At 33.0% G+C, this 72,089-nt stretch overlaps 4 protein-coding genes and 1 long non-coding RNA gene across 7 annotated transcripts; all 5 read right to left on the minus strand.

The window, feature by feature from the left end:
- Positions 1–15,884: 15,884 nt before the first annotated feature.
- On the minus strand, positions 15,885–17,443 carry LOC144571993 (uncharacterized). Its single transcript, XM_078321387.1, has 3 exons — positions 17,048–17,443; positions 16,858–16,923; positions 15,885–16,280 (listed from the first exon to the last, which is right to left on the minus strand). The coding sequence occupies exons 1-3, from the start codon at positions 17,414–17,416 to the stop codon at positions 16,122–16,124; spliced, it is 594 nt and encodes a 197-aa protein (XP_078177513.1). The 5' UTR covers positions 17,417–17,443; the 3' UTR covers positions 15,885–16,121.
- A 945-nt stretch (positions 17,444–18,388) lies between these two features.
- On the minus strand, positions 18,389–22,896 carry LOC144549375 (transcription factor bHLH74-like). Of its 2 annotated transcripts, none has more exons than XM_078298082.1 (10): positions 22,759–22,896; positions 21,797–21,945; positions 21,622–21,698; positions 21,244–21,369; positions 20,993–21,058; positions 20,814–20,882; positions 19,403–19,474; positions 19,017–19,172; positions 18,797–18,856; positions 18,389–18,580 (listed from the first exon to the last, which is right to left on the minus strand). In XM_078298082.1, the coding sequence occupies exons 2-9, from the start codon at positions 21,930–21,932 to the stop codon at positions 18,800–18,802; spliced, it is 759 nt and encodes a 252-aa protein (XP_078154208.1). In that variant the 5' UTR covers positions 21,933–21,945; positions 22,759–22,896; the 3' UTR covers positions 18,389–18,580; positions 18,797–18,799. The 2 variants fall into 2 exon arrangements, with proteins under 2 accessions (XP_078154208.1, XP_078154216.1); XM_078298090.1 differs by having other exon boundaries at positions 18,788–18,856.
- A 12,912-nt stretch (positions 22,897–35,808) lies between these two features.
- Positions 35,809–40,011, minus strand: LOC144549386 (uncharacterized). Of its 2 annotated transcripts, XR_013509667.1 has the most exons (6): positions 39,859–40,011; positions 37,704–37,799; positions 36,890–37,266; positions 36,444–36,524; positions 35,935–36,133; positions 35,809–35,897 (listed from the first exon to the last, which is right to left on the minus strand). It is a non-coding gene; the product is annotated as an uncharacterized LOC144549386 (long non-coding RNA). The 2 variants fall into 2 exon arrangements; XR_013509666.1 differs by having other exon boundaries at positions 35,809–36,133.
- A 647-nt stretch (positions 40,012–40,658) lies between these two features.
- LOC144572000 (F-box protein SKIP22-like) lies at positions 40,659–42,262 on the minus strand. Its single transcript, XM_078321391.1, has one exon. The coding sequence runs from the start codon at positions 42,206–42,208 to the stop codon at positions 40,859–40,861; it is 1,350 nt and encodes a 449-aa protein (XP_078177517.1). The 5' UTR covers positions 42,209–42,262; the 3' UTR covers positions 40,659–40,858.
- Positions 42,263–43,487: 1,225 nt separating this feature from the next.
- Positions 43,488–48,202, minus strand: LOC144549392 (AP2-like ethylene-responsive transcription factor ANT). The gene is made up of 9 exons (XM_078298111.1): positions 47,768–48,202; positions 46,884–47,400; positions 46,514–46,596; positions 46,354–46,362; positions 45,953–46,041; positions 45,737–45,810; positions 45,323–45,373; positions 44,938–45,014; positions 43,488–44,216 (listed from the first exon to the last, which is right to left on the minus strand). Exons 1-9 carry the CDS (start codon positions 48,069–48,071, stop codon positions 43,759–43,761), a joined length of 1,662 nt encoding a protein of 553 aa, XP_078154237.1. The 5' UTR covers positions 48,072–48,202; the 3' UTR covers positions 43,488–43,758.
- Between the last annotated feature and the right edge of the window lie 23,887 nt (positions 48,203–72,089).

Consider the following 72,089-nt stretch of genomic DNA (forward strand, 5'->3'; position numbering starts at 1 on the left):
GTTATTTTTAAAATTAAGTTTATTTTTAGGGTATTAATAAAAATGGCCGGTGTTGACACCTTAAGTTGATAAATTTATCACCAATGCCCGGTACCCATGAAACACGTGTCCTTTGATCTCATTAACTCAATATTATTGTCTCTTTCTCAAAATTCTAACATATAATTCAATTTACCAACTTAAAGTTATTGATGACCTGACCTCTAGACACGTGTTCTTTGATCCAACTGCAAAGTGCCACGTACCCCATAAGATTGATATTTTGAGTCTCAAAAGTAATTTGTGGAATCATGATTGATGAAATCGGAGAAAATCTAACCGGTTGGTTTTCCTAGAAAATCTAACCGGTCCACTTATTTGAAACCGGCAAGAATCTCACTGACTTTAATTCTTAAATTTGTGAGAAAATAACTGAGAAGAGGCTTTAAAATCAGTGAAAATTTGACTGATTGATACAATTTTCGAAATCCTGCATAAAAGTGGTTAGAATTAAAAAGTATTAATAAAAATTTCGAATCATACTATGCTACTCACCTACAAACCAGCAAAACCAGTGCACAATTACAAAACATTATAAACGAACAAAAATAAAAATAATCTGCTTAAGAAATGTAATTTTAAATTAAATCTATAATAAAATATGAAACGAAGTTGTGGAATTAATTTGAACTTCTAGTATTGACCATTTTTTCAGACCCGCAGGAGAAGAAAAAGATCAAGTTTAGGAGTTTGAAATAGTTCGAACAGAGAAAAAAAATTGGTGCAGTTTAGGAAGTTTTAAATGGTATATGATATATGAGGAGGGTTCAAATGTCTCTATTTTTTGTGTCTCCATCATGCCTCTATTTTTAAGATATTTGATACGGTTTAGAGTTAGATTGGACAAATATCCACTGCATGGCATGCAAAAAGTCACAATATATTAGTTACTATGTGACCACAAGTGATGTGTTCAAAAGTGATCGGTTACGTTTGGTCACATTTAAGTGTTTAACTATTTTTTTCAATAATTTAGATTAGTTTATTCAAGATTTATCATTTAATCAAGATCTAACAGTTCTAATTATATGCAACTTGTGTGACCATGTGCCCTATCGTGAATTGTTGTGCCGTGCCAAATTTTTGAAAGATGAGCACATCACGGAACATGCGAGTCATGGCACGTGACATGTACATGTGTGTGTGTCGTGCTAGGACAAAACCGTACCATGCTATGATGTATCCGGTCACGCCGTTATTTTTTATATTCCTATTTGCTACTCCCCTCAATTTACCTGGAGAAAAATAATATAATCTTGTTAGTATTATATATCTACCTTCAATTGAAATTCTAAAGCCGCTTCTGATGCTACCGCTCCATTCTCTTGGCTGATAATTTCATTCGATATATATTTTCTTAAAACGAAATTAATAATATGTTTTCGATAAAAATAATATCATTTCCAATATATTATTTTTGAAAGTCTTCGCAGCAGCTGCTATCATTTTCAATATATTTAATTCGGTTCGATTAAAAAAATATTGTTTAGTTAATCGGTATTTCACATTTAGTTTGATCTGTGACTGATTCATATATATTAAAATTTATATACTTATATATAATTTGTTATATAATTTATAATAAAATATCTTGAATATCGTAAAATTAACACTCATAAGCATCATAAAAGTTTTACATAACTAATCTGCTAACATATTTTTAATTCGCACAACTTTAAAAATTCTGACTCTACCGCTGAATTAGTTCATAGCTTTCTCAAACTTGAAAAATACAAACTGACCGAAATAAATTTATCTAGCGGTCTGATTTTGCTATTGCAAATTTGCAATCAATTAACTTTTGTTTGTTTGTTCATAGTCCCTAGTGGTTTAAAAAAGCCCGAGTCGGGTACACTCGACCCTGCCCGCCCGTACCCGATACCCGAGCCCGGATATAGGTCGGGTACGCGGGTAGACAGGTACAGGCAAAGGACGGACCGGACCGCTATTTTTGGACAAATACCCGACCATACCCTACCGATCATACCCGTACCCGACCGTACTCATACCCGACTACCCTTACCCACGTACCCGTATAATTTAATTCAAAATTCAAAACCCACAATTCCCTCCCAAGTCCCACCCTGTTCCATCCCATCCGGACCCGACCGGCCGGACCCACCCGGACCGGACCGGATGGGATGTAAAGTAATTTTTTTTCTGTTATTATTTAAAAAATTTAAATTTAAATTTTATCCCTCCAATCAAAATTTCTTTAAATACCCCTCTTCCTCCCTTCATTTTCACATCTCCATCTCAATTCTCATTCTCTCAATCTAAATTTTTATTATTCTCAAATTTTAAATTTATTGTTCAAAAATAATATATAGTTGTAAATTTAATTCCTTCTACAAATACGCAAACGGAATTACGAAGGTATCGAAATTACGCAGTTCGGCACCTCCCGCAAGATTTTTCCGCGAGATTTAAAGGTTACATTTATTTCATGTTAGATTAATTTATTTTTTAGAGTAAATTTAGTTTATGTAGATTTATTGGATGTTAAGTAATTAGATATTTAGATTTGTTAGATTTATTTTATATTTTTATGTTAGATTTGTTAAATTTGTTAAGTAATTAGATTTGTTAGATTTATTGCATATGTTAGATTTATTTAGTTTATGTTAGATTTGTTAGATGTAAAGTAATTAGATTTGTTTTGATGTTAGATTTTATTTTTGAAATCGGATTTATTTTTCATAGGTTTAAAAAATATGTTAGATTTATTTTTGTGAATATGTGAAGTAATTAGATTTGTTTTGAATAGGTTAGATTTTATTTTTCAAATTCGGATTTATTTTTAATAGGTTAAAAAAAGATGTTAGATTTATTTTTGTGAATATGTGAAGTAATTAGATTTGTTTTGAATAGGTTAGATTTTATTTTTATCAAATTCGGATTTATTTTTCATAGGTTTTAAAAAGATGTTAGATTTATTTTTGTGAATATGTGAAGTAATTAGATTTATTTTGAATAGGTTAGATTTTATTTTTTTCAAATTCGGATTTATTTTTCGTAGGTTTTAAAAATATGTTAGATTTATTTTTGTGAATATGTGAAGTAATTAGATTTGTTTTGAATAGGTTATATTTTATTTTTCAAATTCGGATTTATTTTTAATAGGTTAAATAAAGATGTTAGATATATTTTTGCGAATATGTGAAGTAATTAGATTTGTTTTGAATGGGTTAGATTTTATTTTTCAAATTCGGATTTATTTTTAATAGGTTAAATTTCTGTTTTTTAAATTTCTGTTTTTTAAATTCTGTTATTTAATTTCTGTTTTTAAATTTCTGTTTTTTAAATTTCTGTTTTTTAATTTCGGTTTATAAATTTCTGTTTTTTAAATTTCTTTTTTTTTAATTTCTGTTTTTTTATTTCTGTTTTTTAATTTCTGTTTTTTAATTTCTGTTATTTAATTTCTATTTTTTAAATTTCTCTTTTTAAATTTCTCTTTTTTAATTTCTCTTTTTTAATTTCTGTTTTTTAAATTTCTATTTTTTAATTTCTGTTTTTAAATTTCTGTTTTTTAATTTCTGTTTTTTAATTTCATTTTTTTTATTTCTGTTTTTTAATTTCTGTTTTTTAATTTCTGTTTTTTAATTTCTGTTTTTTAATTTCTGTTTTTAAATTTCTGTTTTTTAATTTTCTGTTTTTTAATTTCTTTTTTTTAATTTCTGTTTTTTAAATTTCTGTTTTTTAATTTCTGTTTTTTAAATTTCTGTTTTTTCATTTCAATTTTTTCAATTTCTGTTTTTTAATTTCTGTTTTTTAATTTCTTTTTTTAAATTTCTGTTTTTTAATTTCTGTTTTTGAATTTCATTTTTTTTATTTCTGTTTTTTAATTTCCATTTTTTAATTTCCGTTTTTTAATTTCTGTTTTTTAAATTCTGTTTTTTAATTTCTGTTTTTAAATTTCTGTTTTTTAAATTTCTCTTTTTAAATTTCTGTTTTTTAATTCTGTTTTTTAATTTCTGTTTTTTTTATTTCTGTTTTTAAATTTCGGTTTTTAAATTTCTGTTGTTTTATTTCTGTTTTTTTATTTCTGTTTTTTTATTTCTGTTTTTTAATTTCTGTTTTTTAATTTGTGTTTTTTAATTTGTGTTTTTTAATTTGTGTTTTTTAATTCTTTTTTTTAATTGCTGTTTTTTAAATTTCTGTTTTTAAATTTCTGTTTTTAAATTTCTGTTTTTAAATTTTTGTTTTTAAATTTTTTTTTTAATTTCTGTTTTTTAAATTTCTGTTTTTTAATTTCTGTTTTTTAAATTTCTGTTTTTTAATTTCTTTTTTTTTTTATTTCTGTTTTTAAATTTCTGTTTTCTGGAATATGTGAAGTAATTTATGTTTATTTTTTTCAATAGGTTTAAAAAAATGACAACTCCTCATCGCGACTCGGGGGAAAGATTTTGCTTCGAGATTGTCAACCTCACTTTTTGGCTCCGCTATGCCACCGCCTAATTATTCATAAAACTGTCCACCTAATTATCTGGATAGTTCTTCCTCCCAAATACCACCACCTAATTATTCACTAAATTATCCACAAGATTATCAAAGAAGGGACCAAATGCTACAAGCAAATTATGAACAACCCCCCCAAATGAGTGCACCATATTATACAAATAACGATCCAAATGCATACATTCCACAAGAAACACTTCAACCGACACCACCGTATTCATATGGAGGCATGGGCTCATCTTCTGTAGCATCGAGTCAATTCACTGACACTATCCCTATAGGAGGTACTCCTTCGACAGCTGAACCTGAAATTCAAGAAGAAGTTGTCCCTCCTTCGACAAGTGCCCCCCCCCCCCCCCCCCCCACCACAAGAACCAACAGGTAAGAAGAATAAAAGACCTCCTCATGAATACAATCAACCGTGGGCGAGATTTTATGATATTACCAGAGATAATAACAAGATTATGAAATATCTAGATTGTATGGTAAAAGGTTGCAGTAAACATTTTGAGTATAAACAAGCTAATGATATGACTAGCTTTAAGAGACATGCTGAAATGCACGAAAGAAAGGGTGAAGAGCCATCTGAAAATGTTGAACCAAGAGAAATCCAAACCCTTATTAATGCGGATGGTACCAGAACCAATCCAAAATTCGATGAAAAAAAAATGCTTAGTGAATTGGCCTGGTACATTACCCATAAGGAACAACCAATAAGTATGGGTGGTTGCATGAGTTTTTCCCGGTTATGCATTCGGGGGTTAGGTCAACCAATGTTCAAGAGGGTCCATCATAACAAGATGGTTGGTGAAATAAAAAACCATTTTATCTCTAGAAAAAATGAGCTAAAAGCTATATTTGCACTACAAAACAATAAGGTCTCAATTACATCTGATATATGGACTACCGGTAAACATGACCTTGGGTACTCTTGTGTTACCGGGCATTGGATCGATGACCAGTGGGTATTACAAAAAAGGATATTAAGTTTTATGGTGTTGGATTCCCCGCACACTGCAAATGTAATTTTCAAATCCATTACTGAGGTTTTAGAAGATTATAACCTTAAGAGGGGTATGATTAACAAGGTTTTTTCTATCTCATTCGATAATGCTAGCAACAACATAGCTTCCATTGAGATTTTTAAACGGTCACTAATCCCGGTCATGAATGGTGCAATGTTTCACCAAAAGTGTGTTTGCCACATACTTAACCTCGTCGTGAAGGCGGGTCTTAAAACACAAGCCGTAAGCCTATTGATAATTAAATTTAAAAATGCTCTCAACCACATTGTTTCAAACCAAGAAAGAAAACAACGGTTTGCGATCATGTACGCCAACTCTCGACTGAGCAAGTTGAAAGTACCATGGGATATAGATACCCGTTGGAACTCTACTTATAGGCTGTTGAAACGATGCATTCCTTACCAAGCTGTCATAGGTGAGTTTTTGAGAAGCTCCACCCCCGAGGGAATGCAATTGGAACTCACCAACGAAGAATGGGAGCAACTACAAAGGCTTGGCAATTTCCTAGGAATCTTTTTTACAGCAATCGTCGAACTATCCTGCTCGTACTCACCGACGTCATTTCAGTTGCTCAAACATCTCTATGAGATCTCCAAGGTGTATATTAGATTGGAAGAAGTTGAAATCCACGATAAATCTCTCACGCCGATCATAGAAGCCATGAAACAAAAATTTCTCAAATATTGGGAAGATGTATCCCTCCTGGCCATTATTGCAAACTGCCTCAACCCGGCATACAAGAAGCATATCACGATTTTAGCAGTTCAAAGGTACAAACAGAATCTACATTTAGACTCAACCGGGGTGGAGGCATACATGAATTCAAATTTCGATGAGATGTTTAACATATACAACTCAAGAATGAGTAGCAACCAAAACCGCCCGTCTTCGTCCCGTGCCGGCCCTAGGTATGAATATAAATATACATGTATTTTTAATCTTTATTATTTATAATATCTACATTATTTGTCCACTAATTTTTTTAATTTTTTAATAGTTCTACTCCTAGGTATGGATTGTTAGCAGATTTTCAGTCGGAGAGCCAACCGCAGACATCTGCAAACGAGCTAATGTGCTATTTTGCGATGCGCAACGAAAATGAAGATGGACATGACATCATGAGATGGTGGAGGCGGCATGAAAGGGCCTATCCAACGCTGGCGATGATGGCCCGCGACGTATTTACCGTGCCCGTGTCAACCGTCCCTTCCGAAAGTTGTTTTAGTTCGGCGAACAGGATCCTCTTCGATAAACGCAGTAAGTTGGGTCCACATGTTTTTGAGAGACTTGTGTGCTTGAAAGATTGGATTCAGGCTGAAGAGCGCAAGCAACATACGCATCAACAAGCATCATCATCCGAAGTCGACACTGAAGAAAGTGGTACCGAGGTGCGGCACGAGGCTAATTCGGATTCAGACGGTGCAGAAGAGAGCGAAGAATGGTATAGGAATGCGAACTTCTAGATAGGTAGTGTCGGTATAAATTTCTAACCTCTTTTAATCTTTATGGTTATTTCTTAAATTATAAATTTCTAAACATTTTAATTAGTTTTTAAATTATTCATTTTAAAGAAAAATTACTAACAAAAAAAAAGTTAGAACTCCGCCTATGTTATTTTACATAGCCGGTCCCAAGCCCGGAATAAAGGAGGAGTGTAACTTTTATTTTTTAATATATTATTTTAAAATAATTCATAATTATTTTTAAAGTAATTGATTTAAGAAATTTTTTATTTATATTTTATTGTTTTAAAGTAATTGATTTAAGATATTTTTTATTTATATTTTATTTAACCTATTGAAAATAAATGAATGTTTTCAAATATATTATTAATTTAAAATGAACGTTTAGAAAATATATTAACAATTTAAAATGTAAACTAAAAATTTTGAGATATAAGTAAATTATGAAACTATATAATTAGAATGAGAATTTGAACATAAAATAAATGACGTAAAGAAATAAATAAATACATTTGTACTTAGCCGAATAAATATTTAAATTTTCGCACGAATAATTTTTATATATAAGTTACAAATTTTATTTATTTAGAAATTATAAAGATGTGACTTGATAATTTTATGTATATATATTTACACTATTTGATATTGAACTATTATGTCTATTCAGATTTTAAAAGTCGAATTATAAACACGTATTAATATTCGTACGACACCGTAAAAAAAAAAAAAAAAAAAAACAGAAAAATGAAACAGAAAAAAAAACAGTTTTGAAAAAAAAAAAAAACCGGACCAGACCGGCCGCTACCCGGACCGCCCTGCCCCATCCGGGTACTGCGAGCAAGGGTATAGGACGGGCAGGGCACGGTTTTTGGAAAAAAAACCCGAGGATGCCCGGTCCGTGATACCCGTCTACCCGAGATACCCGTGCCCGAGCTTTGCCCGGGTATGCCCGGTCCGTCCGGCCCGGCCCGATAATTAATACACTAATAGTCCCCACTCCCCGAGATTTTTATTTTTACCCAAAAAATAAATAATTTTATTATAAATAACCACGTTTTTCAAAAAAATTTATTTCTACCCAAACCGCATATATTCTGTGCGGCCCGAATTAAAAATTCAGACCGTATAGAATATATGCGGTCCGAAATTTTTTTTTTTTTTTTTCAAATGGCCTATGCAATTTTTGAGTGATAATATCTCACGATCTGTTTAGAGATTTTGGATGAAACTTCACAGTCTTGTTCTACGATGTCAAAAAAACATATCGGTCAATTTTCATGAATATTGAAGATGTTTTTCTATGTTAACCAGGGATGCAAAGTTGGACTCAGAAGCACTTCTTTAGCAGTTCGGGCAATTTTTGAGTGATGATATCTCACGATCTGTTCAGAGATTTTAAATAAAACTTCACAGACTTGTTCTACGATGTCAAGACTACATGTCGGTCAATTTTCATGAATTTTGAAGATGGTTTCCTATGTTAACCAAGGATGCAAATTTGGACTCAGAAGCACTCCTTTAGCAGTTCGGGCAATTTTTGAGTCATGATATCTCACGATCTGTTCAGATATTTTAAATAAAATTTCACATACTTGTTCTACAATGTCAAAAATACATGTCGGTCAATTTTCATGAATTTTGAAAATTGTTTCCTATGTTAACCAGAGATGCAAAGTTGGACTCAGAAACACTCCTTTAGCAGTTCGGGCAATATTTGAGTGATGATATCTCACGATCTGTTTAGAGATTTTAAATAAAACTTCACAGACTTGTTGTACGATGTCAAGACTACATGTCGGTCAATTTTCATTAATTTTGAAGATGGTTTGCTATGTTAACCAGGGATGCAAAGTTGGACTCAGAAGCACTCCTTTAGCAGTTCGGGCAATATTTGAGTGATGATATCTCACGATCTGTTCAGATATTTGAAATAAAACTTCACAGACTTGTTAACATAGGAAATTGACCGATATGTAGTCTTAACATCATAGAACAAGTCTGTGAAGTTTTATTTAAAATCTCTGAACAGATCGTGAGATATCATCACTCAAAAATTGCCCGAACTGCTAAAGAAGTGCTTCTGAGTCCAACTTTGCATCCCTGGTTAACATAGGAAACCATCTTCAAAATTAATGAAAATTGACCGACATGTAGTATTGACATTGTAGAACAAGTCTGTGAAGTTTTATTTAAAATCTCTAAACAGATCGTGAGATATCATCACTCAAATATTGCCCGAACAGCTAAAGGAGTGCTTCTGAGTCCAACTTTGCATCTCTGGTTAACATAGGAAACAATTTTCAAAATTCATGAAAATTGACTGACATATATTCTTGACATCGTAGAACAAGTCTGTGAAATTTTATTTAAAATATCTGAACAGATCCTGAGATATCATCACTCAAATATTGCCCGAACTGCTAAAGGAGTGCTTCTGAGTCCAACTTTGCATCTCTGGTTAACATAGGAATACATTTTCAAAATTCATGAAAATTGACCGACATGTATTCTTGACATCGTAGAACAAGTCTGTGAAATTTTATTTAAAATGTCTGAACAGATCGTGAGATATCATTACTCAAAAATTGCCCGAACTGCTAAAGGAGTGCTTCTGAGTCCAACTTTGCATCCCTGGTTAACATAGGAAACCATCTTCAAAATTCATGAAAATTGACCGACATGTAGTCTTGACATCGTAGAACAAGTCTGTGAAGTTTTATTTAAAATCTCTGAACAGATCGTGAGATATTATCACTCAAAAATTGTCCAAACTGCTAAAGAAGTGCTTCTGAGTCCAACTTTGCATCCCTGGTTAACATAGAAGAATATCTTCAAAATTCATGAAAATTGACCGACATGTAGTTTTGACATCGTAGAACAAGACTGTGAAGTTTCATCCAAAATCTCTAAATAGATCGTGAGATATTATCACTCAAAAATTGCATAGGCCATTTGAAAAAAAAAAAAAATTTCGGACCGCAAATATTCTAGGCGGTCCGAATTTTTAAATCCAAAAAAAAAATTTCGGACCGCATATATTCTATACGGTCCGAATTTTTAATTCGGGCCACACAGAATATATGCGGTGTTACGTTACAAAATTTTTACAATTAAATTCAAATGATTTAAAAGAAAGAATCGATAAATCATGTTAACAAAATAGAAATTTAAACCTTAATTAAGGTTCCCCTAAATAAGTAAGTTAAGTGTGAATCGAAACCGCGTCGAAATTTCGAGATTTTAAAACTTTATAGGCTGAGTGCGGATGGGATTGACCCACAGTGCGGGTGGGTGCATCCGCACTCATGCAATTCTGTGTTGGTCTGAATTTTCTAAGGACTGAGTGCGGATGGATGGACCCGCACTGCGGGTGGAAGGCATCTGCATTTGGCTCAGACTTTTTCTGGAATTCTGTCTAAAATTGACTAAGTGTTGAGTGCGGGTGAGGGATCCGCAGTGCGGATGGGTGCAGCCGCACTCATGAATTTCTGTGTTAAATTTCCTGAAATCGGCCAAGTACTGGGTGCGGATGAGGTTGACCCGCAGTGCGGGTGGAGTTCATCCGCACTACGCTCGGATTTTTCCTGAATTTCTATTGAAAATTTCCAAGTCTCGAGTGCGGGTCAAGCCACCCGCAGTGCGGATGGGTGCATCCGCATTCAGGGTAATTTAACCCTAAAACTCAAATCCGATTTCTCTCTCTCTCCCACTTCATATTTTCACCATTTTTCAAGTGATTTCGTCCAAGAGAGAAGAAAAAGAGCGCGTGAGTTTCCGTTTCTTTCAGACTTCCGGTTGTTGCGAGAAATCGAGTTTGGAACCGAGAAAGCAGCCGAGGATCTCTCCGAACCCTCCTATTTGGTATTTCTTTCTCTCCTTCTTTCTTTCGAAACCTCGAATTTTCTCGATTTCTCAGATTCTCGTTTTAAACCCGAGATTTGTGTTCGAATTGCTCGAGGACTAGTTCCTCTACACTCCTTACTAGTTTGTTTGTCAATCTTTTTCCCGATTTCTTCCGATTTGTGAAATCTGATTTCTAGGGTTTCGTGCCAAAATTGAAAGTTGGCATAATCGTGATTTGATTTGCTTAACCCAACCAATTAGACTTGTAATCGGTAGGGTTGCCTCCTGATCGTGAATTTTTAGAACATTTAACGACTGATTTGAGATTTGACCAAATTAGGGTTTAACCAAACGGTAAATCGAACTGGTACGAGAACCAAAATAGAGAACTGGTACCTAAATTGTTACCAAATGGAGAGTTTGTATGGTCCAGAGGACCTAGATGAGATTGTGTGCGGTTTTAGAGGATTTTGGTAAGAAATAATGAACCGAACGAATTGATACCAAAAGCATAGAAATTGATTAAAGAAGGTATGAGCCCTAGAAGTAACTCGAGTAAACCTCTCGATCGTGAACCAATGTTAAACCTAGTATACGTGTAATATAGGTGTAGGCTCGGTCGAGCAAGACGTTGCGAGGCATTTCGAGACGCCTGAACCATAAATTAAGCGGTACACTCGTCGCATTCAGGTGCGGGATTCTTGGACTTGTTTAATACTTTATTTTCAGGAATTAAACTGTGTATTCGTTTTGTCATGTTGAATATCATTGATTGCATCATTGAATTGTGTATAGCATTTGCATAGCCCAATCAAATTAAACTCGAATTGATGTGACTTGAGTGATTTGCATGCTGGTATGGTTGTAGGTTGTGTCGATCTATTATGATCTGATTTGATTGAAAGTCACCACGATTTGATTTGATATGTATGTGAATGGATTTACGAAGTTAAGCACTTGGATCCAATGAATTTGCCAAGTCGGGCTGTATGCTGACTTGGATTCCCAGGATCCTAAATGGCCTTAGGTGAACGGCCCTCGATATTCCCAGTACCGGTTGGGACGAGGGAGGGTGATTATGTTATGAGATGTGATTGGAAATCGTGGGTGACATGTGTAACGTCTATGGCTCGGTGGCATTCTCCTACGTGTTAATGCATTTGAAAGGTCAATTGAATATTACGACTATTGGAATGATTCCAGAGAGGATTTTCTTTATATGATTCAAACCAGACCTTAATAAACTGTTAAGCCAAGCGATTGCAGATGGGTGTCAGATAAAGGGTCCAGCGGTTGGCCATCTGTAGGTGTCAGTAACCCTACAGATGTGGGTTTGATAATGGTTCAGCTCGAAAGAACATCTGTAATTGCTACAAGCCCTATTGAATTGAGTTAAGCCAAAATATATGTTGTGTTTGAAATTCATCTTGGAAATTCCGTAAACTGTGTTTCAGGTTGATAAATTGTTGTTGAGTAGTGGCATTCTGTTATTTATGTTTTATATATATGTTTGCATTGTTATTGTTTGGGTTTTATTTTTTTGAATATGGAGTTTGATTGCAAGTCCAATAATTCAAATGTGGCAAATTCGCACTGAGAATTTATTCTCACCCCCACCCTCCCGGTTATTTTACAGGTACTGGTGCGACTGATTCCGGAGAGGCACGCGAGTAGTAGGCCATAGTAGCTTACCATCTCAGGACCCTAGATATTTTGGTGTATAGTTTTAGGGTAGGCCTCATGGTTGGTATCCGGATGAAATACTTATATTGTATTATTTACTGTCCAGACTGTGTACTCTGATCATCTATTTAGAAACTTGTTTCAATTGCTTGTTGTGTTTTGTTGAATTGGTAATTGTCTTGTAAGTATACACGGCGTTGTATGCTTACGGCGGGGGACTGTTACGACCCGTGGCCGCGGGGTGTGACATGCGGTTTGAGTAGAAATAAAATTTTTCGAAAAACGTGGTTATTTATAATAAAATTATTTATTTTTTTGGATAAAAATAAAAATCTCGGCCCCACTCCCCACTCCCCAACATAATCTGACCGAAATTATTATTTGGTCTACCAGTGCAGAGTGTACACCGTCTAGTACGATCAATCCAGCAGCTAAAACCGCGAATCTGCATCACCCCAGGTACCTGAGGTGAAGTGGTGAATCTGGACCTTTCATTTTACTTGACACGAATCTCAAAACAAGCCCCTTAGCCTCAACAGCTACCGGATTAAGTTTAGCCCGGATAAAATTAATCTGGACCGTCCATTTTTATTAATTGTACCTTAGGTGTTACCTGGGGGGATACGGACTCCTAAAACCGTACAGTTCAACGGGGGCTCACCTCGCTTGAAGTGTGAGTGTACAATTCAGTACAAGTGTCAAGCGACGCGCGCTGTGCTGGTGTGGTGGGGGGCTCGGCCGGCTCGCTGTCCACTTTTTAGCTTTATCTCTGGATGGCTGCCTGGATCGATCCCACACAGCTTGTTTTTGGCGTGGAAACAGCGTGTTTAATTAACCCCCAAATATGTAAGTAATTGTGTGGCTGCATTTTCCTTGTCCGTTGCCTTGTGTTCGAAACAATTGAGAGCAAATGAATTGAAGGAAAACCGACAATGGTTGTTAAAGATGTTAACAGATGAACTACAAAGTATCACACCATGACAATAAAAAATTTCGATACTTTTATTAGAAATAAAACAAACTTTTCAATTTAATATTTTTTCTTCAGCATGTGTTTAGCCTTTTCTGATTTTTTTTTTTTTTTCTAAATAAAGAACTCCATAGATGAAAAGTTGCTTCTTGGGATAGCAATTAATTAAATGAATGCGTTGAACAAAACACAAAAGCGCCTGGTAAAGCAACATTTACTCAAATATTAAATTCTAACAACTACCCATAAAAGCACTTAATGTGTGTATTTTCCTTGAACACGTTTTTGGTGCATTTCTCCATCTCGGAAGCCATAAATTGTCATTATGAGGCATGCTATCACATCATTTAGACTTAACTACTTGCCGTATTCTACAATCACAACTTGAGTAAACATTTTGCATTATCTCCAAAGAAAAGTTCCAAATTTTATTCAATGGCAAAACTTTAAAGGAAGCTGATATGAGTACCCACGTTACAGTATCCGCACAGTACTCACACCTAAACTGCCATAACTGTTTGTGGGGACCAATCTGCCATAACTGAACTTCAGATCTGTAACTTTTTTTTTAATATTAATAGTCAAATTTTGAAGTATGTAGTCCAAAGAACACAAATATTTATATCTATATAGTAAACAATGTAAATGATAAATTAATTATTTTTAAATAATCATACCCGCACTTTTTTTTGAAATTTATGATGTCGTACCCGCACCTAAACTGCCATAATTACTTGTGGGGACCGCAACTGTTCCAAATCTGTAACTTTATTTTAAAATATTAATAGTCAAATATTAAAGTATATAGTTCAAAGAACACAAGTATTTATATCTATATAGTAAACAATGTAAATGATAAATTAATTATTTTTAAATAATCGAACCTGCACCTTTTTTTTGAAATTTCTGACATCATACCCGCACCTAAACTACCATAATTGCTTGTGGGGACCACAATCGTTCCAGATCTATAACTTTTTTCTTGATATTAATAATCAAATCTTGAATTATATAGTTCAAAGAACAAAAGTATTTATATCTATATAGTAAACAATGTTGTAATTTTTACATAACTGCTTGTGGGGACCTAAACTGCCATAATGTTGTAATTGGATCCCTTCTCTTTTTACATATGACACTGAAAGTATTTATATCTATGCACTGAAGTATTTATTTTTATGAGGTCAACTATTTTTGTTAGAGAAATGTTGACGCGGAATTAGTGCCGAGGCTTTGAAAGGGTGTTGCTGGGATTTTAGAATAATAATTAGTTGAGACTATATAATATCTTTTTAGAATAATAATTAGTGGACACAATATAATTAGTGGAGACCATAATACATTATTCCTCTAAATGCAGTACTGTAGCGCGTGTACTGTGCAGGTACTGTAGCGCGTGTACTGTGCAGGTACTGTAGCGCGTGTACTCTGCGGGTACTGTAGCGTAGGTACAGAAATGATTATTCAACTTTAAAAGGTCCAAATGCTGGGTTTTGGGGAGTAAAATGGAGTTGTGCTAATATGCTTTATAAATCATGAGCCCTATTGTGCTTCACATTCTTGTGTCTTTTTCAAAGTTCAAATAGTTGCTCTAAACTATTCAATATAATCTTTGTATTAAAATGTGTCAAGAGACCAAATTTTACATCTTCTTTTTTAGATTTTTTGTTTACTATGATAAGTGCAAAATCATTATTTTTGAATAATTCACAATCTTCTTAAAACAATGATTTTCTACCTATTTAAAAGTAAAAAAGTTTAAAAAATATGTAAAATTTGATATCCAAGCACAATTTAATATAGGGATTATGTTGAGAAGTTCAAAATGTTTGTTTAGATGTGAAACACTGCAAGTTCCCTGCTTTATAAAGCACCTTAGCCTTTTATTTAGAGTAAAATGTTATTTGTTTTTTTTTTTTAAGGTCGTCAAATGTTATTTGTTGTTACTGCAAAATCATATCAAATCAATATGGAAAGTCATTAGATGAGGTTATGCATTCCAAACAAGAAATAAATGGAAACAAAAATAAACACTCCATGAGTTTCTGCATACACTCATGGTTAGTATGAATTAAGTCTCTAATTCACTTGATCTAAAAAATATAAGATGAACAAGTTCTTAATTTGCTGGTAAATGATATATTTAAAAACACACAGGAAAATATATTTTTAATAAACATGTGTCAGTTATAAATGCAAGAGAGGAGACATCAACTACATAATTATAAATGCAGGACCAGTTACAAAATTATTCTTCAAGACCTGTTCGGACGAATCACTGTTCACGTGGGAAAAAAAAATTCAGTTCAACTGAATTTTTTTTTTCCCACGGAAACAGTGTTTTTCAATTCAATTCCCGTGCCCAAGCCCATTCCCATTTGTCAGCCGAACAGGCCCTAATTATTGGAAGCAAATGGGAAGACAACACAAATAAAATGTACTGTGTATCATCTATGGGTTGCAATAATTATTGATCAAAAGTGCTACATCCAAGTCCCTCATATCTATTCTAAATTAAATTCCCCCTCCCTTTTTTATTCATACAACGGGTCTCACCATTTTACATTAATCACCTGCATCTCCTACACTATTGTACCACATTTTACAGGGACTACTTCACCACACAAGGGAAAAAAAAAATCATGTTACAGGTTGCACACGGCTCCATTTATCTTGGTCCTCAGGATCAATTGGATTAATATAATAATATCGGTTCTCTCTAAGGTATGTTACACCTGACCATACACCCCGTACCAGTAATATGCTCACGAATACCATACTTCCAAATGTGCATACCACCTGAACAAAGATCAATGAAGTGTGAGTTAAGACATGACATTTAACTTTACAATTTCACAGGTAGATAGGTAAATAACCTAGCAGACTGAAACCGGACTTGTCCAACCAATAGGTGGAATTAAGACTAAAGCACCCTCCAAACTCTCTATTAACATTCAAATCAATTCTCAATTCTCAATCAATTCTCTATTAACAGTATGTTGTATTGGTAAGATTTTAACACATGAACCCATTGTTCTGGGTATATTGCAAATCTACAATCACGGGACATGTTCGACCCATGCATTCTAAATAAAGCTGTGTCACTGTATTAGGTACAACACAACACAACACAATAGTGCGGCAGTAATATAAACATTGACATTTAACAGTTTTTGAACCAATCAATTTAAGTAAACAAACAATAAATTTGAAAAGTCCTTACATACAGGAATTGACAACTTTGTAATCAAACAAATTGACTTCTCATTTAAGACCTGAACAACCCAACCAACAACCAACAATTTTGAAGTTAACAATGTCCCTCTTATATTCACAAATAATCAATGGAAATAACATAAATTGCACAATAAGGTACCTCAAGAAGGGCCTTCAAAATCCAAAGGAAGGTGAGTATTAGCACTCCATTCACCGAAAACCGCACCTGTCATTTCATTTTATCAATGATTAAGCTATTTTAATTTTAATTTACATATAACCCTAATTCAATCCAACTGGTATCAATTCTAGAATCACAACAATTTTAAGTAAGGAAAATTATAGGGTACCAATTTAGAGGGAATAGAAGGGGGGAGAACAGATCGAACAGCTCTCCTCACTTTCCTCGAAATATTCTTGAAACAATTGTGCAAAAATCGGACGAGCAAATCCAGACTCCGATCCTCCTCATTTTCTTCTTCATCCTCTGATTCGTAATCCAATTCATCATTTTCCCTTTGTTCATACCGAGAGCCAACCCAGGCACGTGCGTCGGGCGTGACCACGACAGCGTCGTACGGCAGTCTCCTGGAAGAGGAGGCTTTGAGATTTGTGTGTTGGAATCGGGTGGATAACAGAGGGTTGGGTAGTGATCGGAGGGTTGAGCTGGAAGGGAAGGAGGCATGGAGTGTGAGGAAAGAGAGAGAGGAGGATGCCATTTCTGAAGGGAGAGGGAAGAAATGGAGAGGAAGGAGAAAAACGGAGAGTCGGATAATGAAAAAATTTAACGGGCCGGGCCGGACCTTTTGGTTAGATCCAGAAGCAGGGAATATTGAACTACTAACGGGCCGGGCCTTTTGGTTTATATCTTCATATTGGGCATTGATCAAGTCATTTCAAGAATTTAATTGAGATTTTATGGTTAGATGATGAAGAAATATTTGCATTTTATTAGAGCAATTGATGGTAAAGAGTTAATTTACTTGTAATATGTTTTATATCATTAATTTGTCATTTATTAGGGGTAAAGATTTTAACAGAGTAGCTTTTGTTTCATGCAGCGCACAACCCATGTGCAGCCCTGTTTTGATTCTTTAGTCAGTGCACTGCATGGAGCCAAACCTAATCTGTTAAAATCTTTACCCTTTATTAGTGCTATCACTTAATCGAGTAAAGCTAGCGTGTGACATGCTCACCAAGAAAGTTTGGTGAGCATAACTCCAAAAGTATATCGGATCGACATCAAATGTCAAATTCAAACCGTTGAAATCCATGTACTTCATGAGTGATGCATATACATGCAAAATTTTGAAAGTTTCGAGTTTATTTGCTACACGGTCAAGTGATCAAAGAAATGAACATTTTATTATAAGTTATTTTATATATTCAATTTTTATTATTTCTTTGACCACTTGACCGTGTAGCAAATAAACTCGAAACTTTCAAAATTTTGCATGTATATGCATCACTCATGAAGTACATGGATTTCAACGGTTTGGATTTGACATTTGACGTCGATCCGATATACTTTTGGAGTTATGCTCACCAAACTTTCTTGGTGAGCATGTCACACGCTAGCTTTACTCCAGTTAATCACATGCATGTCTATTTTATCAGCATGGCTTACAATGGTAGATTGTTCATGATTAATACTTGTTAGTGATTACAAAAGCCTAACCAAAGGATTTAATTAATTAAAGGATACACTGTGCCCCAGTAATAACCAACATAATAACAATAAACAGTGCAAAGATTCACACTCTATATACATTCTAACTTCAAAGAACCGAAATGCAAAATTATACTTCCTTTGCCCGAAAATTTAGTAGAGTTAATTAAATGCCCGGCCCCTTCCAATTAGCGTTAATCCATCTTTATGAAATCTGCAAGGTAAAAAACAATATCAAGATGGTACTAAAAAGAATCGTCAAAACAAAGCACAGGTCTGCTTCAATGACAAAGGAAGTTAACAAGAACAACTGAACTAAAAAGTTTGAATTTAAAACAACAAAACTCGGTTTACATTACATTGAAATATGTTATTACCCTCAATATAAAACCGAAAGGAAGAATTATATTTATATTTATACCAGAATTACCTATTATGCATCGCCCATTTGAAACATACTGTGGAGATCAATATCCCACAATCCAGGTGTCTGCATTCAAAATTGAACCATTTAGTTAGTATTACTCTTTCATAATATTTTTGGTTTAATGTGCCATACTTAATTTGATATTTAGCATCTAAAAAGATGAATATGCATCAACAGTCAATACAGTATTAAGCATCAGGATTAAGGTTATTTACATTATTACCTGAGGTGTTGTGGTAGACTGAGAAATTTCAAGTTGTTGCATGCTATTAGAAGTTGCAATAGCTTGAGGGGTAAATCCATACAAATTTGAGTTTGTATTGCTTGAATTTGGTACCAAACCCAAGCATGAAGAGGTGGTATTTGGTAGCAAAAGCATCTGCAAGTACTCATTCGAGTCACATTTACTAATAAAAAAGAAAACATTTCTACAAAAAATACCTCATTGATTTCAAAATTTTAGAATTTAGAATTTCTTTTGTAGTATGTGTTACCTACTATCAAGTACTACTGAAAGAGCTATTGGTACTGAAATTTCACATGAGGAAGGTTCTTTTCATATTATCAGAGACAAATTTATATGATAGGTTAAAAAAAAACATATATTACATCTCTGGAGAATATCTGCTCAAGATCAAAATTTCCCTCAGGGCATATTGTGGAAAGCTTCATGGATAGAAACTACAAGACAAACTAATAGTCGTAAGAAAAAAAAAAGTATATATATATATGAGTAGAACTAGGTGCTCTTAAGCTCACCAAAGTGTTTGGTGAGCTTGACTCTAAAATCCATCAAATCGATTTCAAATGACGAATCCGAACTGTTGAAACCCGCCTACCTTACGTGTGATGCGTCTACATGTGAAATTTTTAAACATTCCAATTAGTTTAGTATAAAGTAAATTGGTCAAAATTAGAAGGTTAATAAATTAATTTTAGTGCATTCATTTTTTTAACGTTTTTTGACCGCTTGACTTTATACTAAATTAATTCGAATGTTTAAAAATTTCACATGTAGACGCATCACACGTAAGGTAGGCGGATTTCAACGGTTCGGATTCGTCATTTGAAATCGATTTGATGGATTTTAGAGTCAAGCTCACCAAACACTTTGGTGAGCTCAAGAGCACCCTAGTTGGGGTCTGTCTAAATTGCTGCTGGCAGCATTTCAGCAGAGGTGCTGTCGGGGCTATATTTAGCCGTGTGATGTCCAAACAACAAATCCAAACCGTTAGATGCTTAATCTATATTATAATCTACTTGGAGACCAAATTTTACATTTTTTGGAATTTGTTTACTATATATTAAGCTGGTTTGAAAACCGCTGATTTCAGTAAATTTCTGCAGCATTGAAATCAGCGGTTTTAAAACCAGCTTAATATATAGTTAAAAAATTCCAAAAAATGTAAAATTTGGTCTCCAAGTAGATTATAATATAGATTAAACATCTAACGGTTTGGATTTGTTGTTTGGATATCACAAAACAGAAAAATGGGCGACAGCACCGCCGGCAGAAATGCTGCCGGCAGCAAATTAGCCACAGCCCCCTAGTTGTACTCTATATATATATATATATGAGGAGGGTTCAAATGCCTCCATGTTTTTGTGCCTCCATCTCTCTCCATTATTTTCAAAGTTCAAACAGTCGATCCGAACCGCTCAACCTAACTTCCATACTAAAATATGTTTGGAGACCAAATTTTATATTTTTAGGAATTTTTTTACTATTTTTTTTAGATAGGTACAAAAATACTGTTTTTAGATGGTTCAGATTTACTGATTTTGTACCTATCTAAAAAAATAGTTAAAAAATTCCTAAAAATATAAAATTTGGTCTCCAAACATATTTTAGTATGGAGGTTAGGTTGAGCGGTTCGGATCGACTGTTTGAACTTTGAAAATGATGGAGAGAGATGGAGGCACAAAAACATGAAGGCATTTGAACCCTCCTCTATATATATAGATAATAATCAAATTCGAGAACAAATAGACAAATAAATCAAATGAATGGGAATCACACCTCAACTTGGCGCTGGAGTGACTGCACATAGTTGATAATCTCATCAAGCATCATCGCCTTTCCCGTTATCTATTGAATTATTTATTCAGTGTTAATTGATAAATGCCCAAAGTATATTAGTTTTTTTTACCAGAAAGTTTAACATTGTTAGAATATTAATTTCTGTCCGCTGTCAATACCTTATTGCAACCCGGCACAAGGTCTTGAAGAAACCGCATTCTCTCGCCAATTTTCTCCCTCCTCAACTGAAATTCACATCATCCACAATACAAATATTTAAGTTTCAAATTTATATTGTGTGCCCCAAGAAAAACTCCAAATTCTATGTGAATCCATTATACAGCAAATTTAAACACCACTCGATACGAAAATAATTAGGAAAAATCACACTAGGCTTTTGTGGATAAACTGAAAAATTAATTTAAAATACTCTTTCGGCGAGGCTGTGGCTGTTGGTTGCTTGGCCTCTTTTTGCTCTGATGTGAACAATCTCCTCTTGCTTTTTTCCAATATGGCCCCCCACCTTTTTTGTAATGTCAGCTGTCTCCTCTATATCCTGGTGACAATCAACAATCTAGAAGTAAGATAGGCAAATTTGAAACAAAGCCCCTTATATTTTCCTAAATCATAGTCCAAACAAATGTACAGTACTGTCATGGACATTTACTGGTACCATATCAGAAATTGACTCTCTTTTTTCCCTGAAGTAAAATTGGTATGGCAATTCTCAGTTTGATACACTACATCATTTTCTGGTTCAAGTAACCAAATTATTAAAATAGTCAAGGCTGTTATTGCAATGTCTTACTTTACAAGGCCGTTGCGGAGAGTTGGAATGCATGGAATGGCCTTTTCTTTTGTTTGCATTGTTTCTTAAAGGCAGATCTGATAAGAGATGATGCAATTAATTTATAGTGAAATTTCATAATTCGAAAGCTATATATAACTTTTTAAAAACAATCGAATGGATTAAAGTCACTTACCAGGGTTGAAACTGTCACCGTCAATGCAAGTTTTGGCACCAAAATGATTTTCCATTAATGTCGGATTAGAGTTTGAAATATCATGCAAGTATACTTTATCAACCTCAGCAGATTGATTCGATGAGTACATGTACATCTACAAAATTAACCTATAAAAATAAAAATTTACAATGTATAATTTGTATTCACATTGTGATCTGTGTGCATCTTCTTGGCAAAACCAATTTTGAGTAGGTCACAAAAATGTGAGCTTGTTGAACATCTTCTTGCAAAAATCCATCATTTATATACATTTCATAATTGGTACATTTTCAAAAATGTACAATTCAATACATTTAATACAATTTTAAATAAAAACATGGAATGAATATGCAATAATAAAAGGCTTGAGTCCTACAAGAGTACAAGGTGAGGCGCAGTGATGCATAAATGAATGGATTTATTTTAGCATGTATTGATATGGAAAAAAAAAAAAAAAATCAATGCTAAAGCAGAGGAACATACAAAAAGAAATATTTAAGGATATAATAAAATATCCTACCATGCTTCTCCCACTTTGATTACAGGTACCATTATGTTTTGTGAAATTGTTTAAAAAAAACAAAAAATAGGAAAAACAGATATGATCCACAACAACCTGATCAATTTTTCTCTCCTAAAATTGAAGAGAAAATAGCAATTTGAAAGCTAGAAATGCATTAATTATGCAATGAAAAAGGACAAAAGAAGCCCCAAAAGTTTCAAACCCAACAAAATTTCACCAAAATTTAGCACTACAAGAGAACTCCAAATATTAAAAAAAAATGGTGATTTTGAGAATAATACAAAAGCAACGACAGAAAAATGTGTATTTACAGACTAAGAATTATTGGTAAGATGTGCACCGTGAATTAAACTAGAATGAATGATTACAAGTTTTGGTTTTGGAAACATGATAAATATGAGAACAGCGAAACACATACCTCACAAGAAGAGAAGGGTTATATGGTAAATTCTCTCTCTTAGAAGAAGAACAGTATATGATTCTTTCTTAAGAGAAGAGAAGAGAAGAGAAGAGAAGGGAGGTGAAACTCTCTGTTCATGCACCCCTTTTACTTTTGTAAAGGGTAGAGTTGTTAATCACTGCTCAACTGCCCCCTGTTAAAAATAATTAAGAAAAAGAAAAAACAAAAGCTAATGATGGCATCTTACGAGTGACAAGTGTAAGCGCATGCATTGGTTCACTTTACTGAGCGTAATATTATACAATATATGGCACAGTTGTAATTAGGAGTGTTTATTGGGTCCGGTTTAGTCGGTTTTGAACCAAACCGAATTAATTTGGTTTCTTGTCGGATTCCTTTCTTGATTTCAAAAAACGAATTTAGTCGTTGAAACTCATCTATTTTAGAAGTGATGTGTATATATACTATATACAAAAATTAAATTTTTTAAATTAATTTAGTATAAAGTCAAAATTAGAAGATTTATAAATTAATTTTAACACATTTGTTTTTTTTTTCACGTTTTTTGACCCATTAACTCTTTACAAAGTTAATTCAAAAATTTAGAACTTTCACATAAAAATATATCACTCATAAAATAAATATATTTTGACAGTTTAAATTTATTGTTTGTAACTAATACAATAGATTTTTGAATTAAGTTAAAAAAAATCAGATAAACTTAAAAACATCCTTAGTTCTACTCTATTTTGTATCTTCTTACAATTTTTTAGAACTTTAAAACAAAAATAGAAGACTACATTGAACACGTGTCGCTTTGTGCAATTATATTCCTGGATACATCTAATGCGGATCGCGGTTTTGAACGAAATACTCTGAAAATTTCATATACTGTTAATTGTGTCACACGTTTCTTGACACGGCATGTAGCATGCCATGTTTGACACGTACGAGTCGAGCAACGGTCCCTGTTCTCTGAGACTCTGACACGTGAGACAACGTGTCAAATTCCAATCCATACGGCCAAGTTCTATTGCCTATAATTCTCTCCCTTTTTAGTTAATTATTACAGTGGTACCATTATTTATTCTTCTCTTCAATACCAAGTCTTAGAACTTTAAACTTAGGAGGGAACGACAATCTTTCTAATGACACACGAAAAATACACTGCCAAGTAGCAACGCTTTTTTCTTCAATGCCAGGCTACCCATCTCCCAAGTCCCACCTCCTCTGCAATAAAATAGTTCATTCTAGAAGCCAAGTGGTTGGATTTGCTAATTACTCTGTATAAATAATTAAATACCTCACTAGACATTTCAAATATCCAATTTACATTGATCGTGGTTCTCGAGAGAGCAGGATTTCTGTCAGAGTAGAATATTAATCGGATTCAAATATCTAATTGGATTTAAACACATTAACTTGGTACACAACTAAAACTCAATCCCTATAACTATATTTATTATAAAATATGCTATAATTATAAAATCAATTGACACATCATTGAAATATTTTTATTAATCTACTTAAATGTTCATTTGACACAATTCAAAGTGGAACTGTTATTAGTCAATTAGCAAACTGAAGTCAAAGTTTAGATAAAAATTTAACTAAAATATAATTGTCAAATAATAAAAGATAAAAAAAAGTTCAGCCAACCAATTTTTATAATTATAATAATATTTTCCACCATCGCATCTTTCTTGTTTTATTATTCTCATTCATTCTATTTATGAAATAGACTATCGCATATCCGAAAAAACGAAATACACCGATCAAAACTAAAGAAAGAATCGGTTCAAGAATCAGACTACCTCAAACCAGAGGTAGGCACATTAAACCATTAGTACTAGATCAAAATAAAAAATTCAAATCCTAGACACTTGTCTACTCTAATTTATATATGGATCCGTCAATGCGAGAGAAAATAGTGTAGCTATGTGTAATTATTTTTTTTTTTTGTAAATGTATGTATGATTATTCCGGAAAGATTACTATCATATAATTACAAGACCCGTACAGCAATCTTTTACAGTTGTTGAGAAGTAGGATTCGCCGTGATTGATTGACATGGAAATATTTTTACTAAAAACATAAGGAATTTTATTCCTTTTTACAACAGAGTTCAGAGTTCAGAGTTGGGAACAGAGAAGAGAGCACGTCTGAAAGAAAGAAGCAGAGTTGCAACAAATAAAAAGAGCTGGACATGGAATATAGTCAAAGGGAAAAGACTATATATACCTGACACATCAATTTTTGTACTTGAATGAAGTCATCTTCCCTGTAGAGTTTGATTCCATTGTAACTTTTTTCTCTCTCCTCTTAAGACCTTTGATCTACTTGTCAGATGATAACGCTGGTTGAACACTCTTTTGTATTCTAGCTATGCCTATGTTCATCTTTTACTGTACTGTTACGAATTTCTTTTTGAAATCCATCGCTGAATCATCAAAATTTTCGAAATCAACTTCATTGCAATCTTTTTTAAAAAAATTATCACTAACGGAAATAATTCTCGCTATGAAAATTTGAAAACCGGATATTATAATCGGTATTGAATTTGCACCCGATTTTCCTTTTATGTTCATATAATGCCACATAAGATATGAAACTATGAAACCGCGTTTCATCTCCAGTTTGAAGAGACACAAATCTGCTGAAATTCTTAGTAGAATTTCAGGACCTGTAATCCCCATCCTCTCTCTATTTCTCTTCTCTTTTCTTTTTTCTCTCTTCAGGTACGAGAGAGATAGAGAGAGAATGGGAATTACACGATTCTGGAATTTTGGATGCAGATTTCAGCAAATTTGAATTCTCAGTTTAAAGAGAAAAAAACTAAGTTTCATCTCTAATTTGTAATATGGATACTAAATCAAAATAACAAGATAAAAGGTTCTCGTCCACACTGTTTTGTCCACTACTCTAATCTAACAAACTGCCAACTGTATCCAATCTTCCTTTTATAAAAGTTTCTCGATTATCGCTTTCTGTATTTTAAAATAATTACTAATCTCTCTTTCCGCTCTCTCTCTCTCTCTCTCTCTCTTTACAGAAGTAAAACTTCTTTCTTTCCAATCTCTCTTTTTCTCTTCACATAAACAAAAGTTCTAGCGGTAAGAAGAACTAATTGAAGTTTAGGCCTACTCTAGGCTTGATCTCAGACTTTGAGCGGTAAGAAGAATACTAAACAGGTTGCTAACCCTAGTCTAGGCTTCCTCCTGTCGCTATAGCTGCTCTCCTCTGAGTTCCGTTGTCCTCTAAAGTTCAATTCGCTTTGAGGCTTTCCGATGGTGAATTCATTGATATGCCCATTGGGAAATCTATGACTGTCAGTGAGCTAGATGCTTCCCTTTTCTTTGGCGGTTCTCCTCTCCTCAACCCCTTTCCTCCGACGACCTCTCATTTGACGGTCTCCTCTTCGACGGGTTCTTCATAGTGCAGATATGAACAGACTCCTCTTCTACAATTCATTTTTCAACGGCAACACCACTACTCGCCGCTTGCCGCTCACCAGCACTACTCGTCGGTGCTTTCTTCTCTCCGATGGACTTCTCCGGCATCCCTTTTAGATTCTAATGGAGAGAGACAATCTAAGAGAGTCGACCCGGAGGAGTGATCTAGTGGAGAGAGATGAAAGCGAGGCGATCGGGAGAAGAGATATAAGAGCGAGGCGATCTGGAGCATAATCTGGTTATTTTACAGTATTCACTCTGTAGTTTTACAATATGCATCTTGTGGTTTTACAGTATTCAAAGCAACTTGTTTATTTACTAATCTATTTAAGTTTCGTTCCTTCTATTGATTTGAATTGATAATCATGATTTCCTTGCTTCTCTTGAAGTTTCATTTGAATTAATGAAGTCTCATGTGTGTATGCATTATATGAACATTGATTTGAATTTTAATTGTATCATTTACTGTTCAATAACGGATCTCGCATTATCTGATGGTCTGATTTGAAATACATAGTTTGTTTTCTTTATATTGTTGTTTTGAATTGTCTGATGTACGAAATTACATGAGTCTATATTTTGTTTTACAGTATTCGATTTCACCTTTGAAAAAAGAACATGATGGGATTTTGTCATCTCTGAAGTAGTCAATTAACATATACCACTTCAGATCTGGTGAAATATGCAAAGTGTTTTTACAGGATATAGTTCATATTTTTACATGATATATGCACTATTTTATAGTATCTCCATTCTATTATTAAGCACGTTGGGTGTCCGATCCGTCAACGACTATGATTGAAAGATGAATCTTCGGATTTGATATCAGCCCTCCAATTACATAATTTATCTTCTTTTGATTAAATACATCTGATTTATATATAGAAGTCTAAATTTAGTTAAAAACATACTCACCACATGTGCTGCCACACAATACGTTATAATTAAAATTGAACAAATATGAAATTTAGCGATATATTTATCAATTTCCTTATTTCTTTGTTTCCATATTTCTCATCTTCAATTAAGAAGACTCCACCTTCCATTTTTTTATTTCTTTGTTTTCTTACTTCTTTTCCGTTTCTATATGGATCACAATGAAAATTTTTTTTTTTATTTCCTTATTTCTCTTTCTTTACTTCTATACATATTGTTGTGGGCAATTTAGAATATATTTCCAATATAGAATATATCAATGTGTGTGTGTGTATTCTAAATTGGAAACAAAGAAGAAGAAGAAGAAGAAGAATAGAAATTGAAAACAAAGAAGAATATAAATTGGAACGTGTGTGTGAATATATATTTCTCTTATAATATGTTTTCTGATATCATTATATGTCGATATTGAATTGTTGTATGATATTTGATATTAAATTTGAATCGAGCTATTATTTGATATCATTGCTACTTAAAAATAAATAATCATCACATCATCAAATTGTTATCAGAGTCCATGATTTATTAAAAATACATAATCATATAAATTTTTTATTAACATGTGTCTTAATTTTGGATAATTATTATTTTCATTAATATTTTTTTTTCTTATAATATGTACCCGTTGCAACGCACGGGTATGATACTAGTCTATTATTATTGATGTTTACAGGTTTACAATATAGTTCACAATTTTACATAATACAGTTCACTATTTTAGATGATACATAGAGTGTTTTATAGAATATAGTTCACAGTTTTACAGTACCTACATGTAATCAATTCAATTTATTACATTGTTTATTTTATTTGTATGCATGATGATATCCCGAAAGAACGTGTGGTTCTTGTGATGGAGCTTCTTACTTATCCCAACAATGTTCACAGGAGGTTGTTAATGTAGAAGTTTTATTTTTTCATAGTTTGTTTGATGCTATTTTGAATGTTGAATGGTATATTTATGTTTGGTATTGTGTGGTGAATATTATGGATGTGTTGAACAGATGCCGTTGAAACTGATGTGTTTTGTTGAGCATATTATAGTTTGGAATTGTTATATTTGTAGTTAAGATGTGTCATTTTACATTATTGAGCTATTGTTGTTGTTTTTTTTTTTTTTTTTGACTTTTTATTTTGAATGTTTTGGATGTTGTATACATGCAATTGATTTATAGTTTAGATATAACAATTTTACAGTATTGGTTTTTGTAGGTTATATGTTTTGTTTTTATAGTTTGAGTTGACAATTTTATAGTATTGAAATTTTGTACTTTGTTATATTTTGTTTTATCGTTATCATATGCTTATTTTACATTATTAAAATTTTATAGATTTTACGTTTTATTTTCACAGTTTAAGTTGACAATTTTACAGTATTGAAAATTGATACTTTTTTAATTTTATTTAATCATTTTCATCTGCTAATTTTACATTGTTAAAATTTATAGTTTTTACCGTTTAACTTGATATTTTTATAGTATTGAAAATTGATATTTTTTAACATTATATTTTATCGTTTTCATCTGTGAATTTTGCATGTCTGTAATTTTATAGTTTGTACATTTTATTTTTATAGGTAAAGTGGTCAATTTTAAAGTATTGAATATTTTGATGATTTATTTGTGTGTTCATTAAATCGAGAAAAAAGATTAAAAAAAATAATCGAAAAATTTAATTTTGTCTTTTTATCACGTTTTTTGTCAAAATAACTACTAATAACTAACATTAAATGCCAATAACTTCCGATAACTGCAATATACAAAAGTGCAATTTGAAAGTGCAATTTTTTTGTCCTGTAGTGCAAGTTGCAATCTGTTTTTAACTATCATGATACCACTTTAAATAGTTGTTGGATATTTTGTGATTAACTGATATATTTTATGTGATATATTGTATAATTATATATCATGTAGAAGTAGTTTTACAGTATTCACGCAAGTTAAAGCTGTGGACAAATGATGGACAAAAATCTGTGGATAATTAGACGCTTCTAAATAACAAAACCAAATAGAAATGGAAGTAAGAAACCGGTCATGTATGACAAATTGAAAAAAAAAATAGAAATCTGGCAATCATGTTCGGTTTGACAAATTAGAAACCAGCTATCATCTTCAGTTTTATTTTTAAATTGGAATGCGTTGTTCTCTGCGTAACCATTGTTTAGTATTAGATACCGAATATGATATTCGGTTTTCAAATTTTCATACTGAGAATTATTTCCGGTCATGATGGTTTTTTTAAAAAATTCTAATCAAATTGGTATGGAAACTTTTGATGATTTGGTGATGATTTTTTAACTGTTAATTTATTTGTTGAGTTTTCTGGTCAAGATGAATTTGTCTTGCCTTCATTTAGAGGAGCAAACATTATTGAGTAGAACTAGGGTGTTCGTAAGTTCACTAAGTTTCTTGGTAAACTCAAGTCCAAAACCTACCGAATTGACTTTAAATGACGGATCCGAACTATTGAAATCTGCCTACCTTACGAGTGATGCGTCTACATATTAAAATTTTAAACATTCGAATTAATTTAGTATAAAGTCAAGCAGTCAAAATTAGAAGGTTAATAGATTAATTTTAATGCATTCATTTTTTGAATGTTTTTTTACCACTTCATTCTATGCAAAATTAATTTCATTTTTTTTTTTTTACATGTAGATGCAATACTTGTAAGATAGACGTATTTCAACAGTTCAAATTCGATGTTTAAAGTCGATTCAATAAATTTTAGACTCTAAACTCTAAACTCTAAACCAAGTGACTTGGTAAACTTAACAACAACCTAATTCTACTCAACATTATTAAATAAAAAGCTAAGTTTCAAACAATTAGTTGTTCAAATTAATATGACCTATGTCATTTCATATAGATACAGAATTACTGTTTAAATGACGTCACAAAAAGGAATAATTAGTTGTTCAAATCATTAATAGGTTTTGCTTTTTTGACTTGTTATGAGATTCTCAATCCGTACTGGCATTTCAGATTTATAGTTAGTACAGAACTCAGAACAGATTAACAGAACACAGCTTTTTATTTTTATTTTTTCCTTTACGAGGCAACATTTTTTATTTTAATATAATATCTAAAAAAGTTGATCTTCTCTGACAATAAAAGTTCTAAGTTGATATATGAGCAAAAATAAATCATTTCATGTGATGTGATGTAAAATTCAACTTAACTATTATGATTTATATGACCTATGAAAATTGAATTTCTTTTTATAAATCATAATTAAAAATAATAATTTTAGGAAACTAACATGATTATTTTTGTTTTTACAGAAAGTATACGAACTGAAATGATATTTTAGTCCGCTATTTTTTTTTGGAATGAGAATGACAATTCAGTTAGTATTGGTTTTATAGCTTTTCAGAAAGACGAACACATAAAATTCGAAAAAGATTCCAGAGTTAAATGGCATTTAAGTCCCGATAAATTTAATTTTTGTCCAACAAACAGGCTCTGACTTCTTCTCTTTCCTTCTTTCTCTTTTCTCCTTTCCTCCTCTGCTTTTCTTTCCATCGAACCAACATTCTTTTAAAAAAAAATAGATCGGACTGAAATGTCATTTCCGTCCGAACTAAAAAAATAGTGAACTGAAATGGCATTTCAGTCCGTGGATGTTACACCAACGACCACACCAATTTTGCTGAAAAGTCTGAGAAACCACCTCAGACTGAATTACCATTGCAATTCTGGAAAAAAAAAAAAAAAAGCGGATTGAAATGACATTTCATGTTTTTGTAAAAAAAAAAAATCATGTTAGTTTCATAGAATTATTATTTTTTAATTATGGTTTATAAAAAAAATTCATGAAAATTGAATAGAGTTCTGAATTTCAGGAAATCAACCTAACATGTTAGAAGTATCAAATTCTCGCGCCATGTACCACAAGATCTCAGCCTTTGCAGAATTCGCCGAAATTTTTATTTATACCATGTTTAAAAAAAAAATTAAAAAAAAAACAAACCACGTTTTTTTTTTTTCAAAAATATCCAGGCCGCCAATACAATATGCGGTCTCATTCTTAGAAGGACGCAAATTGAATTGGAGGACACCAAAAAACCCAAAAAATATATATATATTTTTTTATCTTGCTACTCAGTATTTTTTTTAGTAAAGTTGAAGGTTAACTAATCTAACTATTTAATATCTTTGTTATTACAATAAATATTTTTCTCATCTAGATTTCAAATTCATAACCTCCTACATAGAGATTATGTGTCGTGACCACTAAATCAAATACTAGCTCTTAAAATTTTCTTTGAAGATCCGTATATCATTTTACAAAATAAAAAAGATCCCTTAGATGAGCTATAGCCCCTGTTTAATTAGGCTCGCACTTTACGGGTAGCTTTAAATTTTCTAATCTATACTTGCGTGAATTGATTTGCTACTTGGAAAAGGAAAAGAAATGTGGCGCCATGTACTTGTGTCCTCCCTTCACCCATTATCTATGCGAATTCGCATCCACTGAGATATCTCATATTTTGCGTGACTTTTTGGAAAATCTCAACCGTTGCAATACGTTCTGCACGACTCTCAAAGCTCAAATAATACTGGCCACCTACGTCACCCCCGCATAGGCAAAAAAAATTAGATATTTCTCCGTTTATTTCATTGACTAACTCTTCAAATATATATTTTACAATATATCTATTGTATGAAATGACTTTAATAACAGTAACCAATATTTTAATTAAATTATAACTGTTCTTGTTTGGGACTTGAAAATTAGCATTTGAGAGAAGCAACTAGATCATCCTTGTTGTATTATCTCAAATTCCGTAATAATATGTTTTCCTACCATAGTATCGTGTTTTATTAATTTATTAGGGATATCAATCATAGTAACAATATTTGCAATAAATTTGTGAATAATTTACATTTTATTCGTGTTTTGACGTTTCTGAATCAAACTCTAAATAAAACGTAAAAAAATGTACAATATGTTTTATTCGCAAATAAAATATGAATCAGGAATTATTCGCGAGAAAATGCGAAAAAAAATTTAACTTTTTTTTGTGTTTTTTTTCCTTCCTTGTTGTACCGAATCATTCCTAAATTATACTCGAATTTTTGACTCCCGAACTATTCGCTTGTCACTAACTCACTATGATATTAATTATAGTATATATTAAGCACGGATTGCCACATGATAATGGAAACAGAAAATCCATTGGATTAGGAAAAGAAAAGACGAAAAGTTGCATCTTTCTTTTCTCGGAAGGCGAAAGGTTGTCCGTACAACTAATGGAGTGCTGGCTAGTGGTGGATATAAAGCTAAATCACTGTACAGGATTTAATTATCTGATTTAACAAAGCAAAAAGCCTAGCACGAAAAGGAGGTGGTATTATGAGTGCGTCTCCTCTGAGATATCTCAAGTTTTGCGTGACCGACGTGTCCGGTGCCTATTCGGGGTGATGTAGGGGGTCCGTATTATTTGTGCTTTGAGATTTGTGTAGAACATATTTAAACGGTTGGGATTTTCCATAAAGTCACGCAAAGTTTGAGATATCTCAGAGGATAAGAATTCGTGGTATTATGTGGTATTAGTTTAGTTTATTGCTATTATAATATTTCCAAGTTTGAAACTCATCGTACGGACGGATGCACATGCACGCTTCTTCACGAATGACCCTCCTCAACCTCAGGAATTTTTTTTAGAAACCATAAATAAAATAAATAAATTTTATCAAACTAACTTGATTACTTTATTTTTTATAAAAATTATAAGAACCAAGATACTATTTCGGCCTCATATTTTTTTTTTTGACCAAAATGACAATTTGGTCCGAGTCATTTTCACATATTTGGAGAAAAAAAATACATTGAAAAATTGTGAAAATGTCTCGGACTGAATTGTTATTTCGGTCCCGAAAGAAAAAAAAAATTCAAACCGAAATGACATTTCAGATCTTATGGTTTTTGTAAAAAAAATAATTATTATATTTGTTTCATAAAATCTTTTTTTTTTTAACTATGGTTTATAAAAAAATTCCAACTTCAAGGCTTTACAAAAACTATTTGCATGCTTGAAAATTATTATTGAATATATTATTTTATATTAATTTTCTGAGACATTGATGTCAAGTTGCAATTAAGTATAGCAGAAATTTTATGATAAAAATATTGTACGTGCCTTATGAGCGGTCTTCCTGTAATTATGTGTGAGTTGTGGTTAAACAATTTGGTCCATATCTAGAGGCAACGGTCATAATTCGGTCAAGTAAAAGAGAAATTAATGTTCTTGAAGACTCTACAGTCACGGGTTTACTACTGAAACGTCTGACAAGTGACAATGACTCCATAATTAATGGCCAAAATTTATATCATCAAATTCATTAAACAAGTTATGAAGAGAGAATGCAAAAAAGAGTCTTCACAAATCTACCCAGATTACCACAAATTAAAAAAATATACAGCGGATAAAATTATATTTGTTTATACAAGCACAACATCACATTCGATATGAATAATATCCTACGGCTTTTCTGTAGGAAATTTTTTTATATGTAGAAATTTCAAAAAAGGAAGAGAGATAAACATAAAGAGTACATTATATTTTTAATTGGTAGAACGATCGGTAAAATTTCTATTGATTCTAAAAATAATAAAAATTTAGATCTGTAGACATTTCACCGATCTAAACCAGTTTGTATTTGTTTCATTTAATTTTTTTCTAGTAAAATATAATTTTTTTTATAAAAATAGATAGAATATCTTAATATATATATATAGAGAGAGAGAGATGGGCTATGGTGCATTGCAATGCACCCACCCTCTTATGCATTGCACTATAATCACGGATTTAAAGTCCAAACGACCGATCCGAACCGTTAGATGTTTAATCCATATTGAAATGTGTTTGGAGACCAAATTTTACATTTTTTGGAATTTTTTTACTATTTATTAAGTATTTTTGAAAATTGCTGTTTTGCTGTGAACAGTAAAAAACAGTAAAATTTTCTGGACCATCAGATCAGCGACTTTCAAAATTGCTTAATAAATAGTAAAAAAATTTCAAAAAATGTAAAATTTGGTCCCCAAGCACATATTAATATGAAGAACAAGATGAACGGTTCAGATTGGTCGTTTGGACTTTAAATCCATGATTAATAGTGCAATGCATAAGAGGGTTGGTGCATTGCAATGCACCATAGCCCAGCTCTATATATATATATATATATATATATATATATATATATATATATATATATATATATATATATAGAGGTAGGCTAATATACAATCAATTGTTCCAGAGGTCCCGTACAACCAAGTCATTTTCCGATTTTTAAAGTCCAAATTATCGATCCAAACCGTTCATCTTGTTCTCCATATTAATATGTGCTTGGAGACCAAATTTTATATTTTTTTGAATTCTTTTACTATTTATTAAGCCACTTTGAAAATCGCTGATCCAACGGTAGCTTCTGGTTTTACTGTTTTGTTAAGCCACCGTTGGATCAACGGTTTTCAAAGTGGCTTAATAAATAGTAAAAAAAATCAGAAAAATGTAAAATTTGGTCTCCAAACACATATTAATATGGAGAACAAGATGAACGGTTTGGATCGATCATTTGGACTTTAAAAATCAGAAAATGACTTGGTTGTACGGGACCTCATGAACAATCGATTGTATATTAGTCTACCTCTATATATATATATATATATAGGGATGGGCTACGCTACTCCATGAAGTAAAATGAGTTGGTGCTCCACGCTGCCGTATTTTGAAAATCCAAACAACCAATCTGAACCGTTAGATGTGATCTCCATATTGAAATGTGCTTGGAGACCAAATTTTCCATTTTTTGAAATTTTTTTACTATTTATGAAGCATTTTTTAAAATTGCTGATCCGATGGTTCAGAAAATTTTACTATTTTTACTGTTCACAGCAAAACAGAAATTTTGAAAAATGCTTAATAAATAGTAAAAAATTCCAAAAAATGGAAAATTTGGTCTCCAAGCACATTTCAATATGGAGATCACATCTAACGGTTCGGATCGATCGTTTGGATTTTCAAAATGAAAATACGGCAGCGTGGAGCACCAACTCATTTTACTCCATGGAGTAGCGTAGTCCATCCCTATATATATATATATATATATATATATATATATATATATATATATATATATATATATATATATATATATATATATATATATATATATATATATATATATATATAAGAGAAACATTTAAACTATTTTTTTGAATTTTTTTAACATTATACTAGAGATATAATATAAAAATTCTCTCTATCTATGAATCAGATTAAAAATAATAATAATAAGTTTGGATTGGTAGAATTTCTACCAATTCAAACTTTTTAATTGTTAGAATTGATAAAAATTCTACCTATCTTTCTATCAATGAAAAATATGATGTACTCTTTCTATTTCTTGCCTTTTCTTTTTCTTAATTTCTATATATAATTTAATGCAATTTCAGAGTACCAAATCATCTCATGGCGGTCTAGTTGATTATTTGGAGGGAACATTGTTCCAGGATATGTAATCAGAGATAGATCAAACCAAAAAACTGCTCTTGTTAATGACTAATTTTCTTTAAATTTTGTTATTTTATTTGGACTTATTTTGAGTCATTTTTCTTCTTAGCTTTACTCCATGTTTCATTTTAAAATCTGAACAATTGCACTAGTTAATTAATATATAAATAAGGTCATCACTCTTATTGTTTCTCAGAAAAAAAAATGTTTACAGAAATTACAAATATGTTAAAGGGAACTGACAACTGAATATATCCAAAAACAAATGCAAAAAATAAACACATAAGTGGACTGCTCTAGTTTCTTTGCTAGTGGCTCTGCTTCAATTCTGTAAGGCTTGTGTTTGTATCAAGCAAATTATCACTATATCCATCCGCAATTAAATTTAAAACACCTTGCTGCTGTTTATCATGGATGGAAGTAGGTTTCTCCTGGACATGCACTGGCTTTCTCCTCATCGTAGAAATTGAATCTCGGTTTGCTAAAATTTGATATATTGAAATTAAATAATGAATCAGATCTTGGGTGTAGAGTAAGTGTCTGTACCCCAAAGGCCCTCACAATTCAGACGGGCATAGATCAACAAGGTTAATTTGTTGTGTATTTTGGTTATCCTGATTGGTGAGTCAAAGCAGGACCTAATTATGCTGGAATTAGTACCAACAAATACAATAATAACCAATGATAGCGGCTCAGGTTTTATATAAACAAAGTTGAGAAATTGCCAATTTCTCAACAAAAAAACAAAATTGCTTTTAACAAATTTAAAAAAAATAGTAGAGAACACATACATTGACTGCAAGCGCCAAATTTGCCTCAAAGAAGGATCGAATGGTACCAATGTCTTCCCAGTAATCATTAAAAAGGAATGCCTGCTTATAGAAAGGTGTTAGAAAAATATAATTTGGCATAAAAATATCCTTATAGGTGTTAGAAAGAAATGCCTCAAAGAAGGACGCTTCAAGAAGAACTTTTTTTGTTAGTAATGTTCAGATTATTATTAATTGCTTCCAGCAGTAAAGAACTATTATGTAGGCATTTTACTATATGACAAAAAAAAAAAATGGAATTTTGGCTATGTGCAGAGTGCAATAAAATGGTACCAGATTTAGATAAGGGATTCTTTAGTGGTACAAGTCACAAGTAAATGCATATGGGACGGAACCCTAAACAGTAAGTCTAAACCAAAGTGACAAGTAAATTGAAAAGAGAATGAAAATATGGAATGCATACGCACCTTATGTTGGGAGGGAGGTGAATCCTTTGAGTCGGCACTTGGAGCTCTCTGTTGGACCTAAAACTGGAAAGTGTCGTGTTGAATGTACAGAACATGCCATTGAATTTGCATGTTGGGTCAAGTTCTGATATATATAATGATGACTCGACGGTGGAGGATGGTCAAAACATCTTCCTCCTCCACCGTCCTATCGAGCATTAGTGACATGTATCAATGGGTTGACTGACCGAGTGGTAGACTTCAAGCCATTTGACCTGAGCCAAGTCAAATTTGCCATTTCAGATAGACTGTCAGCAAAATTTCTACTCTGTTCTTGGAGGTCGAAATGAGCGTCGGGATCCCATCATTTGAGCAATGGATAGAATTGTTGTTTGTTTCTGCACTTGACCAATTGACAAGCAGGGTTTGTGTCAAAGGATGAACTGAAGTTTTATGTTTTTCATTTGAAAGTTAAAAACTTGTTAAGTTCTAATAATGAATAAGTGAAATAACTGATGGGACCTCTCAAGAACACCACTGCCTAGAATAACCCTAAAATAGTTGGTATTACATTTTCTAAATTCCAATCGCACCATACCTAATCCAAACACATTCGATCTACTCTTTCTAACGGAAACATCCTAAAATCCTTTTATAACAAAATCACTCCTAAATCCTAATGCATTAGGGTTCAAACTCGTGCTTCATTTTTGTTTTCTTTCTACTAAAAATTCACCTTTTCATTTGGAAAGTAACAAAAAAAAAGGAAAAAGAAACATTAGTTTCGATAGAACAAGCTTAAAAAAAAAGGAATGGGTATCAAAAGAAAACTTACCTCAATCACATTTCCTAGATCACTCATGCTGAAGCTTGAGCATGCCACCCTTTGCAATTTGGGGACATAATTGAGAAAAATACTTTTGCCGACCGTCTATAGGAAAAAGGAAAAGTACCTTGTTTAGTCTTATGCATATTCATTTATATTCATTATTTTATTATCATTGATATGTCTGCATTATACTATTATTAACCATAAGATAATACGTTTATTAACTTAGAGCAACCAAAAGAATGGGTCATCAAAAGGAAAAAGCAAAATCATGTACATTTTTACTTCTATATTTGTATACATGAACAATCTATAAATGTGCATTCTCTGTAACACAATTTGGAATGACTAAAATACAGAAACATAAGAAGTAAGAAAATATATTAAGAAAAAACAACAATTTGCCTATACTATAGAAGTTAAAAATGTAAATAGTGTTCTGATGTATTTATTTAAAATGATCGCGCAAATAATATTTGCAGGATACATAGCGCAAGCTAAGACAATATGTCGATTATGTGAAATTGAATAGATATTTCATAATATTGAATCCTTAGAACATTTCATCCAATTTCTAAATTTTTTAATGGAATCCGGTAACACAACAATTGATTATTTGACTGCATTCCCGATGCAAATTCTTTAAAATTTGCTTTCTCAAAGGAATGTAACATTCATATTTGTTTAAAATTTTGACTTTACTATCTCTCGTGCATGATTAATCTTAGCACCATATTAGTTTTGACTTTTAAAGTAACTGCACTAGGTTTTGCAGCGCTCTATGGTTATATTAAACAAAAGAATAAGGCAATAGTAAAGTAATTTTTTACATGCATTTCCTTTCATGCCATCACAAACAAAATATTCTTAGGATTCTAAATGTACAAGTTTTGGGTAATCAAAATCCGTAAAAAATTTCAATAACTCGTATTTTGGATGTGTAGTCATGAATCCAAATGCATGCAAGTACTCACAAAAATTTACACAGTATGCCCTTTTCATGCAAGCATTCAAAGTTTTGCGGACAATTATATAGAAATCCATCGACATTCATGCAATTATGACCAAGAAAACCCTAACAGATAAAATTAAGTTTAACTCTATGAAACTACACACGTGTCAATTCTCATTTTTGTAAACCAAGTTAATGAACTAAGATATTTGTACTATGAGCAATACCCATAACTATTGCAACCTAAAGTCTAATCAAGTATTGAATTCTGATGTTTTCGTCCATTCATGAAGGGCCCCAATTTCGGTAATTGTGCTAAATACAGAACACCTAACTTATAAGGGTCCAAAGCTTCACAACCAAAAATTTCATCATTCGAAGTCATTTTTATCACAATAATTACAATTTGGGTAAATTTCGCTGTAGGTCACTAAACTTTGTTATTTGTCACGAATTGGTCACTCAAGTTTGATTTGTCCCTTTTGAGTCACTCAACTTTGTTATTTGTCCCAATCAAGTCCCTCTATATTTTTCCATCCAAAATTTTAACGGAATATGCTAATTCCGTTAGTATTTTGGATGGAATATGCTCATTCCATTAATATTTTGGATGAAATTGGTATATTCCGTTAATTTTTTGGACGGAATAGGAATATTCCGTTAAAATTTTGGATGAAAAAGTATAGAGGGACTTGATTGTGACAAATAACAGAGTTGAGTGACTCAAAAGGGACAAATCAAACTTGAGTGACCAATTCGTGACAAATAACAAAGTTTAGTGACCTACAGCGAATAGAAAGAGGCTTATATTCCAGTGTTGAAATTCCTAATTCAATTTTACAATGGAGAATCTCTTAAATTGTCACCGCCCCCGAATATAACACAGAAAAATTAAATAGAAGTATAATCATGGGATCTGTACAAACCTCGTGTTATAGTGCAATCTGACAAATAAAATAACGAGAAAAAGACTTCAGTTCAATAGAAAAGAGATGAAAAAAATTTGATGGCAAATTGAATTTTGTTGATCAGAATCTGTTGATAAAAAGAAAGAATTTATTATACACCCATTTTAATAAACCACTGATAATGTTTAACATTACTCAACTTGCATCATCTAGGTTTGAAGAATTAATGCAAGAGAAATGAGGAGACAGCGATTAAGACGGCTAAAAGGAAACGAGAAAGGGAGGAGAAGAAGAATATCACCTTGTCGGAGCACCACCTGACGTCCAAACCGTTGAATCGTCGTCTCCTCTTTCGGCTGTAAAACGGAGAAGAAAAAGGTAAAATCAACACTTCACTTCGGCTGAAGCAGTTCTCGCCAAATCTCTTGTTTGCGAGAGAGGAGGGGTAGGAAAAATGGAATTCCGAATGGAGGGAGAGAGAGAGTGAACCCAGGGTTTTGGAAAGTTCTCTAGCAGAATGTCCTCCAGCCCAATACCGGCCCAATATTTATTGATATTTGAGCCCATGAGAATCTGATCCAATTGGCAATTGCTTCCTAAATTTCATCGCAATAATATAGCACAAAACAAAGAGCCACAAATTTTTTCCCCCTCTTAAGAAAACGAAGGAAAAAAAAAAACTAACATCATTAAGAGACGTCGTAGCAACAACCAGTTTGTAGTTTTGTACATTGACCATAAAAATTTTAGTTCAATGAACGCTACCAAACCCTACTAATGAATTTGAACTCTACTATTGATCCACATAACTTGTTATAGTATAAACCAAAACATTATTAACAACTAGCAATTACACATGATTATGCTGAAAGAATGATTTTTTATTAGAGAGTTTTGAGCACAATCACGAGATATGCAAAACAGTGATTATTATCATTTAACTTCGCAACTTAAGAGGAAATAGATTTTGAAAACTAATCTATTCTTATCATTTCACCATAAAATAGAGCTATCTCAGCATTACAAGCTTGCAACTCTCTATACCCTGATTAATTCTTGCCATCCAAATATTGATAACAAAACACGCACAAACAAAAGGCATAGTGGAAAATGCTCTTAGACTATATAGATCATTCATTTATGAAGCACAGTTTATTTACAATATCACATAAAGTATTTTAAGAAAGCATCTCTTCATATTAAAATTTAACTAAAGACAAGCTGGAATAACAACTGGAACATACTGCAAGGCTAACATCTAAAAACAAAGACCTCCATACATCAACACAAATCTCTGGATTCTAGATCCTTCCTCCAAAGTTACAGCGGGGTGATACCTGCCGACCTGGTAGGCCCCGTCTCCCGAATACGCTGGTACCTGCTTCTCTAAGATCAGCACCAAACATGGGGAACCTGTCAACATCTCCACCAATAATGAAATGCCGACCTGACCCGATTCGCCTTGCAGTGGGACCGTAAAGGAATGAATTACTTTGTCTCGGTCTAAATCTTACTGCATTCTTTTTGGCAATGTAAGCCCTCTTGTATCTCTCTCTCCATGACATATCCGTGTTTTCATTCAAACTATTACCGAATTCCCTTTCCATCTTTTGTCTCCACAATTTCTCATCAAGAGAAAGGTTCCACATTTCCTTACATGTAGACCCTATGCGCACCACGTCAGTACCAGGTAAAAGGTCCATGATTTTAGACTTTGTGTCAATTGAAAGAAACATGAAGCAAGGAGGCAGTGGCAAACCATTTTTTAGGCACAAATCTATCATCAGTGGTAGAGATACCCCATCTTTTACCCCCCTAAATTTCTCCATGAACTCTTGTTCTGATTCACGACTCATGGAGTTTAAATCCAAACTGAACAGAGTTGCAACCTTTGCCAAGTCAAAGCAGAAACGGTAGAAATGGGGATTGACCCCGGCTACATAACCGTATGTTGTTACCAAGTTACCAAGCACAGAAAATTTCAAAACTGCGACTTTTTCGTTAAGTGCCTGAACCTGGTTCACAAAATCTGAGGTGGTGTATTTAAGACAGAGAGAGGAAGCTTGCAAAGTCCAGCCATGCGGCAAATTCGACCCGGCTCCATTAAGAAGAATGAAACCCGCATCCAACATGGACGCATGGGTAAGCATTACAACCCGCCTGAGTATACTGGCATCCTCCTCAGTCTTAATTTCCATTAGTTCCACGAGAAAACCAGGAATCAAATGGGTATTATCAGATTCCTCCAAAACAGCTGGACCCACATCGACTTCCATTGGGTTCACCGTGGTTTCCTTATTGTGGTTATCAATTGGATTATTTGAACTTGATTTAGTGCTCAAATTGGAAACAGGAGGTATGGTGTTGGGAACTTGAGCTAGGGTTTGGCGAAATGGAGAGAAAGAGAAGAAGAGTAGATCACCTGATGTGAGGCCGAGAGAGGAGAGAGGATCGGTAGCGTTGGAAGCAAGCAACTCGTCGGTTTGGTTGAGAGATAGATGGATTGAATCAGGCACGATGGGGTTAGGGCTAGTAGAAGTGGCGGCGAGAGAAGCTGCGATTAGGGTTTTGAGGTCGAGAAGGGAGGAGGCATCGGGTGCGGTGATGCGAATCGTCTCTTTCGTCGCGATGGATCGGATTCTGAGCTTCATGGCGAGAGAGAACGCGGGAGGAGAACGATGGAAAACCAAAAAGAGAGAATGGGAGAGAACCACAAGTTCACATGCTATGGATCGACATAAAAGAGAATGCTTGTCTGACACGTGGGCTCCGCATGGCGGATTAGTAGAAATTTGGCAATTTCTTTATCTTTCTCGCTACTGGACTCCGCGTGTCTGACACGTGGGCTCCGCATGTCTGTCACTGAAAAGATCATTTCATCTCCAAACACTACTTTGGTTTATTTTTTGTAGGAACAAACAAAAATTAATATCTAAATCAAAGATTGTTCGGGAAATAACTGAACTGAACCAGAAAAGAATTATTACACAAAAGTCATGAAAAATACTTATGCTGGTTTAGGAAATATTGATGCCATAGATTTTATAATGAATTTTCACATTGACGAAAATAATATACGGAAATAAATCAAAAGTTTTTTGCAGGCTTAGTACCCAAAAAGTACCATAATTGTAATGTAATAAAAAACCGAAAAAAAATCCAAAATGAAGAAGAAGAAAACATCAACAACAAATCGAGTTTAGATTCGATGGGTTCCAAAACCATCTTATTCATTCTAGGATCTGTGTGCGCTTTAATATTATGTGTGTCCACTTTAATTTTTTGTGTGCAATATTAAAATAAATCGGGCGGTCTTCTAACCCATCAAATTCAAAAATAATTTCGATGTTCATCAAACCTACTCCATTCTACTTCCCGAGACACTAAAATAAAACAAGAAATACAAATATATCCAACATCTTAATTTTTAAAGCATTCCAGGACAGTACAGAAGCCCACTAAAAGCCCATTTCCAAATAATCAAAGCCTGAAATTCTAGTACCCAGGCTCTTATCATACATATCATCCAAAAAAAGCTCAATCTAAAGCTTTGGATATACTTGATCTCAATCTAAAGCTCAATTGCATCCCTTATTGTCTAGTGCAATAATGACTCAATTCCTGCATTTTGCAATTTATAGTTGCACAAATATTTCCATTACAAAAATATGATATAATTCCATATACTTGTACTGTCAGGTCAATATAGGACTTACAAAGTAAAAAAATTTTCAGAGGCGTGAAATGCACATCTTAATAAATTAAAGCCTGTTTTTTCAAGCTAATAAAGCTTCTTTCATCAGTACTGTATAAAGCCTCTGGTGTATTAAACTTATACAGACGGTTTTAAATCATGATAAAGTAACATAGCAATGGTATATCTTTCTAATAAAGTATGAACATATTCAGTGCTATTACTGAGAAAACAACTAGGTAAAGGGACATTGCCTAATTTTTTTTGTTATAGTTTACATGACATAACAAGAAAATAGAAACTACCCACTAATGAAACTAAATACCCTTTTGTCTACTTTCTACTTACCTCCAAAAAGTAAACTAAACATCATTCCTTCACTGTGAATCCCTAAACTAACCTCCCAAAATACCCCTTGATAAAGGAACATAAATAGCAAAAAAAGAAACAAAAACATCATTAGTTTCTTCATCTTTTCTCTGCATACACAGAGACCTACTTTGACTTTCAAACATCAGTCCAATTGTCCAAGTTACCAGCAAACACTGGTACATCAGGCCCCATTTGTGCACCAGGAATCCAAGATGTCACAGGGACCATATTGCAAAAGATCCTGCTGTCATCTCCTTTGGAATAAAATACACCAACACTTGTGTTACCCCTCTCAGGGGTTGCTTCTCTAGAATTGCTCAAACTTGTTACTAAAGAAGAAGAATTTGAGAAGTGCATGTTACAGATTTCACTTTGGTCCTTTGTTTTGTTCGTCTCAATTGAGATCGATGCGCTAACCGGTGGTGGTCGTTCAATCGGCTTGGTTCTTTTGGCTAGATCACTTGGAAGGAGCATGTTACTGGACATGATCCGATCCACATCATATCGGTTTATATCAAAATTAGTTACCGCACTAACCCCTCTAAATTTTATTGCAGCAATGTCATATGCTTCCGCAGCTTCTTCTTGGGTAGCTGAATCAAAATGCAACTCGATGAGCTCTGAGTTCTTATTCACAGTATGAATTAAAATATCGCGCTTTGATAGGATAACAAATATATATGTTATTCAATCCAACAAACTTTTTCATTTTTTATCCAAACATTACTGCTGTGCTTTGTTCAAACAAACCTTTTCAAGTAAAAGGAAAAACTGTTGATTGAACAAAGCCAATATTTAATAATAATTTGAACTGTAGAAAGATCCCAATAGAGGGGATCCCAAGAACGTTTTTTTTTTTTTTTCCCAAGATATGTACATAGAAGTGAAAAAGTTTTGATGGACATAAAAGCAATTACTAAAGCTCATAAGCTACCTATGTAAAGCACAGTTTAAAGCTTGAAGCACTTATGAGCAGTAAATTTTTATCAGTATATTGACAGCAGGAATGCAGTCAACCAAACCAAGTGCTTTAATTCTAGCATCTGAGGTTTCACAGCCTTAACAAAGCATATGCAATATGCCAAAAGAGAAAAGCACAAAGTTAAAGGTAAACGATCAAGGAAGCATGCATGTAGTGCAAAATGAAAAAGGCGGTGCTCAGGAAGAATGTGGTTGTTTTAGATTTGTACGATTCTGACAACATTGTTAACCCCTTCAAAATTTTCAAAACTACATTAATTTATATTTTGGTATTCCATGTTTGACCTCGATACAATGAGCACTGCCATAAGAAAATTTATTAAATCGACTCACTGAAAGTGCCAAGATAGAGATCTTTGTTTCCAGCAACTCGACCAATCCGAGCTTGCCACCTTCCATGCTGGTGGTGTCTGATTAATATAACATAACAAAACTTTTGTTAGAAGTATAATTCATCGAATGACACATCTCTTTTGGTCGGGAATTATGCATGCAACCCCTCAAATGAACACACTAACTTCATACTTATAAAACAAGAAAACAAAAGCAGCACGAAGCCCAAGCTTTTTGTAAAGCAAACATGGAAAAGAAAGGTGGGCCAAGGGATACTAATTGACATTTTGTAGGGAATTAGATTTGTGCCTAGCATTTGTATATCAAATAACTGAGACATTTCAAAAGAAGAGGAGTTTCTCCTTTCCAACTGAAGAAAAGGTACCTTGTAACACCACGATAAATAGACGCACCACGTGAAAATCCACTGCTTCTCCTACAATACAGCATTAACAATGTTGTTAATTAAGCGACAAGATTTTGGACTTTCCTTATTTTTTTTTAGTTCTCATTTGATAGCACAGTACAGATTTAGGAAGATTAATTTATTTTTACAGTAATGATGATACATTTAGAGTAAGATAACTACAAAATAAATTCAAAGAACTAAAATTATAATAAAATAATTTTTCTTTGTTTTAAAAAACGTCAACAATGTATTACAGTTTTTTTTTTTTATTTAGTTCAAGATCTCATATCTGGTCAAGAGCGGTTGCTAAAAGAAAAATGTACAATGATACATTTCAGAAACTCGATGATCGTTCTATGAAATAATTTTGTATTTACTATATGCATATACCTTCTTATATGAGCCACAAACTCCTGTCTGGTCATGTTCTTCATTTCCTCTATCTCCTCTTTATACCTATCAACCTACATAATGTATAAAGATTAAAATGTTAGAAAATAATAGGCAAAATAACAATGATATAAAAACAGAATACTTGCTAAAGAACATTTCATTTTTGGTTTTATCAATGAAAAAACACTTGGGGTAAAGAACAATTAATCATACAGGGAAGTTTATATTAGTTGATGGGCCCCAGTACTTGAGGGCGGCCAGGTCATAAGCTCTAGCTGCTTTCTCTTCACCATCATAACCCCCTAAAATTACAAAAAAAAACATGTCAAATTTTATGCAGTTATGTGAAAACACTTATAATAAGCCCTTTCAAAATTGGAAATATCCCAAATTTAGCAAAATAGTACTGCACACATCACATAGGCCCCGTTCATTTGAGAAATGAGGACATCTCTAGTGCACAAACAAAAGGGGAAAGGAATATAAATAACTTTGTTGTGTTTTGCATAGACATATGAGTTATTTCTAAGATTTAAGGGGATTTAAAAAATTTGAAGAACTTAATCTTTTAGTTTATTTATAAAAATTTATAAACGGAGGGAGGAAAAACAGACCTAAGTACACTGAAGTAGAGCCCCGCGTCATGAAAATCAAAAGCACACATAAAAAACTAGTTAGATACAGTTTGTCTAACATAAATTTCATTACATTTTATAAAAACAATAATAAAGAGTTGCGAGTTTTTATTTTGTTTATAATATTTTTTATGCTAACCTTGTCTTCCTTTTCTTGTTTGGCCTTCTTTCTTGCAACTATTATCCCACAAATGAGCCTCATATCTCCCAGTCCATCTATGCCTATGAAATATGTAGTGTCAGAATCCAATCATATGCATCTATATATAAGGCATTGACGAATAATATAATGCATTCTCTTGATTGTCTTTATAACAAATCACACATCATTTCTTTGTTATTTATGTATAAAAGAAATGAAATCACATTAACAATATACAGGAATGAATTAAAACATTATTTTGCTCCATTGCAGGGACATATAAATGTGAATTTTACAACAGAGGTTTTCATGTTCCCAGAAATGAAATAAATAAAATCCATTCCATCAGGGTCCACATTTCACAAACCTTGTAACGCCTCTATATTGAGAGGTCCTTTGCCCGAATGTGTCGATGGATTTTCTATGAACACTTTGTTTGTGGGTCCCGCTCTTGCAACCACCTCGCTTCTTGCTCGTTTCCAATTTCACCAAACCTTGATCAGTGGCAGCCACAGCCACACTGTGAGTTTCCAGTTCTTGGGAGGGAGAAGGTACACAATCTGACAGGCGGGACCCGTTGCTTATAGACAGATCTAGGGACTCAATATGATCTCGATAAACTACTCCCTGCTCTATCTCATTGTAACTGGTCCAGTCCAGTGGGGGATGGTACACCACCCCTTCCGGTACCGGTGACTGGAAATAGTTAAGGTTTTGGGTCATTGCCATGTGGTCTATATAAGCATCTCTAGGGTTTTGATTGAAATATGGATTGTTAGTGTTTTCATGGCTTAGAGACATGGCCTCTCTTTCATTGTTGTTGCTTTCCATTTGGTGGGTTCCCATGAAATCTTCTAATTTGGGAGATTGGGATGGCCCCATGCCTTCAAAAATAAATAAACAAATTATGATAAAAAAAAATTAAAATGCAAATGATAAACCTTGTTGGTTCTTTCCTTAACATAAATGCAAACTAAGATACCATTTCACAGTACTAACCCCAGCTCATCGATTAAACAACAATTTAAAAGGTAGTTCTTATTGTTTTTCACATATGAAAGGGCAGAACTAATGTACACAACGAAAAAAAAAAATGAAAAACGGTAATCTTTTATTTGGTGATTCTTTTCTAACATCATGTAACAGAGAATAGCAAAATGTCATGTTAAAAAATAAAATAAAAAGACTTAAACTTATTACCCATAGAAATAAATGAATTGAAAAGATAAAAAATTTAATAAAAATATGGACCTTGATTCTGTGTTATATGGTAGGTTTCCATGAAGCAAAGAGACCCATCAGATTTCAGGGGTAAAAGAGAGATACCGTGAGGAGGATATAGAGAAGAAGTGCTCTCGGTTTCAATGGCATAGAGACCGGGGCTACTGATGGGTTGTGGAGAAAGGAAGAAGGCGTATGGCAATGGAGCGGATGTAGAGACTGAGGAAACAGGTGGCGGTGTCGCTTCTTCTTGGCCATGGTTATTCAAGGTATCATGCTGAGAAGAGAGAGAGAAACCTAACCAGTTGTTGTTGTTACAGTTCATTTCGATCATCTCTTTCTCTCTAGAGTTATCTGAAGAGGTTTGATTTGTAGCAAGAACACGTCAGGAGAGAGGAGGGGGAATTGTTCAGGCTTTTAAAAGAAGAATGAGATGAGATGAGATCAACAGTTCAATACAAAAGCAAATCAAATGGGAATTCGAATCGTCTGAGATATCTCAAACTTTGCGTGACTTTATGGAAAATCTCAACCGTTTAAATACGTTTTACACGAATTTCAAAGCACAAATAATACTGACCCCATACATCACCCCCGAATAGGCACCGGACACGTCGGTCACGCAAAACTTGAGATATCTCAGAGGAATATGCGCTTCATCAAATAGTGCATGGCTTATACCTTCTCTGGATTCTCTGCTTCCACTCATGAAATGAAAACTCTGTGTATTGAGTTGCTGATGAGGATGGCCAGCAACAATTAAAGGCTGTCGAAATGGGTCCCACCAATATTAGCTTCCTTGAATCCTCTTTAGTAATTTAATACGTGGGCCCGTATGTCAGAAACACTTATACAGAGGACACGTACATCGTTGTAAATGAAGCTACTTTTTATGATTATATCCCTCAAAATTCCAAATCCCAGTTGTTGTTGTTCATTAATAGTCCTGTACTTTGTTGTATATTACAATGTCACTAAAATTAAATACCGTGTATATCTGAAATGGACAGCGTGGAAACTCAAAATACTTTAGGGGTGGTTCCGCAACCACACGAGACTTAATTTTTAAACTGTGCACCCGATCGACAATAAAGTTAATAGGTAATTTTTTAAGAAAGTCTTAAGTTTAACAAAATGTTTAAATCATGTAAAATCATATCTTAAATTTTTTTTAAAAACTTAAGAAAAGTGAACAAAAAGAGCACTAAGGAAATGGGATTAATCTTCACTAAGGACCACCTATTCGGTAAGCTTAAAGACTTATTAGAGCACTTAGAAGCTCTAAGAAAGTTTAAACTGAGTTTGCTGAACAACACCTAAAGGATTATGATATCTATGTAGTTGAGTCTTGTTATTAATGAAAGTTGTTTGGTGTTTCTATGAGTTTTGGAGTATTATTTTGGTTTAATATTTGTAAATCTTACTAGAATATGCTATATGTACTTTGTTTATATGGGATTTTTATATTTCATGAGTTTGAGGACAGTCTTATTTAAATATCAGTTTTGATATAAAAATATGTTTATGTTGTTGTTTTGTAATATAATGTAAAGAATTATAACTTTTAATTTTAGAAAAGAAAATTGAAGTCGATGGATATATTAGTTTTTTTCTTGAGAAACTGTAGTATGATGTATATATGTTTGAAATTTATTCTTGTTGTGAAATGTGAAAATTACTCGCACAATATTTGCAAACTTTTCGTGCTCGGTTTATTTATAGTAATAAAATTAATTTTGGGGAGAATTTGCTACATACCTTTTACTTTTTAAATAAACAAATTTATATGTTTAAGCAATTAAATAATGAGCCAAAATCCACTAAAGATAAAAATAAATTGAATTTTCTTAATGGGTATATGCTGAGAATTATTAAAAAGTTTGAAGGCAGATTTGTAAGTTGGATTTAACTATTGACTATTATATTATTTTTCTACCGCCTCAGCTCTTCACCGCTGGCGCTTGGTATATCCGACCGATTCACCGCTTTGTACGTGTGAATCTGACCAATTAACCCCCTCCGTAGAACTTTCCTAAAAAGTCCCGATCTTTCTTCTTTCGGTATCATAAAAAAAAAATTAAGGTAGTATATAAAAATCTCCGTATTCAGTATTCACAAATATGAAATAACATGAAGCGGTTCTGAAGATGTATAAAAAACAGCGGGACTGTTCGACAATAAGTAATTAAGAATAAAGATTAAAAGCTTAAGAGCAATAAAAAAAAAACGATGCTTGGTTGTTTTAATTAGTAGATAAAAGCTAAAGAAGCTAAGTGAAGGGGTAGAGGTGTCTTAAAATCATGACAGGGGATTAAGCGGTTTTCTTAGTCTGCGCTAAAAAATTGGTGTTCAATAGAATTAAATGGATAAAAAAGTTAAAGAAAACGGAATAAGGCTTAAAGAAACTTAATTTCTTATTGTCGAACAACCCCAGCAGCTTCACATATAAGTTGAAATCAGAAGCAGTCCAAAGTGCACAAGATTAAATTGAATTCGATATCTAATTAAAACCGTTCGATTACATCAAGGTACACATAGATTGCTTCAAAATATGTACAGATCAGGTGTGCATTGAATCAAATGACCACTTGATGTATATTAGAATTCACCGAAGGTTTAAAATAACATTTATTGCGTCATAGACTCATAGTGAATGATTTAAAAAAAGCACTATGTTCATATGGCACGAAATAGTGCACTATAACGCCGATAGCGTCATATCTTTTATAGTCCGAAAACACTATTGCTTCAAAATTCATATAAATCAATTACCTACAAATGAAAAATGGCGTCGTTTGACGATTCGATTTTTATATTTGTACGAAAAATGAATCTAGTTTTACAAGCTTTGTCTTGAGTTTAACGGATAAAATCGACAACTGGGTATTATTATTGGCGTCGTCTGACGATTTAATTTGTATATTTGTACGAAAAAAATGAATCTAAAATCTAGCGGAAGCATGGAGCCGACAGGCGAGCTAAAGTGCGCCGACCATTTTGATATGTTGCAGCATGTAATGAAGGTTGAGAGAACTGCACTGCAAAGATTTTGTGTGCGTCTGACAATTATTTTAGCGGTGATTTGAACTTTTTAAAATACTTTAACAAATTATACAGAGTAGATAACTAGATATAGATAGAATATAGACAAAACAAATGCATAACTGTATCAAGGGATAAACAAATTTATTCACCGAAGTAGGGCTGCAAACGAATCTAACCGAATCAAACTTACTTAAGTTTGAATTTGAGTTTGAATTTAATTTGAATTAATTTCAAACTAAATTTAGTTTGAATTAATTTTGAATCAATTTTTTTACAAACTCAATTTCGAATCTTTTATGAACTTTTTTACGACAAAAAAGAGTGATCGTAGTCGCCGAAAGCGATAGGTGAAAGTCGGCTAGGATTTTAGAACTAAGTGCGAGAGTTACGACTTACGAGTTATGACTTATGACTGGACGGTCTTATGTTTTAACTTTTAAGTCATCAACGGAAATCAATGATTCACGTTACTTTGAGATTCGAACTATAATAGTTCTCGAACCTATTTCGAACAAACCATGTCCAGTTTAAATTTGATTTGAATTAATTTCGAACTATTTCGAATTAAATATTTTACGAACTTTTTTGAATCAAATTGAATTGAATTACGAACTACGAATTTTTTGTGCAGCCCTACACGGAAGGTAACATTTTTTTTTTTTTTTCAAAATTCATAGATAAACACCTACTCTGTTTGTCTAATCTCTGGACTTTAATAGATTCGTCCGTGCTTAGGTAAATATGAAGCTTGTGTTATAGATGTACCACATACGTACTTGATTTGTACAAACAGAGTACTTGATTTGTACAAAAGTCCAAAAATTTGTACAGTTTTGAATGGAGGGGATTATTTGATAATATTTTATTTTGATAACACGTATTATTTTTAAAAGTAAAGGTTTTTCTGAAATTCAATATTACAGACATGATGTATATTATTCAAATAACATGCACGATGTGATTTTGTGTATGTTTTACGCATTGAGTAAATTGAAATTTTAACGGTCTGAAATTAATATCATGATTAATGTCTTATCAAACAGTATTAAAATCCTGTGAATTTTATTTTTATCAAACAAAGGAAAAAAACACACCTCTCCTACAGCATAGCTATCAGAGGAGTATACATCCTATTTTATTAAATATAATTAAACAAGTTATTACAATTTGCATTTGATATATCCACACAATATAAATTATTTATGAAATGATAGATAAAATTTAAGGATCTAAAAATAATGCTACTTGAAAGTGTATTTTTTGCTAATAGATTAGTACAACCATTTCATTTTCTCTCGGTTTGCATGATCTTCACCTCTCAATTTTTGGCCAACAACACCTGAATTTGTTCCAAAGTGCCGTTCTCAGCTTCCTTTCTTTCATTATGTAAAATCTGAAAAATTTCTAGAGAATCGGTCTCTACAATCATCTTGTCAAACTCCTTTTTTGACATCATTTGAAGTTCAAGTTAGACCGCTTTGAGTTCAGCATTTAGAACTGAAATTGAAGATTAGACTATGCATGTGTTCAAACTTCAAACTTCAAAGATATATCCATAAAGTATTAAAGATAATTATTAATTCTCAATTTAACTTTTGTTTTATTGACAATTTATTATTAAAATTGTCAAAATAACCATGGTCAAAGTAATTCTTCCCTTTAACATAATATTGCTGAGGCGTTTGTCAAGCCAAAATGCATTGCTTTGAAAGTTTGAATCCCAATTAAGCCAATTTTGCAATTACAAAAAGGAGGAATCCATGAAACACACAGAGAACCGGGTGTTGTGTAACTGATGTGATGTGTACTAGATATTACTGGTATGAAGCTAACCAGCCAGGCTGGAAGAGCTATCTATTTTTATTTTATTTTTTTAATTCAAAGCTATCTAGTTATTGATCAAAGGCTGCAAAAGAGGCACCTAACTTCTAAGATCAGGACATCAGATGCATAATCAGCAATAATATAGGAAGGAAAATGCTAATATGCTACACATAGTATAGAGGGTCTCCGTGCAACGGCTTAATATTTGAATTTTTAAAATTATAATGGTCGATCCGAACCGTTCAACATGATCTTCATATGAATATGTACTTGCAAACTAAATTTTATATTTTTTCGAATTTTTTAGTAATTTTTTAGATAGATAAAAAATCACTTAATCTAAAAATTATGTACCATTCAGATAGATAGTAATTTTGTAGATAGGTAGACCTCTATGCTACGGGTAGCACCGTAGCTAACTCCAGTAAGGAATATTTAATGGGAAGAATAAAATTAGGAAGACGACAAAGCTAAAAAAATTATTCTTTTTAATAAATAAAGCTACAAGTTGTTGTTTTTTGGTTCTTAATCTAAATTGCCGGTTCATTTAGGAATGATTTGAGAGGAGCTCTTTTTCATATTTTGTGGGGGCCCCTTAATTCTCTCATCATCAATAATCAATTCAAGGAATAAAATAAAACAAGGTTGTCATTGTAGGTAGACCCACATGTTGCTTCTTTTTTGTCTGGAAGCAGCTCTTTGACTAATTTCAGTTTCTCTCTCAGGCCTTAAAAAAGAAACAAGCATGTTTGTTTTCTCATGCAACTTCATAGCAACCCAAACAAAATTCAAAACAAAACCCTCTCTCTCTCTTACCTCCTGCATGCCCCCTTCTCTGACTTTATTTATCTACCTTTTATTGCCTTTATGCATGAAAAATCAACATCAACTGCGCAATTAATATTGCCTTTCCTTCTCTCTCTCTCTCTCTATCTCGCGTACTCTGCTTTCTTTAAATTTTGACACAAACTGCGGGTACGTACGACCAGATAGGTACAAACAGTAGCATCCGTAGGTATTAAATTCAAGTGATGTACATTTAATTATCGGCAGAATCCATCTACAATCTAATTCTGTACAACCAAGATAACTGACCTTTTTTTTAGAAATAAAAATTATATATTTTAATGACAGGGGTTAGGTTGGTGGGTGGGGGGATCAAAAAAAACTCGTAGCTCAATCGTGACTTGTATCTGACTCGCTCTCTAACAACTCGTTTGTTATTGGACTGAGTTGTTAATGGAGTAGCTAGGTCAAAGCAAGGTCAAAGGAGTTCGAAACAAGGTGTTAGAGAGCAAATGCCAAGTTAGTTTTGAAATACTTTTTTGGAATTGAGGTAGCTAGGTCAAAGCAAGGTATTGTCTTATCTCAGAGAAAGTGCGTCTTAGATTTACTAGCAGAGGTTGGGATGCTAGACTACAAGCCAGTGGACACACTAGTAGTTATGAATGCCAAGTTTGTAGAAATTCCATATCAGGTTCCAGCAAACAGAGAGAGATACCAGCGTTTGGTTGGGAAGCTCATTTATCTCTCTCACACAAGGTCAGATATTGCATATGCCGTAAGTTTGGTGAGTCAATTCATGCACAATCCGAGTGAAGAACGCATGGAAGCAGTTATGAGGATAATCAAGTATTTGAAAGGAACTTCAGGGAAAGGTATTTATTTCAGGAAAAACGGTCACTTGAGGGTCATTGGCTATACTGATGCAGATTGGGCTGGGAGCCTCACAAATCGAAAATTAACTTGAGGGTATTTTGCCTTTGTTGGAGGATACTTGGTAACTTGGAGAAGCAAGAAACAAAGCATGGTGGTGCTTTCAAGTCCAGAAGCTGAATTGATTGGGGCAACCAAAGGAGTGTGCAAGTTACTATGGATAAAGAAGGTATTGAAGGAACTTGGATTTGCAACAAAAGAAGCCATGATACTTCGTATGGATAATGAGGCGGCAATTGATATGTCGCATAATCCGGTGCAGCATGATAAAACCAAACACGTGAGTGTGAACAAACATTTCCTAAAGGAGAATATCGACTCAAAGGAGATTGAGTTGGAATTTGTCAAATCCGAAAGTTAACTTGCAGATATCTTAACCAAAGGTGTAACCAGCAACATCTTCAATAGAGCAGTGAGCAAGTTAGGCATGACTGATTTATACATGCCAACTTGAGGGGGAGTATTGAAGCGAACTAAAGAGGGAAGGCGGAAGCTGGCTCTCATAATTAATTCCCTTGATTCCCTAGTTAATTTGTTTTCTTATTCTAAAAGATTGTAATAATAAGAAAAAAAAGAAGTAAGATCTAGAAAATTGGAGAGAGGTTCCTTCTATAAAACCTACCCTCCTTCCTCTGTAAGAATTATTCTCGTGTAAGAAATAAAAAACGTGTGTGTGAGTGTGGAGGACGTAGGTACCAAGTTGGTACTGAACCTCGTTAAATTCTGTGTGCAATTATTTTTGTGTAAATTTTCGCTGTTCAAATTGTTACACAGTTCACCCCTAGTTCGGTCTAGAATTAAGGAGTTCAAGCTGAGACCTAACTTGCTTGTCATCTCACAAGCCAGCTCGATTAGGCACTGTTTTGTGAATTTGTATGAGTGTGTGTGCATTTTATACTGTCTTTCTCAGTTCAGCTCAGTCCAAAAAATTTATAGAATTTTTTTCTTCTTAAAACAAGATCTAGCCAGCTCGCGATCTAGCTCAGTCCAACTTGTGAGGATTTCAAGCTGAGAATTCAACTTGGACCTCTAAAATTAGCTCACTCGTGACTCGGACGAGCCAATTCATGACGAGTTCAAGTTGAACCTAGATCGTTGCCACCCCTAGTTGGCCCTAGTTGGATGTACTTAAAATTTGATTTCCAAGCTTGTGCCGAAAATTTGACTAGATACACCGGGTAAGTATTTTCTCAGGTAACTTTACGATTTAAAATTTATTCTCAACGGTTTTAAGATCCAGCCTAATGTTGGGGACAACACTATTGGACAGGATGAACGGTTCGAATCTACCGTTAGGATTTTGAAAACTCGAATATTGAGCCGTAGCACCGTAGCCAAATCCTATATAGGATATATATAAATTTGCACTCTGAAGAAATTCAACAACAAAAATGCAAATAAAATTCGAAGTTTAAACAACTATAATTTTTAGTAGAAAACCCTAGTTTCATCGTATGATTTTAATTTGAAAAGCTCGTAAAAATATCTACAGCGAGACTAAGGTTGTGCTTCAGTTGGGGATATCAATGATACCCTTTTAGCCGTTTACCCGACCCGTACCGTATTTGATAAAGCGAGTATGGATAGGTTTTTTTTTGTTAGCTTATTGGATATGGATATGGATAAGAAATTTTTTTCGTTAGCTAAACGGATAAAGGTATGGGTAAAGGCTATTTTGTACCTGTTACCCAATAGGGTAATTATATAAAATACAATAATCTAATAATATTTGAGTACTTTTTTCATTTAGTATATTATTTTTATTGTAAGAAAAATATTAAACATATTATTTTTATTTGTATGCCTTGTTCTTTAATTAAATAATTAAATTTGTTGGAAGATATATTTTTGTTTTTGAATTTTTTTTTATAAAAAATACAATTTAGTTGAAATTGATTGTACATTTTTTTTTTTTATTTGTAAAATATAATAAAACTAATTATTATAGTAGTATTATTCATTATTCACCCGCTACCGTTATTGATCCCGGTTCAAAAGTCACTTCTAGGTAATTCAGAAAATATTGTGATCCTTCTAGTACATTTAATTCAGAAAATATAATATAATTTGATTTTTTTTTTCAAAAATAGATACAACTTTTCATAAATTAAATGTACTAGAAGGATCACAATATTTTCTGAATTACCTAGAAGTAACTTTTGAACCGGGATCAATAACTCAGAATCTAAGCATTTTTATTTTTTTCCCATAACACATAAAGAAATATATTAATTTTTTTTACAGCAGCAAAAAATCCGACCTGAAAAATATTGATCTGGGTTATTTGTTGCAGTCTTTCTAATAAATCAAATTATATTATATTTCATCTATTTTCAAAGAAATATATTCAATATTTCTAATATTTTAATACAAAAAATAAAAAATTTAAAAAATTTCTGTTTTATAAAAAAAAACGGTAAGACCGTATGGTCCCTACGGTCCAGAGAAATGCAATTTTGGAGACCGTAGGGACCATACGGTCCTTATGGTTTTTCAAAAAAAAAAAAAATTATATTGGTTTCCTAATTTTTCAATTTATTAATTATGGTTTATGAAAAAAATTCTACGGTCCTTGTGGTTTTTCAAAAAAAAAATAATCATATTGGTTTCCTAATTTTCAATTTATTAATTATGGTTTATGAAAAAAATTGAATATTTTAACATGAAATAAATTCAATCAATAAATAAATAAAAAAGTAGAAAAAATTGTGAAATAAATTGTATCAGGCCGAATAGACCCTAGACAGATGTTACGAGAAGATCCATAGAGAGGTGAGGTGGGCTAGGTTTGCTAAGATTTTACAACTATAGCTGCCTCCTGCCTGGTGCGTAGTAGTACTTACTGTTGCGAAATGACTAATTTACGACACTGTGTCACTGTGTCTGTTCGGCTGTTTCTTCCTTTCTTTTCCTTCATACTCCATCAATCCAGATTCCAGAGCTCTATTCTATATACAGCTGGTGCGGACTAGCCTTTATTTTCATTGCACACAAAATATAAAAATCATTTCTTAAGATATTTGGAATATCCTCCGTGCAAATCAGGGGCTGCCACAGTGCCACTGCCACTGGAATTCATATCACCTCAATTTTTCAGTTTAGATACCGATGATTGTTTCGTCATTGATCTCGTTTAAAAAGAAAACCGAGTACAAGATGTTCATATGTTTATATTTATAAATTCTTCGTAAGTAGTCAGAAAAATAAATGAAACTTATGAAAGGAGAAAAAAAAGTGAGTGAAAAGAATTTATTATTTCTTTAAGCTTGACTGCAGACTAAAAGATAAAAGCATGAAGATCAAATATTTTTTCAAAATTAAAACACTTCGGATATATTTGAATGTGTCAAGAATATGGGTTATTCGATAATATAAGCTATTCAGAATAACAATGTATATCAAAACAATATTTTTTTTATTCGGAATAACTATAATAGCTACTTTTCTCTATTTCATGTAAATATTGAAATAACTACTATTTGGAAGTGTGAAAAAGAGAAGAAAAATATTTTCTTCTCGGATTTCCGCCAACACAATCCCGAAATAACAAATTTGATGACATTTTTGCCATCTCTGTGTTGTGACAATTCGTTTGGGACCCCACTCACATATATTTCCTCTTAATTAGCACAATGTTTTTTTAAGGTCAATGACTTTAAATGCACACTAACAATTTCATTGATAAAAAACGGACTTCAACGGATCAAATGATCATCTTTACTAAATTTAAGCTCATTTATTCTCATGAAATCACGTAAACTACTCTAATCAACTAATCATATTTATCTACTATAAAAAAAACACCCTATTACCTCTTTCTCTGTCTCTATCTACGACTAGATCCGCTTTTGTCCAATAGTCGCCGCGCTCCAATAGCCGAATTTGTCGCGCTCCGATCAAGATGGAGGTAAAGGCTCTACACTTTGAGCTCTGACGATACCGAGCTCTCGACTCCGATCGGCTCCGCTCGACTCAGCTCCCTTCCCTCTCCTTCATTCTCTTCTCCGCTTAAGGAGATAGAAACGAAAGAGAGAGAGAGAGATATATCGCCATATACTGAAGAAAAAAACTAAGAGTGGGACGAGTGAAATGAAAAAAGATGAGGAAGAAGAGAGCGATGACAGCTAGGACTTCAATTAGCACAATATTAATACTACTCTTTTTTAATTATATCTATTTACTATCTCAAATGTACAATCTAAACAATATTTTTACTAATTCGAATAATATCATTTTCACTTTAATATGAAAATAATTATTTTTTTCTTTATTCTTATCTACTAATTCTAAATTTTGCTAACTCTGAGTTAGTACCATTTGGTTCGCACCAATTCAGTTGAATCTTTAAAAAAAAAAAAAAAACCATCCAAATTAAACGAGTGCCGAAATATTTCAAACCATACTTTATGCAGCTCATAATTATACGTCCAATATAATTTAATCCATAACTAACTTTAAAAATGAACTATTAATTTTGATCCATTATAACTCATAACTTGGCAAGTCTTATTGATTATCACAGTTATCAAATAAATTTATTAACAATGAATATAACCGAATATTAAAATGCTTTTAGAAATGAAGTTGAAAGGGGGGCCCGCTATAGTTTCTTATTTCGCCTACAATATTAGATTATAGGCATAAGGCATGCATGCACTTGAGTTTTGAGGGGGCCCTCTCTCGTGACTAAAGCCCCTGAAACAAACTTTTAGTACGAGCATAATATGCGCTTTGCTTCTTTACAAACCCCTACGGCCTCTTGCAGTTTCACTAACTTGTATGATTGTATCCGAAATTGAGAATAATCTTATTCTTATGAGATATTGGTATTGCCGTGTTATGACGATCTAACCTCAACCTGTGAAGTCAAATACACGGTCGGAATTAGAAAATTTTGAATTATTAATGTGGGAATTAATAGTTTCTATTTCAAAGTGTGAAGAGAAAAAAATACTTAATTTATTTAGTTCTCCTAATATAGTTCTAAAATAATAAAGTTAACGCCACTTTTATTATTTTCACGTTGTGACTACTTGTCTATCTTTTCTTTTAATTAATACCTTGTTAGCACTATTTTTTTTCTGTTACAATTATTCACTATTTCAAATATACAACCCAAATAACATTTGTATGTTTGGATGAGCTCAAACAGCTAGAATAGTGAAATTTGATAATAGTAGATGGAAATAGAGAAAAAATAGTGATTTTCATATTAATATGAAGATGGTGTTATTCGGGCTAGTAAAAATATTATTTGGAATAGTAAATAGTTGTAAACGATAAATAATAGTGTTAATAAGATGTTAATTAAGATGAAAAATAGGCCAATGGAGTTATAAATGAATTATCACGACATGGAAATTGCAAAAGTGGTTACAAATTTTGTCATTTCGGAACTTTGTTGTCATAAATTCGAGAATAAAATATTTTTTCTTCTCTTCACACTTCGCATAAAATACTTATTTTGACATTATAGACAATGGTTTATTCATTATTATTTCACCGCATCTACGTGAAATTAACGGTGGAATTACGATTTGCAAGAAATAATAACTTATATTGACAAAATTAATGGACTAAATGTTGACAATTGAACCTCCTATTATAATTGTTGTCAGAATAATCAAACAACCTTTTTATTTTCTTACGAAATTGAAATGATATATAATATATATATAACAATCATTTTAGTAACATCGTTCGAAAAAAATCACCATTGACATAATTTCTTGATTGCGCGAAAAAGTCTTTTAAAATGCACTGAGCCGCCTGAGCGGATGAGTTTGGTAAACGAATTTTTTTTTATTAATTGTGGCATTTAAATAAAATCAAATATTCAAATGTGACAAAATATTCCAAAATCTGATAACCCAGTAGACACTCAGAACTGAAGACCTAGTCTGTGTTTATTGAATTGTGATATAATGTTTGAATAATGACATAATGGTTTTACATGTTTGTCGTTATGCGTTAAAATGAAGTATAATGACCAATAAAAATATAAATAGCAAGATAAGTAAAAATATATATTTTTATTATATTTTTTTAGTTTGTTAACAAATATTAATTTTGATAAAATAAATTAATTTACATGTCCCAGAGATTTAACAAATAAAACAATAATAATAATTTGAACTTTAAACGAACATAACTTTTAGTAAAAAATAAATCAATTTTAACGTATGGTCACAATTTGAAAAACTCGCCAAGAAATCTACAAACTTTCACGGGGTTTGCCTGAAAAACTTGTAAAGTCTCTTTGTGAACTCAATTCTAAAACCTATCGAATTGGCTTCAAATGAAGAATTCAAACCGTGGAAATCATTTTACCTTACGAGTGATGCGTCTCTATGCGAAAATTTTAAAATTTCAAATTAATTGTGTATAGAGTCAAGTGATCAAAAGGCGTCCAAAAAATGAATGCATTAAAATTAATTTATAAACTTTCTAATTTTGACCACTTAACTCTACTATATATATAGAGAGAGAGACCAGAACTAGGGTGTTCTTACGTTCACCAAGTTGGTGAACTCAAGTCTAAAACCTGTCAAATCGGCTTCAAATGACGAATTTGAATCGTTGAAACTCGCCTATCTGACTAGTAATGCGTCTATATGCCAACATTTTAAACATTCAAGTTAATTTAGTATAAAGTCAAACAGTCAAAATTAGAAGGTTAATAAATTAATTTTAATGCATTCATTTTTTGAATGTTTTTTGATTGATTGACTTTATACTAAATTAATTCGAATATTTAAAATTTTCACATGTAGATACATCACTCGTGAGGTAGGCGGGTTTCAACAGTTTGAGTTCGTCATTTGAAGCCGTTTTGACAGGTTTTAGACTTGAGTTCACTAAGGAGTTTGGTGAAGTAGAACACCCTAGTTCTGCTCATATATATATATATATATATATATATATATATATATATATATATATATATATATATATATAGAGAGAGAGAGAGAGAGAGAGAGAGAGAGAGATTGGTTCATATCAAAACGTTTGTTCCGGAGCTGCGGTTTAACTAATTAGTTTTTCGATTTTCGAAGTCTAAATGATCGATCTAAAATGTTAGATGTGATATCTATATAAAAATGTATTTGGAGACCAAATTTTATATTTTTTATATTTTTTTTACTATTTGTCAAGCTAGTTTCAATCGATGATTTTAATGAATCTTGAAAATCTTCGAGATCATTAAAAACAACGATTTTAGAACTGACTTAAAGTAAACAAAATTCAAGAAATATAAAATTTAATCTTCAAATACATTTTAATACATATTGTATATTACACAGTTTGGATTTTAAATATGTAAAAATCGAAACATTTATTTCAGAGTCTAAAAACAAACATTTTAATATTAATCAACGTCGCCCTCCCCCCCCCCCCTCCCCCCTCTCTCTCTGTATATATATATATATTAAAATGGTAGAATTAAAAAAAATCAGTTTGGTAAAATGGTAAAAATTTGAAGTAGCTAGAGACCCGAGAAAAAGAAAATGTACTGCTATGGTCTAATGGGTCATAGCCCAGTAGGCTATAGGTGTACATAGGTGGAGGGATTTGCGCCACTGAGAGCAACAGGATCGATGTGCAGTGCAGTGCATTGCCTTAATTAGCCATATGGAATGTATGTCTCATAAATGATCTCTTTCTTTCTTTATTTCATACTACAGTCAACATCCACTATTCTCTTACTACACTTCCTGTTTCGATATTAATGACAGGTTGACCCCACTAGCAGTCAATACGTACTAGTCATGTAAGTCTTATAATAGAGTCGGTTTGAAAGAAATTCAATAGAAAATCCAAATGTTTTTGTAATAAAAAAAGCTTTGATCGAGACTAGACCTGCAACAGCGCACCTCGCTCTCCAGGTGCTTTTATGGGGCCCCGTATTTTCCTCGTTTTTCTTTTTTTTTGTTTTCTTTTTCCATTAAAAATTCTACGCAAACGCAACCTGCTGAAATGTCTTTTCTTTTTCTTTTTTTTACTTGGTTTGGTTTGATTGATCTTTTGTATCGTTTTTTTGACGTATTGTGCTCTATGTAGTAAGGATCTTGTCTTTCTTTTCCTGTTTGTCTGAACTGACTAGTTTATAATTTTAGCCGTATCTTTACAATATCTACACAGTACACTTGGTTTGACTCTCCTTGGACAAAGAGAATTCTTCTATTTCGTTTATAATGTAAAAACTATTTTTATATCAAGTGGTATAATGAGTACAATACATGTCAATATAATTGGATTACATTGTATTCTGTGAATAAAAGTCGTCCTCAAATCATCTAATTAGTTAATATTTATTAATTTTTTTTTTTTTTTGGATTTCAAACTTGCAATCTCACACAAAGAATATTATCTTTATTACTAGGTAAAAAAAGATGATTTTGAAATTATATTTTATTATGCAAATTATTACAATCTACTATTGTCTTTATTACTAAGTAAAAAAAGATGATTTTGAAATTATATTTTATTATGCAAATTATTACAATCTACTGGTGCTAAAGTAGTTCAGAGTTGGACATAGTGATCTACTTACACGACGTATGGTGACTTGATCATATTTAAAATGATGGCCACGATATATGAATGGTCACATTTAACTATTTTTTTTTCATAGTTTAGGTTATTTTAGCAAAGATTCGCCATACAATCAAGATCTAACGGTTCTAATTACACGTGAATTGTGTGACGTATTGTGTCGTAAGCAGATGTTTCATTCACCGTACCAAATTTTCAAAAAAATGATTACATCACACGAATGATTACGGTATGACACACACAAATCACGACACGTGACCAATATTGGGCAAAGTTCCTTTTCCCTTCCCTGTGAAGCCCGAGTTTCCCATGAAGTCCGTATTTCCCAAGGGCGGACCCAGAGTACAACAGGGGGAAGAGGATAGCCGCTCTCCTGAATTTCGAGTTTTAGTGGTGATTTATCAGAACCAATTGACTTTGCCCCTTTCTGGAAAATTTTTTGCCCCCCTCTGGATGTTTGATTTGTAATTCGGGTTAAATTTAGTGTTAAAATAAAAATAAATTTCTTGAATTGTGATTGGTAATTATAATTATAAGTTAAAGTATCAAAAATTATAAGTCAGGGTATTGAAAAATATAAGTCAAAACATTATTTTTTTTTATCGAGTACTCAATTAGTTAATGGGTTTAAATTCGATAAGTATTTAAATCCGATTTGATATTTTTTTGCCCCGTGACGAAAATTCTGAGTCCGTTCATGATATTTCCTTTTTTTTTTCACAACCCACTAACTGATCTTTACTAGTTAGCCTCTTCACTATAGAATGTCATAGATCGGTATTTTCGTTTTCTTTTCTAATGCTTCTTCTCTTTGCTCTTAACGCTGTGGAAGAATCAAAGAAACATTGGAAAAAGAGTGAATTTCATGTATACCTCCCAAAGACTTCAAAATTATGCATTTCCCTCTATGAAATTGATAATATCACATTTACACCCTTCTAAATTTCAAAGACTCACAAGTCACAAATTTATCTATTTTATTATTTTTCTATTAGTACTTATTTTAAATTTATAAAATATCTGTATTATCTTTCACTAAAGAAATAAAAAATATATAGCTTGCCTAAGAAAAATATTAATCTTTATATAAAGTAAACTCCTACGAAGCATAATAAAATTTCCTTAATTTTCATAAAAGTGCCTGAAGGACCCTTCTTTCTTTTAAATGAAAGAAAGGAAAAAAAAATACAAAGAGTTAGACGGTCCGGATGTGTCTTGTTCATGAAATTCAATATTTTAGAATTAAGCAAATTGAATGAAACTGGAGAAATTTCTCTAAACATAAGCTAAGGGTGTTCGATAATAATTAGACAACAGTCAACAGATAAGATATGGGCACATCTGTTGCTATCATAACTATAGACGTAAATGCAATAGTAAAGGTCAACAACGGATCAAAATGTAACAGTAGTTCGATCTAAAATTTAACTTCACAAAAATTTATTACTGATATGGGTGTGTACGAAACTTTTACTTAAAAAAAAATAAAAAATATTGAACTCGTATAAGCAAATGCCTACTCTGCTGCATATATATTTGACTTGGGCTACTTTAAATTTAACCTGGACTCTTTTTTAGAATATAAATTGGATTTCTAATCCGGGCTTCATCATGAGCTACTCGTAGTTTAATTTGGCATCCAGTCAAGAGGCCCACATATAACCCAATAACTTTAAAAAAAAAAACACTTTTCTGCTACAGAAGGCCCAAAGAATGTTTGTTTGCATGAGATGTCGCAAGGAAAGAATATTGGAAGCATTTGGTGCTCGGATGTTGTTTATCATGTTATACAATTTCTTCTTATTTATTGTATTTTAGCCTTCTTGCTATACTTATTGTTTTGATTGCTTCTTATTACTTTTCGACTTTGTTTTATATACATCAATAAATTGAAAATTCTAATATTAAAAAAAATATTAACATCAATATATTGCTTCTTATTGAGCCATCCATAAAAACAACACAACTATCTTCAAAACAAAAACGATTCAATTTAGAAAAACCTTTTCTCTATATTAGGGTATATATATCCCTTGAAATCCAGGAAGTAGAAAAACAAGAAATTTCAACAGACCACCAACTCAGAATTTTTTTTTTTTTTTTTCAATGAGCTAGCTAATTAAATTTATATATAAAGATGAGAACAGTTTTTAAAATAAATTCTAATTTAGTTTTACTAAATAAGAATTATAACAACTCATAACCGATGCATCTTACAAAATGGTGATGAAAATTGCAGGCGTGATGGTATATCGATTATAATTTTGATATATATTACAATACAAGGACTCAACATTTATTGACTTCTGTGCTATCTTTTTTGAGAAAAGATCTCTGTCCACTGGGTTTTGTCCATCATCTGTCCACAACCTTATCAAACTTCCATTCTAACTGTTGGTCTCCACCTTCTTCTAACGACTTCGTCTTGCTATTTAAACACTCGATCTCTCTTTCTGATCTCTCTTTCTCTCTTCTTTATCTCTTTCTGATCTCTCTTTCTCTCTTCTTTCTCTCTTTCTAATCTCTCTTTCTCTCTTCTTTCAATTGAATCTCTCTTTCTCTCACAGAAACAAAAGTTCCGATCTCTCTTTCTCTTTTTTTTCTCTCTCTTTCTGATCTCTCTTTCCGATCTCTCCTTCCCCTTATTCGATTCAGATCTTCACGACACCGCCTATGACACATCCGAGTGTCAGACCTCAGTCGGCTCCCATCTGCTCACGCACAATACATAATCCGATTGTTCCATGTCAGGATCATAGTCCCTCTTCTCTGCATCGTTAGCATCTGCTCTGTCCAGCTCGCCCTTCTTACAACGGTCGCTCACCTTAGCGGCGGCTTGCAAGATGAAGAAGGCGCTGGTGTTGAAGTCCATTAGCGACGAAGGAAGGGATGGGAATAAGACTTCCATCAAGAAAGCGGCTACCAGTATCATTGGGAGCACATAGATATCCACATACTCAAGGTAACACTTATTCTTATAATTTTCTGTAGATTTATGATATTTTGAAAATTTTCTTTCTGAAATGTTACGATTTTGTGATTTTCCAGTTTAGATTTGCGATTTTGATATTTTTAAAAATGTGAAGTATATTTTTTGTAGGATTTGTTATTTAAGTTACAACATTGAATGATGAATTTTACAGTATTGGTGCATATTGAAAGTTTCTGGATGTTTGAAAATTTGAATGACATTTTTATAAGATTTGTTATTTAAGTTACAACATTGAATGATGAATTTTACATGATTGGTGCAAGTGAAATGACACTTTTTCTTTATGTTTGAAAATTGTTATTAGATTATTTTACATAAGTTACAGTTTTGAATTAGGAATTTTACAAGATTGGCGCAAGTCAGTTTTACATGATATATATTGTTATTTTTTAAATGTTATATATATCATTTTATGTTATAAATGGGTTTGGTTTACGGTATACGTGACAAATTTTACAGTATATAAGTAATGTTTTGATATGCACTTTGTATTATTTGTTATGATATGTGTATGTTACATTTTATATTAAGTAATTTACACTATATAAGATATACAAATACAGTGTTATGAATACATTTTGATGTACATCATTATATATATATATATTTTTTTTGTCTAACATTCTTTAGTATTGATTTTTATAGTTTTGCCCCAATGGCTTTTGATTTGAATGAAGATTTGACAAGTGAAAATTCAAGAGTGAATAGTATTGCAGAAATTAGGATTGTAGAAATCAATTTAAATGCCAAACCCGATATTGTGGAAGATGTAGGAATTGAAGAATCAGCAGAGTCAAACATTGTGGTGAACATATTTTTTGTGTAGTGAACAGATGATGGATGGATGTATAGATTTTGAAATTTTACAGTATACATGGTATTATTTTATGGTTTATATTTTGAAATTTTACAGTATACATGATTCTTTGCAGGTTGTAGTTTAAGCTGAAATGTAGAATATTTTACATTTTATCTTACAGTATACATGGTATTATTTTATGGTTTAGATTTAGAAATTTGACAGTATACAAGATTCAATTGAAAATTTACAGTATACAAGATTCAATTGAAAATTTTACTCTATACAAGATTCAATTTTACAGTATACAAGATTCAATTTTATAGTATACAAGATTCAATCGAAATTTTTACTGTATACAAGATTCAATTTTACAGTATACAAGATTCAACCCAGTGCAGACGCTAATAACTAACTCTAACTGCCAATAACCGCTAATAACCGCTAATAACTAACTCTAACTGCCAATAATTTTTTATAACTGTAATTTTCGAAAGTACAGTTTGAAAGTACATTTATTTTCTCGTTGCAATCTTTTTCTAACTATCATGGGACCACTTCAATAGTTGCTGAATGTTTTGTGATTAACTGATATATTTTATGTGATATATTGTATAATTATACAGCATGTAGAAGTAATTTTACAGTATTCGCGCAAGTCAAAGCTGTGGACAAATGATGGACAAAAGGCTGTGGACAATTAGACGCTTCCATCTTTTTTTTATTGTTTTTTTGCTTTCCTGACAGCCCATAGGCCTATTACATTCCTCATAATCCTACCTAAATAGGAAAGGGACTCCCCAACCTATTACATCCTGATTGTCTACGGAGCTTGTAGCTGTCGTTCTAATTCTCCACGCCTCCTATAACTCTTAACTTACCCTCTGTTGTGAAACTTAGGGTTAATTATTTTTGACTAAATCGTACACAAGTATTTTAAATTTATAAACCTAAAAATACAAAATAGATCAATTGCAAGCGCACAATCTATCCTTATAGTAATAAGACATCGATCCAAAGACTAAGGCAATTGTAATTTTTACTAAAACTAAATTAAAACTAAATAAATTGCAAGTAATTAAAAAGAGGGGTTTTGTTGCAAGTAACTAAAAGTGGGTTCAATACCCAAAACAGTTAGTTTGTAACAAGAAACTAAATTAAATGCAAATAAAATGTGTTTTGTAAATCAAGATAACAATATCTAAGGGCTTTCGGTCTACAATCACTTGGTTAATCTATTTACTTTTGGAGTTCTCTAAATTCATGTCATGTTCTTGATGGGAATTCTAGTTCCTACAATACCTTTCATAATTCATGGTTCCATGTTAATGTACCTCTTAATTAGGGCTCTCATCCACCTAATTGGGTTATTTAATAGGAAACATCTACTACTATTACTTGGTACAGTATTTGGTTCCGGGGGTAGATTGGGAATCCACCTGTATCTATTATCCTAAGGTTATTTGTGTGCAATGAAATGATATCTTTTTCATCATACACCATAAATGCTAAAGTACTGTCACTACCCTAACAAGGTTCGATTACTAAATCACAAATCATGCATAACTCACAAATATATAAAATAAAACCAAACATCAAGACAAAACAATCATTATAAAGAGAACATCCAAGTAAATAAATTAACAGAAGTTCATGCTACAACTTAAGCCCTTAGAGAGGAAATTAGCCTCTCATGGGTGTAATAACAATAACATCCATGAGAGAAAATTAGCCTCTCATGGGTGTAATAACAATAACATCCATGATAGAAAACAAAGAATTCATGCAAGTAAAATCAAGAAAATAACAAGAGAAATAGAATACACCAATTCCCAATTATGCCTCAGTTCTTCCTTGCAAGCTCCTCGAGATCCGCCAAGTTCTTCAATCTTTTGCCCATTGATTCACTTGAGAGATGAGATGGATGGAGAAGGTGGTTAGGGTTTCAATGGAGAGAATTGTGGTTTGAAGGATGATTCTCCAGATGGCTGTCTACTACCTTTTAAAACCAAATTCGTGGCTTGGGGTACAATCAAGCGAAATCTGGAAGTGAATCGAGCGAAATTGCATGAAATCTGCACAAAATATGCCAAAGATATGGCTGGTGCGGCCTAGGCTGGCCGCACAGCCGGCTGCACTATTAGGAGAGATGGAGCCCGTGCGGGTCAGGGAGCCCGCACCTTCACCCGCAGAAGCCCTCTGACTTGGATGGGGTATCTTCTGATGAGACGTGCGGGTAGTGTTGCGGGCAGAGAAGGCCGCACCAAGTGTGCTGTGTTGTCTTCTGTGCTTCTGAGAGGTGTGCGGGTCGGCCAGGCTGCACTTTAGGCCGCACAACCCCTCTGACTTGGTTGTTTTTGATCCTTTCCGATCGAGGTTTCTTCCAAAGTGGAGTCGCACCAAGTGCCCCAGAGACCGTTCCAAAGCTTGCAAATGCTCCAAAACTACAAATAAAATGAGCAAACAGCAGTAACTTGGTTGTTGATGTATTTTTAAGCTAAATTACGCTAAATTAACCTAAATGCATGGAAATTGGTCAAGTTATTGATACAAAATCCTAGGTAAAAGTATACCTAATTTACACTCATCACTCTCCAGTCTGGTACAACAGGTAGCCTTTGGGCAAGCACATTCACTAGTTCAAGGGAGGTAGAATATACCCTTCCCCCTTGCCCTGATTGGCTTGCCATGATTTCTAGACCCTTGCATATTGCCTTTGCTTCAGCTTGAACCGTATTGATGGCCTGCACTCGGTAACCTCGCCTGACTGTTATAGACCTCTGAAGCATAGGTAGCCTTACCGATTTGACGATTTACATAAAATACCCCTGAAGCATGTCGGATCTTATCCCCAGTGGTAATGCTAGCCACCGCTCTTGCAAAGTGACACCCAAATAGAGCATGTGTGACTGATTCATCCTCCTCCTGGCATAGCTGACATAATGGTGATACAGCTTGGATTCTTCTAGAGATAATCCTTTATATCGGAGTTGCATTGAGAGCCCATTTTCCAGATGAATAACTTAAACTTCGGTAGCAGGCCCTTATGTCTCCATATCCATTCCCAGAAGTCCCTTTCAATTGATAGAGGCTGGGTCGCTCTTGGTAAGCTATAAGCTTTTTTAATGGAGAACTTACCATCTTTCGCAAAGGTGAATATGAGACAGTCCTTAGTCGGGGGTCTGATAGGTTTAATGACTTGATTATTCGCAATTGTAAGAGCAACCGAGAAGCCAAACACCTCTTGGAGAGCCTGAAAGTCTCAGTTATGAGTCGTTAATTCTATCAAGGTTTGCACTTTATTTTCTCTTTGACACTTATTTGCAGGCCTGAATTGTTTCCATTGCGGGTGTTGTACCCTAAAATGGTGCTAAATAAATGAATGAAATATTTAAATACTTGGAAATATGCCAAATTGTATAAAGGCTCTCCAAGATGAATAGATAATGGCATGTTAGAATATATGACAATGTTCTACATGATAAACCATGGATTTTGATATATTATACACTTCCTAACTCGAAATTGTTGAAGAGTTATGAATTTTTGAAATATATGCTGACATGGCATCCTTTGAGTGGTGCCACCTGGCATGGGGGTACCCTTAGCATTTAACCTAGTGATCCTGGGTGCAATCTGGATGCCGCAAAGCCAACCCTGACAGGCAGGGCCCACAAATCAGCCTCTGTATGCCAATTTCGCTAGGAGGTCAAGACAGACAGACATGGTCCATGAGCATTAAACTCCATGCACCATACTGTCATTGAAATGGTTCATGAGAGGCCAAGTTCACCTAGAACCCATGCCCAAGTTAAAATCAGGCGCTGAAGCGCCTTTGAACCTCTCAGCGTACATGGGCTCGGTCCAATAGGCTGAAGCGACGCAAGGGAAGTTGTCAGAGTTATGGTTCACATTAAACCTAGCTCATGCGAAGATAATAGAGGATAAAAGAGAGAAGAGAAGCTTGTTAGAGCGGCTGACATGTGGGCCCGATTACCCTGACATCATCTTCCTCATCTCTCTCGCCTTCTAAGCTTGATTTCAAGCTTAAAATTCATGAAAATTAAAAGATAATTGAGCTAATGCTCACCTAAACTAAAGAGATGATCTCTTCCTCTACTCCCTGTCCAAAATTCAAATGGAAATTCCTTTTCACGAGCTTCAATTTTAACCAAGAAGGAAAGATGGTGAAAAGAAGAACTGGGTTATAGCTCAAATTAAGCCCCGAAACTTGGAGGAGAACCTTTTTAGCATGGCACGATGTCAATTACACTGTCAATTTGATGAGAAGCGACATGTGTTGAGATGCCACATGAAAGACTATCAATGTGCAAGATGCCAAATTGAGCTGTCTTAGCCGTTAATACCCCTCTGGTCCCCATGGACATGTGCCCAAGGACCTGAGGTCATGCCAAAATAGAAGAATCAACCTCTGACAAGAGGAGTCATGTAATTAAGCCTTCTCCACTCGAAAGTCAGTAAATCAAAGGCTGTCATGCTTCCCTTGATGCTCAGAAATGATCCAAGGGTTCAGATTGATCCAACACACAATAAATACTGTGTATGATGTTGATTGGATGATTCCTTGACAAAGATATGCATGGAATAAATCTAATGCGCCTATGCCATTGATCAAGCAGTTGATGGTCAAGATGGAAACACCTTAGCTGATATTCAAACCCTAAATCTGAGGCATGCCTATATAATGACACTCATTGCCTATGTTAAATCATCTCCCCGATATGCAAAAGCTCTGCTAGGTTAGATACAATTAGCAAAGTCTTTAAAACATAGCAAATTAGCTCTTTAGAGGCTTTCTTCTTCCTATGCTACTGTAGCAATCCTTTTAATAGGTAATCATAGCTTGAAAAGATGTAAACCATAGATGGGTGTTTTGTACATATACTTTCATGAATAAAAGCTTTTGTTGATGATTCTTCTTTTCTTTTCTTTACTGTTTTTCACCTTTTCTTTATTTCTTTGATACATTTTCCTTTTATTAACTTCTAATGTCTTTAGATATTACAAAAGTGAAGATTCATGCATTACTCAAGTTCTTCCATGAAGAGCTAAGAATAGATGGATCTAATGATCAATAAATAGACCTTCTTTGCATCCTTTTTATTTTTAAACTAGCATTAAGTAAAATAGAACTTTATTTGAGTACATTTTAGTCCATTTTCTACCATTCTTCATTTCCTTGTAGTTTTAAACAAAAATATAAAGAAATGTATATAGAAAACTGCTTAAAAATACCCTTTTCTCCTTTTCCTTGTAATTTTCTTCAGACCAGACCCTTTGAAACCTTTCTAAAGTATTTAAATGATGAAAACATGAGAGTTGAGCCAGCTGGTATCCTCTCATGTCAGATTCATTGCAAATACTTTAAGTGTAAGGGTTTAAAAAGGTCTAAAACATGT

Source organism: Carex rostrata, chromosome 2 (assembly GCF_964058835.1).
Source record: "Carex rostrata chromosome 2, lpCarRost1.2, whole genome shotgun sequence".
Taxonomy (NCBI): Eukaryota; Viridiplantae; Streptophyta; class Magnoliopsida; order Poales; family Cyperaceae; genus Carex; species Carex rostrata.

Coding starts and splice junctions, on each gene's coding strand:
- LOC144571993 (XM_078321387.1), bottom strand. CDS start 17,416: ATGGCATCCTCCTCTCTCTCTTTCCTCACACTCCATGCCTCCTTCCCT. Junction 16,924..17,047: donor CTTCTATTCCCTCTAAATTG/GTACCCTATAAT, acceptor ATGAAATGACAG/GTGCGGTTTTCGGTGAATGG. Junction 16,281..16,857: donor TTTTGAAGGCCCTTCTTGAG/GTACCTTATTGT, acceptor ATCTTTGTTCAG/GTGGTATGCACATTTGGAAG.
- LOC144549375 (XM_078298082.1), bottom strand. CDS start 21,932: ATGTACATGTACTCATCGAATCAATCTGCTGAGGTTGATAAAGTATAC. Junction 21,059..21,243: donor GCCACAGCCTCGCCGAAAGA/GTATTTTAAATT, acceptor TGTGAATTTCAG/TTGAGGAGGGAGAAAATTGG. Junction 19,173..19,402: donor AGCAGATATTCTCCAGAGAT/GTAATATATGTT, acceptor GAGTACTTGCAG/ATGCTTTTGCTACCAAATAC.
- LOC144572000 (XM_078321391.1), bottom strand. CDS start 42,208: ATGAAGCTCAGAATCCGATCCATCGCGACGAAAGAGACGATTCGCATC.
- LOC144549392 (XM_078298111.1), bottom strand. CDS start 48,071: ATGATCGAAATGAACTGTAACAACAACAACTGGTTAGGTTTCTCTCTC. Junction 45,374..45,736: donor TTTGTGGCTCATATAAGAAG/GTATATGCATAT, acceptor GCTGTATTGTAG/GAGAAGCAGTGGATTTTCAC. Junction 45,015..45,322: donor ATTTATCGTGGTGTTACAAG/GTACCTTTTCTT, acceptor TATATTAATCAG/ACACCACCAGCATGGAAGGT.